Raw genomic sequence first — 72,089 nt, 5'->3', positions numbered from 1 at the left:
GACTTCAGTGAATCAGTCCACCAATTCGTGTTTTTGAGTTTTGGCATTAGTTCTGCAGAGACAGTTCAGAGTAACTCAACCCAGAAGACAGAATGAAGAACACTTTTGTAAATAAAAAACAATGCTGATGATAGGCAAAGAGGCATGTAATTGCTGTAGTAAGCAATCCAGAATACTAAATTAGTGAATTTGTGTTATGTTGAAGAAGGATGAACAATGAGGAATGATGAAGAACATTGTCTTTAGGTTTCTTCTCCATAGCCTGAACTTTTTTGCTGTTTTTTTCTCCTGGAAACCTTAGCTCTTCAGTATCAAGCTGGGGTAGCTTTGTGAGATGGGCATTTCAAACAACTTCACCAAGTCAACACTCATTGTCTTGACTTGGCAATCGAGATTGTTTCTTTCTAGCCAGCAGGTTTCTGCTTTTGGGGGAAACTTTGCTATAGTGCACTTAAAAATAACCTCGTCACCTCTTACAATTTTATTATTGAATTTTAAATTTCAAAATTGATAAAAGTAAGGTGAAGTTACCGTGTCTGGCTAGTGCCAGGCTGCTGTAATATTGTTGTGGACTACAGACATGCCACTTTTGCTAGAGGGTTAATCCCTTCTGTTGATGTTCTGCTTGTGTCCCTGCTGAGGGAGTTGCTGGCTTTCCAGTTAAGGCAGTAGTTGGACCAGTTGGGTGATCACTTTCCCCCTTGCCAGATGTTTGGGCCAGTTGAGCAGTTAATACCCATGGGAAGCAGCCTTAGGAGGATGGGATGTGTGCAGCCTGTGGCAGAGAGCCCTCCCTCTTCAGGGGAGACTGGCATGGAAAGGAGACTGAGCTTCTGTCTGAGGAGGAAAGGTGAGCTTCCAGTTCTTCTGCAGCAAGGTTTGGGTCTGCACAAGACTGAAGTACCTGTGGGACAACACTTTCTCATTGACCTTTTGATAGTGGCTTGCTCTGAGATGTTTTAAATGAGCAGTGCTAATGAGACTGTTAATTACACCCATCCCAATGCTGTATTACTTCCTTCCTCTCTTCACTGGCATTCAGCCTTCCCAGAGCACAAGCAGGGTGGTTGCTGGCTGAGGGAGGATGTAGCTCAGTAAAGTCAGATCATTTGTTCTCATGGACTGTGCACGCCACAGGGAACAAGACCCTAATGTTGTAATCCTGCCCCTGTCACTGCATTGATGTGCTTTATGGATCTGTTTCTTTCTGCCCATAATTTTTAGTAGTCAGTGAAGTCTGCAGGGACTGGTAAGAGGCTTGGCAGTGTAAAGCACTCTGAATGTGCTTGTACTACATCGGCTGTAGAGTTAATTCGTATCCAGCTGAGCACTAGTTTTTCAGCACTGTTTCATTCCAGGATGAACATAGCAGAATCTACAACATCCTGGACTTTTCCTATGGGAAAGTGTTGTCTCTTGCAGCAACTGTCCAATCTTGGCAGTCACAGCTGGGCACCTGGTGGCAGCAGGACCCTGGCAGCAACTTGCAGAGATTCACCACGTCCATGTTATGGTTCAGTTAAGATGAATCCTAAGGCTCATTTCTCTGAAAACTCTGGGTCAGTTTCTGTGTGAGTCCATCTCTGCCAGTAGCAAAGCCAAGGAACGCTATCCAGTCTACTGGATACGTATTTGGAGATTGATGCCAGCCTCCCAAACTGGAGAGTGTCAGCTTGCAATTCAAGTGGTGCTGACGTTTGCAGGAAGGCTTGCTGTTCAAAGCTGTCAGATGTTAGCCAGTGTATGTAATTAACTTGGTAGAATTCTGCTTCAGAATGAAATATTCATTCAAAAGTGACTTAAAAAAAAACCATCCTGATGTTTTTAGTGTCTGGGTAGTAAGTGGTGCTGCACAGAGCAAGGCATATATTTATTGTTAGAGAGATTGGTTTCATGGCAGCTCCTCTTTGTTACTGTGGTACACAGAAAGTCCCAGAGGCTTTTGCTGTCCATCACTTCTTGGGTCTTGTGGTAATCCAGATACAAAATCCACAGACGTACATTAACAGTAGAAACAGAAAATATTACCAAAATACAGCCTGAAGGGCTCTGGTTGGCTAATTATCCCAAAGAACAAAGGTAAAACTTTATTTTGCATAGTAGTTTTTCTAGAGATTGGTAATAAATCTTGTGAGCAGACGAGGAGCAGGAATGGAAATGGAAGGGGTAAAAAATTTGTTTTGCCCCAGAGGAAATTCAGGAATTAGGGAAGTGATAACACCACCAAACCAGAAACCCATGGCTTGCAGGTGGTGTATATCAAAAGCTTCACCCTGAGTCAGGGAGAGTTGAAGATTTGCTGAGAAGAAAATTATGGAAGTTTAGAAATTACATAGCTCATTTGATTTAAAGATGGGAACAGGGTGTTGTGTGTAGTTGTGCCATCCAGGTCCTGTTTACCTCTCCACTGTGAAGTTCATTGAGCACTTCTGGTCTCTAAATCTGTTACATGTTTTGATTCTAATGTTGCACTGTGCAGAAGGAAATGATTCTTTTTAAGACTTAAATTTTATTGTTTCCTCTTTGAAAAATATCTTAGGCACCAAAATTCCCTTTTTGTGCTCTATCAAAACAAAAATGAAGGGTTTGCCTCAGACCGTAAGCTGAAATTGCTAAGTTTATGATCAGAAAACAACTTCCTGAAAGATGGAGAGGCAGAGAATATAAAATTGACAAATCCAGCTGAACACTGAGATCTCATCATGCTTGAGCCTTTTTTTTGTTGGGAGTGAAGGTTTTATGGTTGTTTTGGTTTTGTTTATTTGTTTAGATTGCATCCAGGGTGGACCATATAAAGCCAGAAGTATTGAGTCTTTGCCTTGTTGCTGGTTTTCTGGTACCACAGGCTTGCTGTGATAGTCTGGTCACTTCTATCAGTCCAAGTTTACCAGAGTTATTCCACATTGTACCTTAAATGATGCGAAGTAATTGTCTGGATGAGATTCGCAGCAGGCAGGTTGTTACCTGTGAGGAAGGATGAAAAGTCCTTTGTAGCTGCACATAACCTCTAGGTGAGGATTCTTGTTCTGTATGTGAGTGTTTGAATGTTTTTAGCTCTGTTGTGCTTTTGTGATGAGGCTGATGAATGAGATTGAGTGGCAACACCAAAATAAAGCATCTCACTCTCAGTGAAACCTCTAGTTTTTTGAAAAAGTAGTTATAAGACAAATTGTATCATCAACCAGAATGACAAATCAAGAGGAAATTGTGTCTGGGCTCAACTGAGCTTTGCACCTTTGCTTGTTGACATATGCTGCTCATCTACAGCAGCACATTAAAATCATCTTTACATTTTCATTTAAAGAAGAGGGAAAGAAAAGAGGAAGTTGCAGTAACCCACTAATTTCTACATACATTTTATTCTGAGTATATTAGAGTGATGGAAAAACCTGAGTACATAATTTACTTCAATTCAACTCAGTATTTGATACTAGTAATTTTTACCCTCCAAATCTGTGTTTATTTATGTGTGGCCTGTGTCCAGCTGTTGTGCCATGGCAGAACTGGGGGATGTGGTGGAGAAGAATATAACCAATGGCTGGCATCCACCCTCACTGTGCAATCAGGGAATTGCACAGCTCCAGGCAGCTCAGGGGCAAAATAATTTTGGGTATGGAAACACTAAGCCCCTACTAAGTCTCATTTCAGAGAGGCTTTCACACCATGCTGTGTTTTTGTTAATCTCACTTTATAGATACCTCTGTATTTAAAAATTGTCTAGGAGATACTTCAGAACAACTAAATTCTACTTTATTGATGACTGCTTGTCTACACCAGTGGTTTGTTAGCAGACTCATTATCGCTTGGGCTTCTTTTCAATTGTCAATGACAGCTGCAATAAGTGTGACAGCACTGAGTCATGTTATGATTTAGACTTTGTTGTGTGGCAGCAGAACCAGAAGTATTAAATTAAGCAGCTCTTTCTCCCTATTCCTTCCTGTTGGAGTACCCTTTATGCCAACAAATACCTGTTGTGGATGATAAAGGCTTGTGGCAGGGTGTGTGCTTGCCCCTCCTTGTTCTGCAGGTTTGAGGGAGCCACAGCCCCTGAGCAGGGAGCCTCCTCCCTGCCTCCTCCAAGGGCAGCTGGAACCTGTGTTCATGCAAGACTAATTCAGATTATTTTCATTAAGTCTTTAGCTGTATTACCTTCTTTGCTTTGGAGGATAAAATGTATGGTGCTGGGCGTTGTTTCTGGCTTAACAGAGTACAATACAAGTTCAGGGTCCTTGGACTGATACACACCATGATGAACTGCTCTGGTTTTTGTGGGGAAAGTGTTGTGTGGATGAGCTGAACTCCATGATTCTATTTCCTTGAAATAAGCTGCATTGGTGTCCATTGGATGAAAGGTTTACCAAGTGGAGCTGCAAATGTTTTTAATGACTGGAATATGTGTAGATCTTGCTCAAAAGAATTGTTTTCTTTCTTTTGCAGTTTCTTGCATAGCCAAGCACTCAACAGAAAAAGAATTCTTCAAGGTTTCAAAAGACCTTGGACAATTTTCTGCTGTTCCACTCCCTTTGGTCCCACATTTAAGCAAAAAAAAGATCCAAAGAAGAGGATGAGGCAGCTTAGAGGAAAACCTAAGAAAGAGACCTCCAAAGATAAAAAGGAGAGAAAACAGGCAATGCAAGAGGCCCGGCAACAGATCACCACGGTGGTGCTTCCCACACTGGCTGTCGTAGTACTGCTGATTGTTGTGTTTGTCTATGTAGCCACTCGTCCCAATACAACTGAATGATGCAGCTTTTCAGACTCTCTAGCTTTGGGATATTAATTTTACCGAGAGCCAAAAGGAACTCTCTGCCACTCTTTTAGTACTTTGCAAAGGATCTTGCTGGTATTTTCAGTCTTTCTCTTGGCTAGAGTCCCACAGATTCTCTTTAGGAATGTAACATAAAACGTATTAGTGAATGTGCTAGTACGTTTTATGGTCCAGTTATGTGCCTTTCAGACTTTTAAAAATGGTGTTTTTCTTAAAGCTGTTTGAAGCTCTATATTGTAAAAGAAAATCGTGTTCTGCTATAAATTTGTAAAAAATCAGCTTTCAGCTTTTATCACTGTTACGGATAATGTTGCTCCCATGAGCTCTTGTATGTCTATTTCAGAATTTCCAAAGAAGTACATTTCTTCTTTGTACTTAATGTCATATGAAGTGCTTTGATTCAGAAAGGATATATTTATTTTTTGAATAAAAGAAGTCTTACTTGGAATCTTCAAATTATTTTGCAAAAAAATGTGACATTGTGAGAGCCTACGTTGTGTAATAATTTTTTCATCAACCACTATATAGTTCACTCAGAAAGAATTTCTTTTTGGTGCAAGATATCAACATGCAAAGTGAATACTTCAGGACCTGCTGGATGGAATCGTACAGAATTTGGACAGGGAGATTCTGCCAGGTTTTGGTGAAGTAACTAATAACAAACTACATAAACACAGTTGCTTATCTGAATGTTCAATATTTGAAACTGTGTAAGTGGCAATAAAAAGGTGATCTTGCATACAAGTCCTCGATTATTTCTTTTATTAAGAAGAGAGAAGTAACAGTATAACTTTGCTCTCTGACATGTTTGCTGAAGGTAGCTGTTGTCCTCTGGCATGCCCCCATCCCCTCATTGGAAGGAACCTGTGAGCACAGCTTGGGCAGTTTAATTCTAGGAAATTAAGCTAAAAATTCTCATCAAAATGCCTGAATGACCATGTATTCTACTACAGTCCTTTCTCATTGAAGTATTTTAAGGCACTCAATAGGCATTAACCTTCAGAAGATTTTGGAGAAGGAGATTGAGAATTCTTCACTGCTGCTTAAATGCCGGCCAAGCAAGGAAGAACGTTGATGCTACAGTGCGCTGGTGCATGGCAGGAAATATTTCTATGCTGAAAGTTAAAGGTCCCTTGAGTCTTTCCTTCATGTGCAGTCTTTTGGCTCAGGCACAGTGCCAGTGAAGTCAGCGGGACTCTTCACTGAGGTGCCAATGAAAGAGGGGTCTGTGTTTCCTGCATCACCCCCATGTACTGCTCCTGTGCAGAATGCTGCTGCCAGCCAAAGTTGGTTTACAAAAAAAACACTTCAGGTGAGCAAATGCAGGTCCTTGCAGTGTACTTTGCCCTAAGGCCCACGTTCCCACAGCAGGGTGAGCCTATGGCTGGCTATAAACTGGCTCCACTGGGAATATGCACATACCTGCTGGTGTGAGGAGTGGCCATGGCTCCTGACACATTGCTACTGCTGTTGGGAGTGTCCAGAATAAAACTGGCCCTGGAGACCGAGATGTTTTTGAAATAGAAAGTTTACTAAAACCTAAAGCAGGAGTTTGGATGAGCTGTGAGGTTGTTCCCCCCTGCAGGTTGCATCATAGCTGGGATATGTGCACGAGGAGCTGCACAGAGAGCGTGGCCGGCGTGGTCTGACTGCCAGAGCGCTTACCCGCGGAGCGGCCAGCGGGAAGGCTGCTGGCCAACCCCTGTGCTCAGCGGGCCGTGTGCTGACACTGAAATTATCTGTGCTTTGCACTGACAACCGCTCCCTCTCCTTCAGCTGGGGAGCTCTGAAACGATGAATCTGTAATGGTAATTGCTTAGTCTGTCATCTCCCAGCTGCTTCTGTTCTCCTAGGCACCAAATCCTTGTCCTATTTTTATTTTATCCTCAGTCAGGGATGGCTGTAGTGGAGCTCTGGTAGTTTGCACCTTTTTCAACTGAGCCGTTCAGCTTGAATAAAATTTGTGCCTGAGCAACTGACCAAAAGTGTGTGCAATTTAAATATGCATGTATTGCAGGGTACTTGGTGTCTCAGGTGTCTAGAACAGAAGAGCAGTTTTTGATAACCTCTTGCACAGATCCCTCCTCATTGCCCTCTTCCATAGATTCTTAACCAGGGATTTCTGACCCTTATTGTTCTGTAATACCTTGTGATAGCTCTAATGAAGTTCCTGTGACTTCCCTATCTCTGAGTAGTAGCTTATTTCAGCTTCTTTTACCTGCAGGGTTTTTTTATGAGCCCAGGCAATGATTTTATAATTCAGAGAGCCTTCCCCGAAATTGTTCAGAGTCCTTATGTGGTTTTGCCCCACCTTCATTTTCTGCAAGAGTGGAGTCTGCGACATAAGAGCAATGAACTGATGAACTGGCTCATAACAACTAAATAGGTAAAAGGTCAGTTGGGTTAGATAACATTTGTGATTACTCCTCTAATGAGATGTTACATTTCTGCTGCTTTTTCTTATGCTCTTCCTTTATCTCTTGTCATCTGTAAATTCTTCAGGTCACAATAATAATATTTTCAGAGACAAATGTCTATTAATATGAACCTAGAGCTAATTAAAGATGTGTATTTCAATTCTCTGAAATGTGCAATTTTATTGAGTGCTAATTGAGAGGAAAATAGCATTACACTTTATGAATAGTTCCTTATGTAGTTCCTTATGTAGAAGCTAGAATTGATTTCACAGTTTAACTTAAAAAAAAAACCCAATATTTTTTTCTGTAGTAAACAATAAAGTTGGATTCTGACATTTTCCACCAAATTCCCTTTTGCTAGTGTTGAATATAAGAATGTGGATTTGGAAAAAAAGGTATGAAGCCTCTGCAGACAGAAACTGTCAAAAATCACTGAGTAATAATGGGGAAATAAATAAATGGTGGTTGCCCAAATGTCAACTTGTGTGAGCTTCTCAGCTAAAGGTGTAACTGCGCCTCTGTTTTTTTAACTGTATGTATTTCTCCAACTGTCATTGCCTTCAAAAATGTCTTAGAAATAGGGTTTCAGACATTTTCCCAGCATACAGTAGCTTTTGGGCAAAATGGAATGATTTATTACAAGCATTTTCCAGAAAACTCATGCTGAGACACTTCTTCAGCAGTGTCTTATGATTTCCAAGAGTGCTCATTATCAGGTGAAGTCATTAAAAACCTGCCATCGCCTTCGGATAAATCAAGTTATAGAAGCAGTTTTTTAAACCTGATTTTTCAAAGCATAAATCAAATCTGAGTCAAATACTTAAACATCAAGGTTTGAATGGAGTTTTAGAAATGTCTGCAAAGCGCTAAGAAAACAAAGTGATCGTGTCAAGCATTCTTGCAGTGGATAAATGCCCAGCTGTGTTACACAGGGTCCCCGCTCCCCAAAGCCAGGTGGGAGAAGCCAGTGGCACTGCCTGTGGTCTGAAGGAAGAACTACACGTATTTTTAGAACTCAGAGAGATTGGCTCCTGGTCTCATGTTTCAGTCCATCTACCAAGAAAATATTTACTTATTCACTGATGTTCAGTTTGAACGCACACACCAGAGAAGATGCACTGTTCTTTTTTCAGACCGTTTACCTTCAGTGCCCAGATGGTTCATGTACAGCTTTGAACACTCCTGTAGCTGTGAAAGAGGTGAAAGAAAGATTCATCTGTTGGTTTAGGAAGGGACACAGGAATGCAGCATATCACAGTCTAGGGCATTGCTCAATCCACTAGCAGAAACTTAGATGCAGTACATTAAATTACAGCCTGTTTATGGGTTTGAGGCTGTCCATGTGATTAAAGAGTAACTCCAACACAGAGAACTTTGAGATCTGATCCCCACAGCGAGGGAAAAACAACACACAGTTCCCACATTGGTTTACCCAGCTCCAATGAACTCTGCTTAACCTAGCATTTTCTCAGCAGAAGCTGTGTGTGAGGAGAAAAAACCCACGTTTTCCTAGCACAAGGCAGTTTGCATGTAAAATCTAGTGGATAGCTATTTTGAAACGAATTAAACTGGGAAAATAAAAGATTGTGCACAATGTAGTTGGCTGTTGTAGGTTGTAAAGCCAGAGGGGAATGACACAAGCTAAGGACCTTCTCCCCAGCACACTCTGCCAGCTGCTGAGTCTGTGGGAGACACAGGAGCAGAGAGCAGCAGGAGAGAGGAGTTCAGCACACACCTGGGCTGGCACTGTCATCCAGGCTTTGATGGCTGGCAGGACAGACTGTAGATGTGAAGCCACCCAGGGCTCGTGCATTCAGCAGGCTCTGTTGACGGCTTCCTTCTCATTCCCACCAGTGGTGTTCAGTTGAGCTTTGAATTACTGAGTGCTGGTGGGCTTGATTCTGTGTGCTGTTGTAGCGCTGTTAAACCAGGAGCTAGAACCAGTTCCACTACAATAAAGCCAGAGCAGTGACACTGGGGGTTAGGCACTTCCTGTACTGTCTCTGATCACAGCACAGATTTATTGGCTGTTGTTTAAGTCTTACCCATTGGAAAAGCAAGAGAGCCGTGCCTGTGATTGTTGGTTTTTGGGTTCATCTGGCACTGTGTTTTGCTGCTGCAGTTTGCATTCCTCTCCACACTGGCTCAGAGTAGTACCCACTGTCTGACATTCTTACATTCTTATACTCCTAAATTTCCCATACATAAAAGGAGAGAGTAAGAAATGGAAGAAAATGTGCTAAATATCCAGCTTTCATGTGAGCCACTTTAAAATGGCTATTTAGTATTCAGTAACTGCTGTTTCAGCTCCCTCTGAGAAAGTTTTGGGAAGTGAATTGGACAGCAATGCTCTGGCAGCTCTTATGCCACCAACTATTTCAAAATTACATCTTGATGAAACATGTTGGCAACTGCATGCATTTGACCTCTGTTTTTCCTTCAGCCAAAAGAAAAAAAAAAAGCTGGTGACAGCCCGAACCATTGTTCTTTGTATTTAAAACAAGTCTTTCAACTGGGAGCCAAAAAATTGCTTTTCAGTACAGCTTTGAAAAATCATCAAAGTTCAGCAGCTTACAAAAATTTTCCATTGCCTTGCTATTCACAAAGTAGAATGGACATTTTCTGTATTTTTGGGCAATTTGCAGCTCCTGAAGATTGCACCTTGTCCTGTCAAATGAGCCTAACGATTAATACTTTTTTTAATTTTTATTTTTATTGGTGTTTAGAGGAATTTATAGCCTTGGACCCTTCTGACTATTCCTTTTTTAGTAATATACATCCATGTCCAACCCCCGTCCATAAATGAGTAATTTCTCAGTCTTTATTATTTCTGCTGTCCATCATTCTTTAAAAAGATTTTATGGTGTGATAACATCAGGAAGATGTATCTTCCTTCAGAAACCTCTCACCTGCTCAGTTGAGTTTCTGCCTTTTAATGCAACTAAGGTATTCAAAGCAGTGGCCTGGCTCCAGCTATACTATGGTAGGATTGGCCTCATTTAAACTGGGGATTGTCAGATGAGCAACTTTTGCTGTTTGGTTGAGAAAGAGAAGGACAACCTTTCTGGTTAGTAGGTGTTTAAAAAATGGCACCTTGATTCATTGTGTCTCAGCACATTTGTGGCACAGTGCTCTCTGAGCAGGCAATAACAGTAACAGGCTGTTCAGATATAGGTACTTCACAGTTTTCAGTGCTTCTCACAAGCAGTTCACTATATGGCATTGCACAAAAGCCAGGCTGAAACTAACTCTGGTGTTTTATTAGCCAAAATTAGTAGCCTGCCCTAAACTAAAAGTTCTACTGTATCTAAGTTTCTGCTAGTGGATTGAGCAATGCCCTTTTAAAGTAGATCTTAAAAAGTTTTAGGAAAAAAATCCATTGTATCCATTTTTTGATGATTTCATTCACTCATTCTGCATCATGTCACAGATCTATACCTTGAGTGGTGTCCTCATGCCTGAACTGGAGGCAGACATATATATTTCTTTAAAGATATAGAGCAGACTGTCATCTTGTATGTTTGAATTTGACAGTGGAAAAAGACTCTGGCTAACTGGCTATTTATTTTGCTCTTCTGAAGGGCAGTATTTTGCTGTCTTTTTGCTTATATAGATCTTCCCAGCTTAAAATTTAGCTTTATTTTCAGAGGTTTCTGAATTTCTTCATTAATTCTTTTAAAACTGCATCTCCCCCTAAGCTGAGGATATGTATATATTTAGTTTGTTCAGATGTCCTTCCGTCATCTTTTTATTCAGTCCTTGTTCCTCCAGCTGAGTCTAGTAATTTTCCTGAATTGTCCTGTAAAAGGTTCTTTGATGTCCTCATCTTCATTGCTCATTTTACTGCAAGCTGAGCCAAACTGGTATTTAAAATCTTGGTATTTTGTGTAAGTATGATGTAGTGTATTTTGTCTTAGTGGAAATATAGCATCGAAAAACAATTTACATTTTAGCCATGGTCCTGAATATTAATGAGACATCTTTTACTCACAAACTGGAGCAGTTTGACAGCCTGGTATTATTTTTATCCAGATTTTCCCAGGAAGTTGGCAACAGTATATGGTGGAAAGCAGTTCTTCAGTATCTCATTCACTGAAATTGGTGGTTCATCAACAGTGTCTGTAATTTCTGTTGCGCTTGCACAGCAATAGAATTCAGTGTGAATTGCAAATAAAAGGAATCTCAATATTATGCAGATTTTCGGCACATGTAGTTGAATTAACTCTGCTTGGTTATATAATGTTTTCCTATGATGTAGGAAAATGTAAAGAATTTAGAACCTTACCTAAGACTGATCACATGTTGTGTGAAGTTAAAGTTTTTCCTCACTGTTCCAATACAGTTAAACAACGAGCCAACATGGGAACAAAGCTTCAATCCAAAATAGGTGCTTTTAAACACAGGTTTTAAAAATTGTAAAGTCTAAATAGAAAGTGCCTGAGATCAGGTTCTGCTCCAGGTGAAGTCCATAGGTCTGGTAAAAGAGGAAATATGGATGGCTTCAAAACATGTGCTTGGTCTTTTAATGCTTTTCTCACAGAGCAGCATTTCCAGAGGCCCAGGGCAGCCAAGAACCACCAGAGCACAGATAAGCTTTTCATGCCAGGAGGTGAGCCATGGTTAAAGGCCTTTATTTTTTTTTCTGTACAATCCAGAGAATTTCTCCTAGTTGATTCTAATTTCAAGGGGATAATTCCACTTATTAGCCCCCTGTACATTACAGAATTTAAAGTATTTTAATTTACAGTGCTCCAACAGGGTCTCTGCTGCACACAATTTAACTGTGCAAAACCCACTGGTATAATTTAGAATATGTTCAGAGTTTATTTTGTCATATACTCAGGTTACAATATACTTAAATCTGTAGGAGAATGATGATTTTCTTGAAAACTTGATGTTACAAATACATGCTATTGGCAATGTGCCTAAATACATTAACCAGCTAGTTGCAGATTTTAGTTCTGAGAAACTCATGAGTGGTTACTTGGTTTGTTTTTCTTAATTGTGTGACTGTCTTAAGTACGCCTGCTTTGCTGCATCCTGGCATATTTTTTTAGAGTATTTTCAGAATATCTTTGCAGCTCTTCAAGGTGTGAATTTAAATGTTCTTCAAATTCTCTGGCGTGTTTCTCTTCCTCTTGAAGGAACTTTTCTGCTGTTGCAAGGAAGGACATCTCAGGGGGAGACTGAGCAATGAATAGAAAATCATAGTTAGGAAAAACCAGCAAGTGCTACAACGTGTTTGCCTTATCAAATTCTAGATGTGAAAAATACCTTGACAGCAGCTAACAACACTCTAATGCTTTACACCTCTTCAAGAAAGCACCATTCTTAAAGGCATACATTTTTAAAGGCATTCATGTGCCTAAATGACATGGACTGAACATGATGTTTGATTATCTCTGATATTCATAGCATTAGGATATAGCTTGGCCATTAAAAATTTAAATATCCCACTAGACAGAATTAAACTGCTGCAGAACCTCCAAAATCTATCAACTACAGATTATGTTAGTTATTGGTATAATGTAGACCAGGGCAGAGGACAATAATCTTTTTTGGAATGACAGAGTATAATTATCTTGGATACTGCTGATTGTCTCCTGTAATTTTAGCTCTCTGCTTCTGTGGTATGATGCTTTCTGAGAAAAGGAAGAAAACTTGTGCTCGTTCCAGTACTATTAACTCCAAGCCCTGACATTCTGGAGAATGTACTAAATTTTTGTTCACTGCAAGTAATTCACTGAAAAATCTTCTTTCCATTTAATGAGCATTTAGTAGACTCAGACTGAAACCGTACCAATAATCAGCCTTTAGATGGTTGTCATGGGATGCAGAGTTCTATAAAGCAAAGGACATGTGTGAATCTTTGCTGGAACAAGTTCTAAATTTTTAAGCACCAATTTCTGTTAATTTTCTTGCTAATACCTAAGATGCATTCATTGGAATATCTTTATCAATAGAAATATGAAATAATTTTTCTTTTATGAACGATACTATGCCTGTTTAAATACATTAAATGGTTTTTTTTAGAGATAAATGCAATTTTATGACATGATTTTTTAAGATTTGGCTGAGGAAAAAACTTAGTATAGGGGCTTTAATATAAAAAGAGAGGTAATCCTCTATTTTTATATTGTCATAAACTGGGAAAAATTATTGGCATATTTAATCTTAGTTAAAAATATCTTAAATAGCTTTTGTTACTGATTAAGTTATTAATCTAGAAATTCAGGGTTTTTTTCTAGAATTTAAAAATGTTTGAAGTTTATGTGTTAGCGCATCAAATAGGAATTCAAATATTCAGATGGTCTGTGGAAAAGGCCAATTTTTACTCCAGGCTCCACTGTATCAGAATGGGGTATTCTGTATTTCCACAGGAACTAGAGACAGATTTGGACTTCAACTTTGTTGAAAACTGCTCTTTAGCAGCTTTTAAGGCTAAAAGATACTAACTAGAAAAATGCTCTAAAGCACCTATCCATTGAAACCCTTTGCAGCAGACTCTCAGATGAAATTTAGAGATCTCCTATATGAAACCCCTTTTCTTTTCAAAGTACAGAAGTGAGTGATAGCTGGAAATAAATTCAGAGTTTAATACCATCCTTCTTGAGTGAGAGAGGCTTCCTGATGTATAGGGCTCCTAAAATGAAATTCACAGAAAAAGCAGAATCTTCCTTTTCTCAATCCCTCCAAATGAATGTTTTAAAATGATGGCAAGATAAAGAGACTTAATTTGACATGTATGAATAAAAAAACCTAAAAGTACTAGATCACTTTTTACCATAACACCTCAATCCTAGTACTAGCAAGAATAAGAAAGAACACCAATCCTCTAAATTTTAAGAGAATGGAGGGACATCACCTGCCTTTGATTTTCTTCACAAACACATGCATGATTTCCCATTCATAAATTATCACTGCTCCCATATGAAGAGTTTTTCCTGACATGCTGAATGCCATGGCTACATGCCATTTATTCCTTCATGGGCTAGGTCACAAATACATCTCCTCATGATGTCAAGACTCAGTGACAGAATTGTTAGTACTATTTTAAATTATTTGAAGAAGGCTTTTGTATTATGGAGAATACATCGAATTTGGAGGCTTTTCCTGAAGAATCACCATGTGTTCCCCTTACTAAATACCAGAAATGAAATTGTTGATTCAATGCTGAGCAAATAAAACACTTTCAGTGAGAAGCATGAGAAACTGGGAAAATCTGAAATACAAATTTAAGAGGTGTCATCACCTAGAGAAAAATGTCATGTTAGACTTTTCCTTGTGGACTGCAGATTTACACAGGTGCCAGTCTCAGAAAATTTAAATCTAGTTAGAAAAGATTCTTAGAGATTCAGGATAACGATGCTTGGAATTACTGACTTCTCATTGGAAACAGACTGGCCTCACAATCAAGCCATCTTCCCAAACTGTTAAATGTCCTTTGCTTCAACTGGTACTTTGATGCGTTTCTTCTTGAAATACACTGTAAACTCTGAAAGAGACATTTCTGAATTTCCTCAGAGTTGAGAGAAGAATGTTTATCACTTAGAATAAGCAGGTCATGGCTCCCCACAGCTCCTTACTCAAGGGTCAGACATCACAGGCTATGATTTTAGATAGGTCCCTAATGCATTGTTTTTCATGCACTTTGAGAGATGGTTTTATCTAAGCAAGTCTAAAAGGCAACATTCCTTGTTAGCAGCATTTTGCGTTCCAAGCCTCTGGTCTGTTCTTTCATTCTGTTCTCTATTGTCTTCACTTTTGGCCACTGAGCAAGAAAAATCACAAAGAAAGGGCTTTAATCCATGTCTCAGATAAGATGCATAGTTCTTGATTTTGAATTTCTTTTTTCTCAGATATTACTGCTTTTATGTCTTTTGGGTTTCTAACTGAAGCTGGATAGGGATGGGTTCATAATAAGCTTTCCATCTAACTTGTTTGGGTAATAAGGCAAGGAAGACTCTATATTTTCATTTCTACAATGCCAGCTGATCTCATATTTCTTTGGTGTATGCCAGTAATAAGAAACAGCTTTCTGCCTCATCATTTGCTGGAAAGGAAGGAATGCACCTGACAAAGATGCATATTTCTATAGATGAAATATGTGCTAAGTATGTCTTCTCCTTAAATAAGAACTAATGGTTAAGAAGTCATTCTGGATTGTTGGGGAGGAGCCATTCAGGAAATTAGCTCTCTCAAAGAGAGAGAGAGACAGAACTGCCTAATTAATTTGCCTAGAGGTAATCTCTCACTTGCCCCATGAGTTGTCCCAGCATTCTTGGATGCACCTTCAGCAAGGCAGCAAGAAAGCTTTAACACGTGGGATATTTTAGCATTTACTGGTCAAATCATGAGCTGTCAAATCCCAGTGTTAAGAGTCTTCTCATGTTTAGCTGCTTCTACTTTCCAGGAAATATTTTGTAATACCAAGAGTAGAAATTGGTCTGGCTAATTTTAGTTTCACAATGACTAAATTTGGGATGTTTTGGGAGCAGTTTCCTCTAACCCTACACTGCAATACATATTAGGCAGCAGGCCCTGTCTTAAACGCACTTCTGCTCATATATGAAAATTAAATTTGAGATGCCTAGAAAATTGCTGAGTGACATAGAAAGATTTTTAGAGGGCCTGCATAGCTAGGAAATAGCTAGGAGTGAGAGACATGGACTATAGCATGCCTCAGGGTAGGATCAAGACTGTCAAAATAATTCCTAATGATGTCCAGGGGTGGAATTGCCACAACTTTTCATTGCAATCTATTTGTTAAGCGAGTTCCCATACTAATGTTAGAAAATTTCCTAATGCCTAATTTAAATTTTAATTACTACAGCTTAAATCTTGTATTTCCAAGCCTTAAAGCCAGAACAAACAATTTTCTATCATCTCAAGAGAAAGATGAGAAACTATTTTATTGGTTGATCTTTTGACTAAAAGATCAACCAATCATTTTCTGAAGTTGTTCATTTCAGAAAGAGAGCAAACCCTAAAGTAGTGTTTAGAGGAAAAAGTATTTCCCTAGATTTGGAAACCGTTAAAACAAGAATTTTTGGGGTTATGGGAATTTCCAGTGAATCCCAGCTGAGCTTTCTATGACTCTTTCTATACATGTCACCTCTAAGTAAGAATGTGAAAGGGCAGAGGTTGCAGTGGAACTAATCTTTGTCTGAAGATTCTTTACCAGGAGAGAGACATAAGTCACTGTCTAAAGCCCTACAGACTATTTTCTCTCTTCCCTCAATACCAAGAGTTATTTTGGTAGGTATCAGGACATCACCTGGAAATTGGATGTTTTCACTTTGTGCTACAAATACTCTTCAGAAAACTAGTGCTTGTAAGATTTTCAGAAATCTTGAACATACTGGAGATTTCACATGGGTCCTGTGTTCTACACCCCTGAAGACCTCAGAACTCAGTCAAAGAACTCTGGTTTAACATATTGTGCATTCTCCTCCCTCTTTCTCCTCACTGGAACAGCTTTGCATTTGAACACAGAACTCTGGAGTAACAGACTGTTGAATGACTTCTGCACTAAAGCTGTGGTATCCAATGTCAGCCTGAGTGATAATTTAATTTCAGTGGTCTGAACTTGTATCTGCTTCAATGCCACCAATTTGAACCTAGACTCTGCATGAGAAATATCTCTTGTTTAACAGTTTTGTTATGTGTTTGCCCACACACCAGCTTGGCATTGAGCCTGGCCTGAGTGCCAGCTGGGAAATAGTTTCCCTGCAGCTTGCAGAAGTGTCTCAGAAGGGACATTTTTTCCAGGCTGTCTGGAAAACTGTCTGGAAGCTTTGTGATTTGATGTCTTTGTCTGACATTCTGACAGAAGAGAGAAGAACTGGTGTTTATCAGACTCATCTGGAAAAGTCCAAATGACTCTTCAGGATTAGCAGTTTAAAGAGGAAAACTCTCAAGCCATAAGAAACCAGAAGCTGTTTACTTCAAGTTCCTGTGAAACATAAGAATATAAGATGGAAGTGAGGTCAAGTACCTGGGACAACATGGCTCTCAGTGTTCTCAGACTACTGGGACAAAGCTGATGGGACCATGGTGAATGAAGGGCTACCCTGCAATCCCTGCTTCACAAGCACACCATCATTACAGTTTCTCCTATCACATTTTTTTTCCCCAGAACTGCTTCTTTATGTATTTAATAAAAATTATTACTGTTGTGTTATAATTCCTCTAAGAACAGAATTTTCAGACTTGAGTGCCTACTTGATTTGGGTTATGGTAATCTTTACCACACCTCCCCTCCCAAAAACCAGTGAGGTTCTGGACTATGGAGATAGTTCTGCAGCAGCCACATCTCTGATAGCAAAGGCTGTGCATTTGTTTCTGAAGCAGACAGCAGAACCGGGGTACAACAACCACAGGTACCACAGCCTGTCAATCCCCCCTAATAAATGCTGTAGTCTTCCCTCTTCTGCCTCTAGAGCTTCAGCCAGAGCCCTGCAGCTGAGAATCTCTTGGTTACAAAGATCCATGCATCACAGCTGGACAGAGGGAGGGCTGTAGCTCATTCCTCACTGACATTCCTAGTTTCACTGCTTACTGATAGTATGCTTTTGTGTCTTGAGGTCAGGAAAGTGCTAATTGTCAAGTGCAAAAGAATAGTGCCTGTAGTGGAGGCCTAAGGTAGAAGAGAAAATACTAAGGAAGAGGTAAAATCTCAAATTTAAAGGGAGCTCTAAAGCCAAATAATTATGGAAAGATTTTCTTAAGTTGTCCTAGGCAAAGTGGGATTTGTCTCACTTGTCATGGAGGGTGGTAGTCTCCAGACTATGAAGACAAAAAGAAAGAATGCTGTCCTATTCCTCTTTCACTCAAAGAAAAATAAGGATCACAGCACTTATAATTTGTTTCTTTTCAAATACAATAGCTAACATATGGAAAATAGTTGCTATGATTTTTCTGATTTCATCCATCAGTCAAAGAGATGTAGATCAAATAGGAACTTGATTTGTCTAACAGCACTTAAGGCAGTAAGTTTGCAGGTACTATGGAAATACACTTGAAGCAGAGTGCTCTTATATAGGCAATACAAAGCAATGTGCCCCAATATAGAAGCCAATAAAATGCAGAAATCTTTCTCACAGTCACATAATGGCAGGTAATTATCACCACTGTTATTATAACAGAGGTATGGCTCAGTAGGGGATGTTTAATCTCCAGAAAAACAGCATTTCTATTAGGATAAGGTACTTATATTTTTGCTGAGCTGGCACTCTATAAATAACAATGATAACAAGAGTGATCTAATTTTTGGCTTCTCCAAGGCTGCATTTGGTCCACAGATGGATTTTTGAGCATATATGTGTTACAGGAAAATAGTTACTTACCGATAATTTGATTTCTTCCGCATTGTAAGCAGGGCTCTGAAAGCTGCCTGTTCTGCCCACTTCAGGAAATGGCCCATGAAGGCCCAAAGGATACCCTGCTGGTGGTAAGGGAGATTTAGAATCTATTTTCTTTTCATGGCCTCTGTGAAGTGGATGAAAAGATAAAGTGCTATCACTTTTTGAACCAGTGGTATTGCAGTGGCCATACAAAGCAGGAGTGCAGTGTCTGTGGTATCCACCAGCAGTGAGCATAGCAGTCTGTTGACATTCCACTTCCCATGAATCTTTATTTTGGAAGGATCTAAAAGAAAAAAAATTACATATGAAACCCAGTTAAAACTCTTAAGCTATCACAGCAAAGCCAAGGAATTTTCATTTTACTTGTTGACACAGTTTTGATTACTTAGCTGTTCAAACAGCTTCATGCATGAAGTTGCATGGGCACAAGATTCAGCATTACCAAATTGCAGCAATTTAGCAATTTCCACCTAGGTTACTGTAAAACTCTCAGTGTGCTTTCTCTGTCTGCTTCAGCTGTGAATTAAACCACCCTAATTTAAATCCCTTCACTGGAGCTTAGGCTGAGGACCCTTGCCTTGGTTGGTATAACTGTGTCAGAACGAGCTTAAACACAAACTCACCTCAGGTATTGAAGATTAAGTGTTTGTTACCTATCCTTTGCTAATGGCTACCATTCCTTTTTCCAGTGGAAAAAGCTATGCAAGCACCAGAGTGAATTCAGCCACACAAATAGAGGAATTAAAATGTGAAAGTGCAAGAGGAGAGAAAAAACCTATTATTAGTGGTTGGATAATTAGTCAATTTTGATCTAATAGTAACTTAAACAACTATGTTCAAGTGGCTAGAATTTAGAATAAATACTTAAACAAAAATAGTACAAGAATCTTTGATTCTGCATTTTTACTGCAATGATAATTTTGCCACTGATTTAATGGTAACACTTTGGAGATGAATATAAAAATTATTAGATTTTTAAAATGCACTCTCTGAAAAATTGTACAATAACTTTCTTTTGTAACAATAAATGAAATCTTCAAGTTTAAAAAATTATTTTAAAGCATATTATTAGGATTTTCAAAAACTCTTGTATCTCAGTGATCAGAATTGGTGTGCAAGTACATATTTCTATTCATTTGTATTTCTGTAAAGCAAAAACTATTAGGGTTAGTAGCAACTTAAAAAAAAAGAAAGCCATTTTCCTCCCATTCCCAAAATAGTTAACTGAACAATTCTGATACTGTATTGATAAAAGCAGACAATTTTGAGACTCACTTGCCCAGATGTCTGCAAAATTACACTAATTTTCAATGGCATCATTCCTTGTATTACATACCAAAACATGCAAAAAAACTTATTCCAGATTCTATTAATTTTACGTTACAGTATTTCTAGCTGAGATAAAAAATTCTATCGTATTGAGGTCTGTGCTTATGATGAAATTTTAATCTTGGGAGCTAACTATTAAAACATAATAGCAGTTTGAACAGATTCTATCGTTGCAAATATCCTAAAACACTTTAGTAATTTGAAATGCAGCTATAAAAGCTTTTTAAGAGCATGTTCTCTGCCACTAAAATATAATTTAATAAATATTCAAGAGTATGCAGTGCTAGTCAGTACTTTTTTTTATTTTTAAATAAAAAGAAGTTGCCAAGTGCAGGGAAAAGACAGTGTTTTCTGCAGAAAGATCACACCATCATTTTCTAGACTTAATTTAAATATTTGGTGTTGGGAGAGAGTGGCTGTGGAGCCTTGATGGACCTGCTTTTACAGAAGCCCTTCCGCTGGTTTTTACAGGGACAGAGTTGATTTTCTTCAGAGTAGTTTGTACGGGGCTGTGTTTTGGATTTGTGCTGGTAACACAGGGATGATTTAGCCACTGCTGAGCAGAGCTTACACAGAGCCAAGGCCTCTTCTGCTCCTCATCCCATCCCACCAGAGGGGAGGCTGGGGGTGCACAAGGAGCTGGGAGGGGACACTGCTGGGACAGCTGATCCCAGCTGACCACAGGGATATTCCAGACCATATGGGAGCATGATCAGCAATAAAAAGCTGGGGGAAGGTTGCCTGGGCATCATGACAGGTGGTGAGCAACTGCACTGTTATCACTGGGCATCACTTGTTTCATATATTCTAATTATAGCATTATTATTATTTTATTATTGTCATTTTTATTATTACTACTACCTTATTTTTATGTCCCATTAAACTGTATTTCAACATATGAATATCACTTTTAAAAAATTCCAATTCTTTCCTTGTGAGTGGGGGAATGAGAAAGTGACTGTGTGCTGTTTACCTGCCAGGTTAAACCACAACAGCTCTAAACCAGGAAACTGAGTTTTCAGCACAGGGACTGTGCAGAACAACTCAGAGAACTAATGAAGGAAGTATTTTTATTCTCTGATTATAAAAGAAGCTGTGATTAAGATAATCTGAATGCTATGGCAATGGAAATTATATGCACGATGCTGTATTACTGTTTGTTACTATAATTTTATTTTTACTCTAATAATAATAGTATTATTATATATGCTAACATAAAACTCTCTCAGACTATTCACCAAACTTTCAAGATTTCTAAAGCACCTAAAATGTTTACCTTTGTGGATGCAGAGTTTTCTCCTTTCTTTCATCCTTTTCTTTACATATATACTCTGCTCTTTGGGCACAGGAGAATACTTTTTTTTCTTTATTTTTCTCTCTATTTTAAAGTAAATCCCATCTATAGTGTGGATGAAGGGCACTGTGAAAAAAAGCCTGCCATAACTGAAGATAGATGGCATGAATAATAAAATCACAGGTTTTTTTTTTTAAATCTCATGTTCTGACCTTTTTGGAAGTAATTTTCTCTCTAAACCCATAGTGAAGTCTGTGTGATCTGTGTTCTTTTTTTTCCTGCCAGAACTGCTTCTTTATGTATTTAATAAAAATTATTACTTTTGTGTTATAATTCCTCTAAGAACAGAATTTTCAGACTTGAGTGCCTACTTGACTTGGGTTATGGTAACCTTTAGATAATCAAAACAGATACCACACCTCCCCTCCCCCCCAAAAAAGTAAAAAAATAAAAAAAGGACTGATTTTTTAAAAGGAACTCCCATTCTCCCATTCCTAGTGTAATCCATAGGGTTGCTGGGGCTGCTTGGTATTTTGGAAAAACATGACACCTACATTGAGGTAATTTCATAGGGATACTGGGCCTTTACTCTGCATGGTTTCCACAGCTGTGGTTTAAACTTCTACCAGTTCATGTGCAAAATAATATCTAAGAACACAGATCTACTTTAAATACAATCTGCACATTTGTGAAAAGCTGTCCATTTGTTAACACTACCAATGCAAATACACTATTTCTGCAGCTGAACAACTTATGCTTTTGGTGGGATTAGTCATAGAGTATTTAACATGTACACATGCCACACAAATAATATCACTGCTGACATGGTGCCATAGGGGACAAGCAGTGAAATAACAGTGTTCTCACAAAGGAAATTTAAACAGGATCTACTTTTCCTGACTCATACATAAAATCTGCCTGGTCCCTGTGTGGTCAATGACTTCAGTGATGCAAAAACCCCAAATCCCTTACTCAGCTTTGCTGGTTGACATGACCAGTGTTGAGAAAGAAAACTACTGATCTTTAATGGCCAGAATGTCTTCAAGAATTTGTGTAGTTGCTTTAACCTGGCAAGTATAACAGCTAGCTTGATTTTAAAATGGATAAAAAACCTTTTACTGAAGAATTGTGTTCACTGCTTCCACTTTATCTATTGCAGTAACTGATACAGTGGTGTGACTAAGAGTTGTATGATCTCCAAAAACCTCCTGAACACAGATACTCAGTGTAAACACACATCCATTAAGTGATCCCCAGCTATCTTAGCAGGCATTAAGCCTTAGAATTTACCCTTCACTTTCTCCACATGATGGAAGTGCACTTTGGCTTGATCAGTTACCTTTTTTGTACATATTTTTGTGTGAAATAAATAGCTTTTCATTTCGTAACTCACAGGTATGTTTTACTTTTGGAAGAAACAAACTGAACATATCAGCTTCATCAGAGAGTTCTCTTCGACCATGCACAAATTTAAATCAACTGCATATGGTCAATGACTAAGTAAAGGATTGAAATCTTGAGAGTGGGGAAAGCTTATATAAATGGCAATTAGAAGTAAGATAATTACATAAGAAAACAGTAATTAAATAACGTGGTTATAGGTGGAATGTGGGCACAGTCCTTTTTTAGCAAAAAGATGCTATTTCTGCATATCTTACTTTCTAATATTTAGAAATTTACTGTATACTGAAAGAAAGAAGAAATCATTCTGCTTTTTGGATTGCCAGTATAACTTCCTGCAATTTCCTGTGTTTTCTCTAGAGGGCTCCTCCCTAAGACATGATGGCGCCCGTACCCAGGATTCCAGTACTGACTGAGACACAACTGAAAATTATTGTAGAATATGCACCTGCCACTTGCACAAACACCATGTTTTCTAATTTTTTACCATATAAAAAAAGTCTTTTGTGCCCTTTCTCCAGTGCCATAATTACCATGGAAACAGAACTGCAAATTAAACCAGAAATAACAGGGTTTATGCTCAGAATAAAATAAACATACTCCAGATTTTAACTTAACCAACATCAACTTCCTAGTTTATCTGCATACATCTGATGGTTGAAAATTTAATTTTAGTTTTCTGGAAAAATTTTAGTTTTCTGAGGTAGTTTCCTGCTTGGGAACAGAGAACTGATAGTACAGAGAGGGCCCAATCATAAAAACACTGGCTGCACAGTACATGTCAAATTTGCACGTTTTAAAATCTGTGTATTTATTTATCTGAATAGCTTTACATTTAGGAATTCTAATGAATGATTTAGATCCTGAAATCTAGGCTCAATATATCTGTTTCATCATATTAGCTACAGTAATAATAATAATAATAATAATAATAATAATAATAATAATAATAATAATAATAATAATAATAATAATAATAATAATAATAATAATAATATTATATTGTGTTCAGTAGTCTGGCTGCGATTTCTGTTGTGAGAAAGGTCAAATCTCACAGGTGTCTCTCTCACAGTTTTGATTGATCTTCCAACAGCTATGAAATCACAGTCCTGCAAATTACATGCATAATTCTATTGTATCAAATATTTATGTTCTCATAAATTAAATTTCACGGTCTCTTATGTACAGCAAGTGTAAATCCTGAGAAGATGGGGAGAAAAAAGTCTTATTTTTTTCCTCACTTTAGAGGAGTTGAAGCACAAGCAAAAATGGCACTGACCAATTTTGTTAAGTTATGAGACCTACTGGTGCAGAATAATCTGTATCTTGATTTACAAGTATTTGTTTCACCAACATCTTCAACATAATTTCAAACTTCATAGGAAATCAGCCATACCTGCCACTTCCAAAGATGGGTGTATCTGTATGTATATATATTCATGCATTCTGTATATGCACATATATATATATATATATATATACACATATATCTATTTATTTTTATTTACACATGAATGCTATCTGCAACACAAAACAACACTCTTTAAAAAGAAATTTTAGGCTATGGAGCTACATTTACGGGGATGCTGGTCTATTTTGCAGAAAGAAAATATTTTTAAATTTTGCCAAAACCTAAATGTATGAGTTTGAAATCTTAACATGTTCAATTTTGGCTCCAACTATTTCAGCTGTACTTCACAGAACTATTTCATGTTAGTGCTATCATGTCAGTTCTTTATTACAAATAATCAGTATATTTAGCTTCCTATTAATTTTATTTTCCTGTACTGTGAAATATTGTTTAGCAGGGTGTTGTTTTTTGTTTTTTTTAATTGCAATGGCATGATTATAATATGTTTGAAGGTAATTCATTGGCTCACTGAATACAGGGAAATAAGAAGAAAGTCATCACAACAATGCTTTCTATGAGTCTGAATATTCTCATTATTTTTCCCTAACAAGGAGTTTATTGTAGTAATGACTTACTCAGAGCATCTGAAATTACGTTTCTGTTAAAAATCAGGTCACCCAAGAACACTGAAACCAGACAAGGCATTAAAATACATTTAATGAAACTTCCAACAAATGAAACTGGAGGACACAAAGCTTTTCAGCAGGGCCTATAGTTCAAACTGCTTATTAAGAAAACCTCCTGTCGAGAAGTTTATGCTCATGTTGATTTTTCTAGCCTTTCCTTGTCTTGTTTTTATTTGGTAGTAAAAAATACAGTTTGCTCTATCTTGCAAAACCTGGAACTGAGAATAGCTTGAGCAGCACATAAAAAGTTTTAAAGTTTCATGTGATAAATACTAAAACAGATATTAAACATTTCTGGGACTTCATTTACTGCCAATTTCCATTAGCCATGCAGAAAAATGCAGGAAGTCCTTACAAACATACTAACTAGATCTGATAGTTATATTGCTGGGAGTTCTGAATGAAGAGAAACAGCAAAAAACTTGACAGTTTGGCCCAGTCAGACCTTCCAAAACACTTACAAGAAGTTTCATAAATGTGTACAATCTAAATATTACCTCTCTTCCTTTTCTTGAACCTTTGAATGGGTTTGGCAGCTGTGCTCTGTTTCTCTGCATGCATCCATGCAACTCAGTATAGATGTTCCTGTGTCATTTTGTGGTTTAACAAGGCTATTTTGTAGTCTTAAATTCTCATGCTTCATTTTGTGAACAGAAGCTGTGAAATTTCCATGTTCTTTGTTACATAAATCTATACACTGTGAAAGGAGATAATACCATCATTAAGTAGTTATTTTTTCCACAGTAAATGGGTATATTTTTAACAAGCAAACACAAAACAATGTTCTATGCTAAAGAAAAGACCTAGCTACCATATATAATCATGCAACATTTAGGGCAAACCAAGAGAATTGCCTCCAGAAAAAAAAATCACAGTAGATAAATAGAAAAGAAGGAATAACAGCCTCTATAACACAATAAAACAAATTAAAATTTCTCAGCAAACATGCATTCAAAATATTATTGTTGTAAATTTATCGCTTGCTTTGTAAAACTGATGACATTAACAGCTATAGTTGCAGACTCTACTGCTCCCTTCAGTAACAATTCCTCCAAAAATAACAAGCAAAATTATAGGAGTTCATTACTACACTAGATACAGAGTATGTGTACAGGCACAATTTAATATGTGTGTTGAGACAGTCACCTTCAGTTTCAGAAGCAGTGAGTAAAGCCACATCAGCCAAGTGCTCTCTGTCCTTGTCACTAAACCCTGCTGCTCAGCTGGGTTAGCTCACACGGAGTGCAAAGCCAAATACTGAAAGTGCAAGCCACAGGTGCACTGTGATCAGGGGCTAAAAAGCCCCATCCACCAGGACATCCAGAAGGGAAGATGGAGATTAGCTCTGGAAGTTGTCTAGCCAGGATACTCTGTTCCTTTTTTTCTGTCACTTAATCCACAAAGCCTATGCTGCACACCTGAGCCAGCTATTTTGGAACTATCTCTCTGCAGAGTACTGCACTGCATTGTGTAATATATTTGCAATAACAGTATGCTGTCATCACCAGGAAATTTTCAAAAGGTTTATCAGATTACATACAAAAGACTAAAACCCCTCGCATTTCATTAACTTGTGCTTTCATATATTCCTAGATCTACCTTATTCTCTGGGAACTCAGTAATTCATTACAGATTTGGTTCTTTGTACACTGCTGGCACAACTGTGCTCCTGCATTTGAAAGCTTGTCTATTCCTTGCACTGATTTGATGCCATCTCTTCCTGTGAACCTTGCCTTCCTCAGTTTTAGGGTGAATTTATGAGCCAAGCTGGCATGGAAATGCCAGAAGGTATAATAAAATTTAATATTTTGTGCAACTATGGGGGAGCAGGGGCTCAGCTATGTCTCACAAGTGGGAGGAGTGGCAGAACCGAGGGAGAAGGAGAGCACTAAGTCATCCTACCACTAATAGCTCTAGAATCAGCAGTAAAGTTATAATGGCATGAACCCCAAAACTGAGCTGGCCCAGCTACATTGCTTTTGACATCTAAACCCTGACAGTAACCCTGCCTGATGATGCATTACACCATACTGACTTAGGCTGGCACTGGTCTAAGAGGTCTGTGTAGTGCTGCACTGTACAGCACAAACGTCCATAAAAATCTCTCCAGTCCCTGGGATCCTAATATCAAATACATCACAATCTAATGTTTAGATCCTCACAATACATTAGTAAAGCAGCAAAGAATTTTTAAGTCCACAAATCTACTGAAACATGTATTGACCTTGGTATGCATAGTAACTGGATTTTACTGTTAAAATATAACAAACATGTGATGTCTCCAAGGACCCTTGTCAGACAGCTCTTCTCAATCTTCAAGAAAAGTGTCACTGCAGAGAAGAGTTAGACATGTACACACACACATCCATCTGTGCTTCCACAATAATATATCAAATATACACACACAGATATCCATAATAGTGTGTATGTATGTGTAGGTAAGACATCACTGATGGACATCAATGCTGTTTTAAGGGTGTGGGTAAATGTAACATTCTTTCATGACAATTCACAGGCTACAAATCTCCCCAAAATGTATTTACATCAGTATTTCCAAACAACATTCCAGTGGGATTTTTTTTAGTGATAGAGTAACTGCAGATGTTCTGTAAGAAGGGGATCTTCTGAAGCTTTTTGTGGAAAACTGCCTATATACTATTTATTATACCTTCTCAAACCATAGTTCTAGATAATCTTATGGCACACTTTTTATCAATTAAATTTTGAAGCCCTGCTGTTTGGAGAGATATAAATACTAGACTCTGAAAATAAGCTGGGTGGGAGCAAAATGTGTCAGTTTTTTACACTGCTATTTAAATACCATGTGAACAAAGGGGTAAGATATTAAAAAAGGGGCATATTTTTGTCTGTGAGGATGATGACTGTTTAAACTTAAATAAGTGGTATCACTTACAAAAAAAAGAAGCTCCCGGAAATTGTTTAATGTCTAGACAATTACTGAAAAATTTAACTTACTTGTAGTTTAATACAATTAAGGTAAAAATTACTCCTAGCTATACTCATCTTCAGTCTGTGTGTGAATACCACTTGGTTTTGATTATGTTGCATACCTGATATTTATTTTTTTTATTTAATGTATGCAAGTCGGAAATCTCTAAATCTGCCATGATCTTAATCTGCATTTACAATAAATATAAGTAACTATTCCGCATACTTCATAGATTATAAAAATTTACCATGCAACTTTCACACTCCTGGTTTTCCATCATTTCTTTTAGATGTGTGTTTTCAGATTTGATAACTTGGTAATGGAATTCCAACAACTAGGAAAAGATTAAGATCTTAGTTAAATACAAGAATATTACTCTCAACTGAAATAACACTGAGTATAGATATATTTAAGCTTAATTTTACAAAATGTGCATTAGTAACTACAAAACTTACTATAATATTTTCAAATCTAACAATATCAAAGTAGGAAGAAGTATTAAACCATCTATAAAAGAATACAATACCTCTGAATTTATTTACCTTTTTGAAAGAAGTAATGACTTACCAAAACAAGCTCACATGCAGTTACTACATAGAAAGAGGACAGATTTTACAGGCCACTGAAACTAGATGAAATCCTGTTCATGATATCTAGAAATTATATATATTCTTTTATTGATACAGAAATACCTGGTAAAGAGTGCCACACAACAGGAGATATCTCTCATTTTCCCCAAACACTAACTTTACTATTGTCAAAAGTAAAGTATTTCTTCAATCACAGTTTTCCACATGTAGTGACCCTCTCAGAAAACAGAGATTCCCAGAAACCTCTAATACTGATGATTCTTTTGTTTTATACACTAAGTAATGAAGCTGACAATTTTTTTTAAAACAAAAATTTTTCATTGAAATCCCCACTAGTATCTTACAGTTTCCAGCTATAAAATTACTAGAATTTTCTATGCAGATTTGTACCATTCTTCAAAAAGCTTTGCAAAACACTGAAAAACTAGAAACTTAAAGCATATGTAATAACAACAAACTGGAAGTTTTCAAGATCTTTTGCATGTTAAAATGACAACTAGATGTGACGGTCAGAATGAATTTCTATTTGGAGGTACAGTTGACATTTACTGGTGATTTCTTGTTCCAGCATCAATTTGGCTGCTTTTGTAATACTTCACAGATATTACAGCACCACTGATAAAAACTACAGCAGGAAATGGGATGTCTTTTTTTCCACAGATAATAAATGTCATTATCAATAGTGGAGTAAAATGATGTGGGCTGCTTTTGCCTACTTGCATACCTGCTGTTTTGTTAACAATTTGTGTTTTGTCTCTAATTCCATTTTTAACTGTCTTTCCAGAAGAGTAGCTTTCTCCATGATAGTTGCTATAGTGATCTCCTTCTGATGAAGCTCCTCTGTCAGGTCAGAGATTTCTGTCTTCATTCTTTCCTGCTCAGAGCAATGGGACTGCTCCTCTCGATAAACATGGTTTCTTATCTGTAGCAAATACATTTCAAAAAGAAAAAATGCTGTGCAGTAAATATGATTGCATCACTTGCTACTTATCAGTGACTTTTTCTGCTGTTGCTTCCAAGACACCAACTCTTCTAACTGAACAAGAGATTCTGAAATTGTAAAATAAAATGTCTTTGGAAGTCAGTGCACAGAGCTTTGTTTATTTTTACATATTTTCTCACTTCTCTTGCACATTAATTTGCTATTTAATATTAGAAATGAACAAAGCGCAATACACTTCAGTTAACCTTTTAAAAGAAAGTAATAAAAATCATGTATAGAATTAGAATTCATGGTAAAGAATACCCAGGAAAGTATCCATTCAATAAATTTAAGTATGATTTAGTTATAATGCACTTAAGTTTTGAAAAAGTTTGATGAAGCTTAAATTAACTTAGAAGCAACATAAATCAATCAATCTAGAGGTTCTTTAATAAGAAACTATGTTAGAAATAAAGGGGATATATGGAAAATAATTTTATGAGAATTTTTCCTGCCATTATATGTAAAAATTTAAGGTCAAACTTTCTTCAATACTTCCTGTGCAGAGTTCTGCAAAGTATCAACACAAAAATTGTTTTCCTAATCTTTCTACTATAACCAACAATTTAGTACTGACAGATTTTTTTATTGCATAAGAAACAGAAGAACAAAACCCAGCACAGCAACCTTTGAAGACATTTTGCCAATTTTTTGCAGTACTATACACAATGAGTAACAGATTGCATTTTGATTTTATTTATGCAAACAGAACAGAAATATTAGAATTAAAAAAAAATAGATAAAGATGCAAAAAACCTAAGAGCTAGATCATGACTGTCATGCCAAAACTGATGAACCCAAGTCAGATGCATCCAAACAGCAACATTCTAAACCCACTTGGTAAGCATTTCTGTAATTTGCTATAGGTGGCAGAGTGATTGGACCCTTCCAATCTAACAATTCTGTGATTTTGCTTACATTGCTACTTGGCAAAACCACAACATGCTTGTAGGATGAGTTCTGAGCATCCTCTACTTCCAAAGTATTTCAGCCTGCCAAGCCATACACTGTTCCACAGTGCCATGCCACTGCTGCTCGCTCACAGCCCCTCTGAAATGTGCAATGCAATGTGATGCACAGCTCCAAGGAGAGAGCTCTGCCCTACACCGTGCAGCAGGTACCTGGGTCTGCTCAGCCCTGTGTGAGCACCTGCCACAGTGACTTGTATCACTTGATCTGTTTGCATATCCTACCTCTGAGACCACCTACAAATTACAGCTTAGCTCCACAGGTTACCAATTAATCAGAGATTTGGAGGCTTTCTTAGTTGCATGTTATTATCTGAACCACAATAATGTGTAGGCATGGTCTCTTCCATTATTTCAATGGAGTAGCTAGGCACAGAATCAGAATGTCAGTTTTACAGCTACACAACTAAATGCAACCATATATGAAATCTTTTTCATATCAAAAAATTCAAGCTCTCCAGTACCAACAATGCATCCTCCTGCTCTCTACAGTACATGCACATACCCTAGCTCAGTACCCTCTCCTAAAAATTCTATAGTGCAGTTAAGATCTGGAAATTATATGAAATACCTTGTTCAGCTCTTCTTCTTGGCATCCTTGACTTTCTGCAAATAGCAATAACTCAGGGTTTTTATTTTCTAGTTGCTCAGTAAGCTGAACATGAGATGACTGATGCCTTTAAGTAAGAAATAAACAAAACATGAAACAACCAGAACATTCAATACTCTTCACCTTGTAGTATCCTCTCCACAGTGTAAAACTGTAGAACATCTGCTTGCTGATGAAAAAATACCCCCAAGGACAACCAACATTTGGCCTAAACCAGGCTGGATTTTGGGAGATGTCTAGGAATCAAGGACAATACAACTATGTGCAGAAAGACTCCTGAAAACTCCTATAGACTGGTATTTCATATAATTTGAAATGGCTACAGCAGATTAGATAAGCCATAAAACCATTATGATTTTATTAAAAGGAGATTAGGGAGATCTCAGCTGCATTGTTTCCAAGTGTTTTAATGCTGAGAAAACGAAAGACTGTAAAGATATAGGTAGAAATATCTGAAATGCATTGATCTGTAAAAATCTAGGCATCATTAAATCTTTTTAACAGAGCCTGCATCTGCCTGAAATTGTCTGATATAATTGTCAATGAATTTCCATTGCCTGAAATTGTCTGATATAATTGTCAATGAAAACATCCAGTCTAAAATTCAGAAGCTGACATTTGAATACAAAGTATGTTATCAAACAGACTTAATTTAAAACAAATGTAAGAAAAAAAGTCATTAGCTCAGAAATACTTGTTAATTTAAATAGGTCTTCACCATCCATACTTTATTTGAATTTCCTGTATATCTTTGTACTCCTTGATTTTCAATAATTCTGTATACAACTTTTGGCATTCCAGTTGTATCCTTCTCCAGAGACCATCCCTTGATAGAAGCTCATTTCTCATGTCTGAGATATCTGCCTCCATGTTCTAAAGAAACAAGCAAACACACAAACAGTTAAATAAAATTAGACAGCTTAAAATGCTGTTTTTTTAACACATCATATTCAATACCTGTACATACATGATCTTAATTTCAGGAAAACATATTGCTTCCATGTCAGTTCCTCTCATCTAAAAATCAGATTCTGAATATTCTGTAGCATTTGCAATGTTCCAATGAATCTGCTTCTGAAATTATCATAGGAAACATAATTCAGAAGTTCTTTATTGTACTAAATGCATCTAAAATATATAGCTTGGTTGTTTTAGCAGCTTCTGCCATCCTGGAACATGTTTCACATGCCAGAATTGGTGCTATAAGTGGCTTCCATTCTTCATTGCCAAATTTATAAACTTTAGAAACTAAAAGGCTGCACAAATCTTAAAAACTAGCTCCATCTGCATGGAGTTAATTGCTTATTTAAATGAACATCACAAAATTTTCAAACAATCAAAAAAAAGATTTTTCTTAGGGACTTGACAAACCTTATTCTGTTTTATCTTTTATTTCTGATTGATAGTGTGTTAGACAACCTGAAGACACAAGCTACATTCAGCATGATAAAATATGAATTCCAAAAAATATCAGAATTTCACAAAAATATACTGAAAACATACTAAGTATAAGAAATTGGAAATATAACCCACAAATTACAAAAGTTATAATAACAATCAGGGCTTGCAATAGTAATATCCAGAGAATATGTATTGCTTCTTACCTAAGATCCTAATGCATGTTTCAGATTAAAAAAAAAATAAATTATTCTAAGGGTACTGATCCTTTACCTTTCAAACTATTACACTAAAAACATTCACATTTTTCATAATTTCTTCATTTTATTTCAACATAGCTTCCATCTTTAAGAGCAAAAAAAAGCCTTTAAAATTTCAAAAGAGAAGTGGATTCCAGGAACTGCACTGCAAGGAGGAACTTCAAAGGTTTATTTCCCCTAGAGGCTCCTATGAGAATGACCCTCCTCCCAAGAAGTCAGTGGTCTTCCTCAGGCTGAAAGGGTTGCTGAAGACGGATATTGAAGTGCTTTTGCATTTTTTTAGGTTTTTTTTTTTTTGGGAGGGCTGCATATATGGACTCATTAATCTTATCCTTTGTTACATTAAGACCAAGAGAGCTTTTTGAAACACCAAAATGCAATTCTGGGTATATTCAAGTGAAATAAAGCTTAATAAACTGTTAAAGTTGTTGGTAAGACTTGCTTATTCTCTTCATGACTCCAACGTTCAAGAAATAGCCACAATTGCTTTATAACACATGAACTTGGGAGATGGTTACTCATCTGACTTCATTCTAGGGTGGATAAGGGAAATGAATTCCACACAATTGTGTGTCAGAAGTCATATTTTCTGTGATAGACTGCAGTCAGCAAACATATTTACATCAATTTTATTTTCCTGTGAATTAAAATAGTAGCAGGAACAACAGTAGCCACAGGAGCAGCTGCAATAATAATTGAAACAGAATTTCAGGTCAAGAGTTTCACAGTTTCACACATCAGTTAAAAAAAATTAAAGATGCATCACTTATTATTTTAGAAAATATCTACTGCATCTGGTTAAAATGAAAATTAATTTTGAAGCAGAAAACTTTAGTATTTGTTTAGAAAATATCTCATATAGTGACTCTATTTCAAGTTGAAAAAATAATCAAATCTTTTCTTTCCTTCTGTGAAAAGTTTTGCTTCTACTAGCTTGCCAATCAAAGTCCCAAAAATTTCCTGATCAGCTCTTGTTCTGATTCTACTCAAAGCTGTTTGTGGTGGGTTGACCCTGACTGATGCCAGGTACCCACCACAGCCACACTGTCACTGCCTTTTCCAGCTGGACAGGGCAGAGAAGCAAGAGAAATGCTCTTTGTTGGTTTCTGGAGAGAATGACAGGGAGAGATCACTCACCAGTCACTGCCAAGGGAGAACAGACTCACCTCAGAGAAATCAATTTATTCCTAATCAAATTAGACCTGGTTAATGAGAAATAAAACCTAAATCTTAGAACACCTTCTCCTCATGCCTCCTTTCTTCCCAGGCTCACCTTCACTCCTCAGTTCTCAACCTCCTCCCCTCCAGTGCTCTGTCAGACATGGGGGAAGCTTCTAGTACCTTCTCACAGAGGCCATCCCTGGAGTGCCCCCATTACCAAAACCTTCCCAGCATAAACCCAATACACTATTCAACCTTTGAAATATAATTATATGGTGTATTTTTACAGAAATTAGTATCCAAAAGCTGACTTAATGCTGACTTTTCAAGAACCAAGACCCTTGTGTGATATTTTCAGGTTACCTCTCATGTTATGCCTGAAGATAAGTTTGTCAGATAATTCACAGGGTAGAGAAATAGACTGCAGTCTCCATTTAGATCTTTTAAACTTTGTGTTTTCTGTAAAGTCAACAAACTGCTCTTCCATAAATTTCACTTTATTATTTGCTAATTAATAGTATAAGTGAAACAATTAGAAGCACACTGAAATGATCATAGGCATAAAGGAATATATAAGGCTCAATGTTTCTTGCTTTCATTGCCATCAGAGTTCTCCACACCAATATTTCCATCTACTCCTTCCTCTGCTATCCATATCATATCCAACTATTGCCATCCTCCATCTAATTCTCCTTCACATAAACATGCTTACTTTTTATGGCTGACAACAGGCCTTGTAATTTCTTCTTTCTCATACAGACATTCCTAAAAAATTATTTTCCCTGAGCTACTCCTTTTCATCAAACATTGACATCAGTGTTTCCCTTATGCAGCTATTTCCAAATGCATCTTTTCTAACGAACATAACAGCATTCCACACCACCAACACAGTTATTCTGCAATTTTCTGCCCTTCAGATGACACTGTTGTGTACATCCAGCTCCACTTCTACTTAAAGTGTCTTCAAGCTTCCGACAGCTCCTGAACTCTCTTGAATACATGATTCCAAAATTCTTCCTGCTTGAAGATTTTCTCCAAGGTGATGGCACAATCTCTCCACCATACAGCTTGTATCCCCTTGCTCCGACTGCCATGATTTGATCCACTGCATATTCTACTCCCATTGCTTTGATGGCAGCCTTTTTAACAGGCCCCAAAACAGAAGTTTTGCTTGCACACTGATAAGTTGTGCTCAGGCAAAAGACTCAATGAACTAATGCGCAAATGGCATGTATAAACTTGACTCTTCTGACAACACAATCTGAAATTAACCTCTGCCACATATATGCTAATTCCTATGAAGTGTATTACACATGCTGTTAGCACTCTGTGAGACTATCTGTAAACAGAAACAAATCTTTCTCCAAAAAGACTTGAAGTTACTATACACCATTCAGTGTATTACTGAACCTAGAAGTGCTTAAATAAATAAGCAAAAGCATAACTGATATATGTTATCAGAAAAAAAAAATGTAACAGGAATCTCATTCCTGATGTGTTTCAAACAGAGATAATAAAAAGGTTGTAAAGATCTTGTATTATCTCAATCTTGTCAAAACTCATATACCATGACCAAAAGAAGAGGAGCAAATGGCTGCCTTCATAGATCAGTGCTATGCTGAAAAACAATGAACTAGGGATAAAATCTGATGGTTATTTACAATAGCCAGAAATGTAATTTTTTTTTAATTGACTGCATAATCTCATTTCAAAACAAACAAAATATACCATACATGTTTGTATATACTTATTTACTAGTTATATGGCACAATGAACAACAAAGTGTAAATCAGATAAAGAGCTTTTACAGAAGTAACTTATATTCAAGGAACCAAACTAGGGGAAGTTCTAGTAGATGCCATGGACATAGGAGAGTTATAAAACCCTAGATACATAGACAAGAGAAAAAATATACTGCTACAATTCAAACTAATTTCTGTTTTACTAAAAAACTCCACCTATACTGCTCCCACATTATTCTTTGCTCAAACACAGAATACACCTAATGTATATTTATGTAGGCATCTCATCTTGATTTTCCAATATTAATTCCACAATCATCATAAAAAAACATTACTACCTGGCACTGATTTTGGTAAGTTTTTAGATCCTCATGAAGTTTCATGTTTTCCTCTACCAGTTTATTCTTGTTTCTTGCTATTTCATTCACAATTGCCTTTAGCTTTTCAATAATCAAATCATCATTTTCACTTTTGGGCTGGGTATAGGTAATTAGCTCTTCTTGGTCTTGTTTCTTCTTGCATATTTGGAGTTGATAATTCTGGCTCTGCCTCTATAAAACATGAAAATATTTTAAATTAAACTCAATAGTTGTATGTAAATTGCTCGGACCAAATCGTTACTACTAAAATCGTAAGGCTATTCCTGTCTTCACCTGGATTTGCTTAGAAAAGATGATACAATTCAAAGAGTTTGAATTACTTGCCCTCAGTTAAAAAATAAGAAAAGTTTCAAAAACCTTCAAGGGCACGGGAGTTTTTCAAGGATTTTTTCCTCCTGTGCTGTGTATTTTCCTAATAGTTAATGTTAATGAGCCTCAAATGTGAAAAAGGTGATTATGATGACCTACTCAAAGCAGTTACCTGTGAGAAATAATTTGAGAGAAATGTTCCTCTTTGATTCATTGAACTCAGTAGGAGCTGTGTGTGTGTGTGCCTCAGGATAGATATTAACCTTTGACTAGAGGGCTACCATTACATAGGACATGTACAAACAGCCCAGTTACTACAGGAACTGCACTTCTTTGAGATCATTATCCTTAAACTTGGGAAAGAATCATTTGTACATTTGGCAGAGTCCTACACCCCATGCAGCTTCTTGTACCAATTAAAATCCTAAACACAAAACTTCAGAAAATTGGTATTGCCAGTATTTCTGAGTCCACAGGCATTGTGAAGAAGCGTAATTACTATGGCAACTGTTTTTGCTGTTTAAAAAATTATCCACATGAATCCCACTACTGGGAGATTAAAAAGCAGCACTAATCTTTCAGAAGACTGAGAATTACTTGAAAAATGACAACAAAATATGACCTGGAAATCATACATCATATGCAGAGAACAAGTTGGGCAAGAAAATATAAAGTGAAAATAAATAGGGTTTAAAATACCATATTTCACTGACAAGGATGGCAAAAAGTCATACTTTAGACAGTTTTTGATGTTATTGACTATGTCCCCATAATTTGTGTTGGCTGAGAACCTAAGCAGAATGGACCACTGGCTGCATATCAAATAAAAAGCCAAAAAATATTTGCAGGTTAAGTTTCATTTCTATAGATAAAAAAAATTAAGGTCTCTTTGACATCCAAGTTATGAATTCTGATGTATCCAAGTGTCAATATATCCTGTGAAAACCACACTGCAAGATTGCAACTGAAAATCAAAGATCTCATGCAAGACGAATTTCAGGCAAAGATGCAGGAACAATTAACACTTTTGAAACAGCTAAGGGTCCATCAGACTTGGATGTTAAAAAATAGTTGGTGTTATGTTACAGTTGTTAAGGAAATTGTCTTCAAAGAAAGTTCACTGATGGAATTGAAAGCTTCAACAGAAAAATGTGAATCATCACCCTCACTACTCTATTATGACTTGTCTAAGTGTACAATCAACATGTCATCAGTCAATAGTTTTGTCTAGTCAAAGACTTGCTTTTTTAACACATTTCCATGAAAGCTCAATTGCTGGAATATAATGCTCTCAGCAGCTAAACCCAAAACATAACTGTCATCCTTGGAAACTCTGGATATGTGTAAAGAGTCTCACAGGAATTGTTAAGAAAGTGTTTCACTAGATTAAGATCCAATGAGCTTAGTAACAGTGGAAAAGGGAATTACCAGTGAGCAACATAATTGGCTTCCCTTTACTTAATCTTCAAGCTGTCTTGTGGTGCAGTAAATTTGTAAGTTATTTTCTGGTTTTTTTAAGAGAAGGATAGGTCACTATGATAGCATTAAATAGCTTTTTTTTTCTGGATTAGAAGGAATTAAAAAAAATAAAAATATGTAGTATCAATAGTCTATCTATAAAAAAAGCAATAAGCAAATTGGCAAGTAAAAAATAATCATTAAGTCAAGCAAGGAACTGCATAGTAACCAAAAGGCTGAAAAATATGAAAAAAGGGGGCTAAGTGATCCAATGAACAACTCCAAGAGTGATTCTGGAGTAGCATATGAAAATTCATTTTTCTGCATAACTGATGCTACTGTATATTTATGATCTTCAAAAAAAGAAGGCTATCAGATTTGAAGGAACTTTATACTTGCGTCAATACCTCAATGGCACACACTATTTACTTGGTAAGATACTTTTTAATAACTTGTCAAATTAATTGCACATTAGCAAATAACATGGAAAAGTGTATCTATAATATGCTTAAAAAGCAAAAAGGAACAGTCAGTGTCTTCTGTCATTGTTTGTGGGTTTTTTTAGAAATATTAACATTTCCATCATGATCTTTATTTGTTTTCTCACTTTCATGAGAAAAACTAAATTAAAATAAGTCCATGTATCATTAGATGTTCCAGTATGGTTCTGCCTTACCATATATTCACTACCAATACACACATGCATTGTAAGATTCACTGCAATCTTAGTTTTTAAAAATTAAGTTAAAGTAAGCTCTAGCTGAGCAAAGAGTTAATTTTCTTCCTCGAGCAGGAAGGTAGGAATTTTACCTGAAATAAATTACATTTCTCAGGCAATAATTTTTGTTGCATATCTCCGTAAACAGGGTTATTTACACAGGTTGTCCCGTTCTTCTCCCATTCTTGTGATTTTGCCTTAAATCCCTGAAAGACAGCAAAACAAGCCTAGGAAACATAGAGGAAATATCTATTTTCCTCAATATAAAAAATTTTGCAAATTGTATTGTTCTAAGAAATACCTAGTTTTTTAATTAATACATAATCTTTCCACAATTTTGGAAATAAGTTAAAAAAAGAACAATTCCATAAACCAGCCATCCAGTCACCCCCACCAGAGAAAGACCAGTCTTAAGGGCTACTGATCTGAGAACAATGAGTGTAAACATAATAATTGAATAAAACCAATAAAATAGAGTTATTACTATGATACACAAATTGTATTGGATGGTAGTTCCTGTGAGTTTAAAGCTGTATCAGTGTTGAGCAGGGTAATCAGCAGGGAATCAAACCCTTAATATTCAGACACAAAGTGCTCACTTTTCACCTTGATTTTTAATGGGACAGCAGCTACATTGAATAAATTTTACTTCTTGCTCTCTTTAAAATTGCTGCTTCAGGTTCTGAGTTCATCTGGTTTAAACAAAAAGCTGTTTAAGAAATTGTATTATATTAGATTTATCTAATACTAGTTTTGTATTTTCACTTACATTTATATTTATAGTGTATCTGAATATGCTTTAAACTCATGCCAAACCTTGTATGTTCATAAATATATTTTAAAGGCAGTACCCTAAAAATAAGCAAAATTTCAGTTACTAGAACCGTTGCTCTTTTAGTCTGAAAATTCAGCAAAATAACAGTACACGGATTTATATATTGAAAACTAATGGAAATGTTGTTTCAAAAAGACAGATGATATTTTCTAATTAAGCTAAACTGGCATATTCCCCAAATTTAAAACAATACGGAATTTTTTTGCTACTGAAGAAAACCTGACTATTTTTCAACACATATTAATACAAATCTTCTTTCACAGCTTTCCTGATATCTGCTTTGGCATTTATAACAATAAACATCTCCCTATTTTATAAAACATGATTCAAATGGAGTTTCAGACTACTTAATAAGGACTGTAGGTTCAAGGCCTTACTAAAGCACTGCTGAGCTTAGTAGATTTTCACCACAGTAATTATTTCCTGAATACTCAAATTTGCTGAATATATTCCAAGCACCCATTTTTCATACTGCATAATTAATCAAATTATAGCATTGTCTTACATTATTTTCACATTTTAATCTTGAGTAAGGTTATTCTCAAATTAGCTGACAGCAGTGATATATCAATGATAGATGTACAACCCATTTATTATTCTTGCAGTATCTGATGTTGGCAGCTATGCTGCAGTCCAAAGCATCGTAGCTTTTCTGATGGTGAGAACTTCCATGTGGAGGAGACAGCCAACATCAGACAGCCAACATCAGCCACCATCAGACAGACACATCCCAACACAGATAGAGTTGGGATGTGTCTATGTGGATACAGGAACCTGGAGGTCACAGAAGTTAGTCCTGTATCTTACAGAATAACGTAAAAGGCAAGTCCAAAATACAGATCCTGAGACCCGCTTAATTTGGGTTAAAAGTAGGAGACTACTTAAAATCTACTAGTGCTGAATTTCTTGATTGCAAAGTCCTCAGTGTCCAAATCACCTACATCGTAAATTCACATCATAAACATGTAAGTCCTCCCCATGCTTAGAGCTGGGCAAGCAGCTCCCAAATCAACTGGTTCCACTCTCCTTGCTTTGCCTACAGCACCCAGCCCAGTAAGCATGTGGAGCACACACTACTTTATTATGCTGTTCACAAAGGATGGACAGAGAAAACATGGACTTTGTGATCATCCTATGCTTCATCAGATTACTGCTTAGACTGTTCTTCCCATAAGTGGAGAGCTCGGTGTAAAAATCTTTCAAGAGAGAACCTGAAGTATAATCTTCCCATGTTAGTTTTCTACCTAACAGACAAATGTTATTTTTCAGCAGGCTCCAATTCTTCCTTTTGAAGTTGTTTCATTTAGCTCAGGATATCAGGAAATTTATCAGATAAAAAAGCAGCAAAAATTAGCATACCTAGAGATGATATTGCTCATTTAGAGAAAATAATACTGGATATCAGTTTCTGCCCCAGTGAATGCAGCCAGAGCCATTTGGGGAGAAGACACCACTTGTGGGCACACTCTTTACAAGCTCTCTATCTTGCCTAACTTTCCTGCTGGTCCAATAAATACCACAGATCATATTATTCCACATATTATTATCATATTATTCCACAGATCATAAAGTAACCTCTGAGAAGTCAAGATTGGGAATTATGAACAAAAATCACTGTCTTCCTGTATTCAAGAATAAGTCCACTAAAATTCAACCCATGTCCAAAGGGATAGGGAGTATGACTGAATCCTGTCCTCAGCATCTATTATCTAGTCCCCCAGCCAGTATGCTGGATTCTGCAGAATGTTTTTTTAAGTGCCTCATCCTTCCTCATACATTGCCTAGGGAAATTAGGCACTGAGGTCAAGGCCATGGATTGCTACAGGCATATGGGTACTGACAGGATAGAGGTTTAACAAGCAGTTTTCCAATCCAAAAACCTTTTTTCTATGTAGCCCAATATGCTCAAGGTTGTCCTGAGGTCTATAAAACTTGAATTAATGATAGGTATTATGTGACAGTATCCTGTACATGTACAACCTCTCATGCCTCAAAAGAGACTGTGCTATCCAGTACACATCTATTCATCAGGAAAAAAGTAAAATTTATTTATAGTTGCATTTACAAAAATTTTGCTATTAAATAATATTAAAACTAAGAACCATTCTCACCAAAGCAAGACAATGATATAATTTCCTTTAACTATGAGCAAAATAAAGCTTACAATTTTAAATCAAAGATTAGTTATAGAAGCCCATTAAAATTAAAATATAATGACAACTATTCTTACCTCCAGTTTCACATATAAATTCCTTGGGTTAGATGATGTCTCCAGATTTTCCTCACATTTTTCTCTGCTTTCGAGCTTTTTTTGTTTTAACTGGTAAGACTGTAGCTTTTCATAGCTATGTATCAACTTTGAAAACTAAAAACAAAAGTAGAGTTGAACATGCAGAATCTATCAAGGAGGATCACATGGCCAAAGTTTTCTTTAAACTGGAATCACCAACGGCATCTTTAGCATTCTAAATGTTTAATCAATGTAACAAAAAATCTATGAATGACGTTAAAATCAATTAATAAAGTTATCACAGATGAACAAGACTATGCTCTCATATAAATGTTAACTAACTGTTCAAATGGGTTCATTTGACAGCTACTTAATTCTGCTGCAGCTCTCCATGGCATTGCTACCCTCAGAGTCATTTCCTCTTTGGTGTTCACATGGATTGTTCTACACTTGTTTACTGCCACCTTGTGTTGGCAATTTAAAGGGTGCTTCACTAGTCAGAATGAAAGATTATCATTAATGTACACTAAACTTGCATGTTCTTTCTTATGATGAAAATTGTTGAAATGTTATGTGTGTGATGATGGCACTCTTCTGGTACTACTGTGTGGGTCTCAGAATTAGACCTAAATAGACAACAGACACTGCCTACATGTCACCATGAAAGCCTGGCTTAGGAGTCAGAGGCACAGAAGAAAAGGTGCCAGGAGAAGGACCAGCCTCTCCAGAAAAGCAGCCAGTTTTCACATCAGTTTTTTCACATCACACTGCACAAAACAAAGGGTCTGTCTAGTGCCTGTTTACACATTTGATACGGAAAAGTGATACTGTTTGCTAGGAATATGTACATTTGGTTTTGAAAAAAACAATGCAGACCCAAGGATATTGATAAAGGAAACCCTAAAAATACCATCTTGTGGAAAGCTGAGTGAAAGGACTTTGGGAAGAATATTATGCAGAAAAGAAGCTTCCAATAAATACTGATCATGTCTCTTGTTGTTTAGTTCCTTTACATTAAAATATATATGACTTTAAAAAAACCTGACTCTCACGTAAAGTTCTTTGTATACCCGAACAAAATCCATAAAATCTCATATATTTGTTAACAGCTCAAAGTGAACTACTGTTTGGAAATGGAATGGAATCCTGTTGAGTCAACACTGAATGAGCAATTGAGGTCTGTTCAGATAACAAACATGGCAAAAAGAAGTCTAGAAAAGATACAGAACAGAAACAAATTAAAAAATAATCTGGAAACTTCCTAGACACATTTGAGATGAACTTGAGAATCATAATATGGGACAGCAAAAACTAATTGAAAAGATGACAAGAAGACAGATTGTCCTGGACTAGGAAGTTTCATGATATGAAGAGGCCCAGGCACAGATTTCACCGACTCAGAATGTCTGAATAGCAATTCTGTAACATGGGCATAACAGAGCTGAGTTATCACCTTTAAACCCAAATCAAAAGTCTTGCAGTGAAGCTGCCTATATTTGAAATTGACTTTGTCAGAGAACAGAGTTAAGATAAAATATTTAAAATGAGTCAGAGTATCCAGGCTCAAACAACATGGAACTCATTGACTTGGAAGAAAGATATCCTTTTTCAAATAAGAGTTTTGCTCTTGAATATGTTATGGCATATGTGAACTGCCTGGGAAGACTCAATTCAGATAAGACAGGTATTGGAATGCTTATGCTAAAAAGGCTAGGAAATATAGTATCCAAACAATTTGGTAAATCAGGCCAAAATGGAACAGAATGGCCAAAATGAGAACATTTAGTTTGAATCTTAGATATTTAATGACAGTAGGATATTAAAGGCAAATTGTTGTGTGGGTGTTACAATGACTGGAAACCAGACTGAAAAACAAAATCCTTTCATTTAAGGCCAGATATTTGCTTTAAAAGGTCCAAGTTTTTCTGCTTGCATGTTGTGCACCTTAAAAAAAAAGGCATTTTAGTGAGTTCTGGGGTAGAATCCATCTTAGTTTAGATTTCTGAAAGTTACACATACAAGCCTGAGATACTCTGCATCAGAAAAATCTGCCTGTAAATGATTAGTCATTTCAGCTATCTCAAATTCTTGTCATACACTGACACATATTGTATTCTGAGGGTGTCCATTTCTTTCTGGTGATTCTAAAGGGAGCTTGGGATAGCTCAGATGTAGGTTTTACATGTCTAAGTGAGGAAATTAGTTGCAAAGTTCTTAGAGCAAGAAAGGATCCTTGTTCTTTTGCTGAGAGATTTCCATCATTTTCAAAGTCAGAATATTTACTAGGCATTAATATAAAAAAATAAAAAAAGAAAAAGAAGGATCAAAGTAATGCAGATGAACCTCAGAAAATTTTGCTATTTAGTTATGACAAAATGCTGCATGTTTGAATGAATACAACAGTGTAGTCTAGGAGTTTCAGGTTACATACTAGGAATTATTTCCCTTTTACAAGAAAAATATAGGTTTTACTGCATTCAACAGGCACACAATCAATTCAGAGGGAATACTGTTCATTAAACAGAAAAGAAATTCATTCTGAATAGCCTAGCATTCTGACAGCTAGAAAAAGTCATCCTTACTATTTTTATCACGATTAGGAAGGAAGAAATCTTCAGTGGGATTTTAAGAATACATCTGTAGAGAAGATACAATGCTACTGGTAAATAGTAACACACAATTTGCGCAAAACTAAATTGTAGCTCGTAAGATTGTACCATTTAGAAGGTGGTATAACTTCCAAGTGAGAATAAGAACTGAAAGAAGGGAATCAAAGGAGATAAGGCAAAAATTAATATTGCCACAGAAGGTCTATATTTTAGATAAGAGTTTGTGTAGCTCAGAATTTGGGACATTAACGTCATTCCATTGCAGAAAATGCAGCCCTGTAATTCAGGAAAGACACTCAGTAAGGAGATGTGGCAAAAGCTAGAGGAGCAGAGTGGGACAGTCCTGTTGTCTAGCATAGGTGCTAGGAATTGTTCTGACAGGTAGACTTGTGTTTATCACATGGAGAATCAAGGCAGGCCCCTTAACAGAGGCATTTAACAGTTTTCTTTTTCAGTCAAGGTGAATGAGGTGGATATTTCATGAAGAAATATGATTTGGTCAAAGGAGAGGAATGGGCACTGGAAAATAAAATGCAAACATCATCAGTGCTGGAACTATTAGAAAAAGGAATAGGATGACTGAGAGAATGTAATGTTTGGAGACATGGATTGGGAAAGTGACCTATATTCTTAAGAGCTAGAAATCCAAAGTTCTATCAAGTTTATCTTGCATAAAGATAGAAGAAGAAGCAATCAAGAAACCCAAAGAAAGGTTAAATGGTCTGAGTGGTAACTAAAAAGGATAGTTTGGGGATGAAATATAACCAGATTTAAAGAGAAAAGCTTGTAGGTTAGAAAATGTCAGGTTCTTTAAAAAAATAAAAGAGAAAACAGGTTGTATTTGCCCGTGGAAAGGACTTGTAGGACAATTAAACACTCCAAAATAAAAATCTTTATGAAAAATTGCCTGGACTTTCAATTTCAGAAGGTTCAATTTCAGTGAAGATATTAGCAACAACATGTAACATAAACCCAAGCATTTTTAGCACAGGATAAAAAAAATAATTAAGAAGTGAAAAATATAGCAGCAAATGTTATAAAGAAAAAAGAGCTTTACTATATTTCTGAGAATAGTTCTGCACTGCTAAAAGATACCCTACTACTTATGCATAAAATGTCACACTCCTTTTCATTATGTGATGTTTATCTTCTCAACAATCATGCTAAGATGATGCTTTTCTGCAATTTGTGTAAATTATAAACCAGCTTTTATTTCTAGCTACTTTCCCAAATGATTAGAAGTGTTAATTACAAAACAGCCAAAGCATTCACTGCCTATTTAAAGAATTGTTTTCCAAATCCATTTTCAATTGTAAAAGAAAATATAAATTAAATACAACATAACATTAAAAATAAGTAATAGATTTATTCATTTGATGGACTCAGGTGTACTATCACTTCTAAATGAAAATAATGATACTCCATTTATGCAATCTGACATCATTATATACTAAGTGTGGTGACTGGAAATTCTGAATTATAACACTATATCTCTGGTAGAAGAATCCAGTGAAGGGAACAGAAAAGTAGCAGGAAAAACAATGCAGAGTTGTGTACCTTAGCTGTTAAAATCTCAGAAACAGAATCAACTCAAGTTTGCCACGAATTTATATTCATGATTGAAGTAGAAAATACTGAACAAACAAACAGGTGCAGAGCAAACACAGCCAAACTGCATCATAAAACCTCAGAAACCTCAGGTTTGGGTTGAAATGGACTTTTCAAAGACCATCTAGTCCAACTCCCCTGCCGTAAACAGGGACACCTTGCATTAGGCAGCTTGCTCTAAGCCCCATGTAGTCTGGCCTTGAACACTTCCAGGAATGGGGCATCCACAACTTCTCTGGGCAACATTTTCCAACGTCCCATCACCCCCACTGAAAAAAATAATAAATTGCTCCTCAGGTACAGTCTAAATCTGCACTCATTCAGTTTAAAACCCTTGTCCTTTCACTCAGCCTGTCTTCACTGGAGAGCTGGTCCAGACCCCTCTGATCTTTTTCATGGCCTCCTCTTGACTTGCTCCAACAGGTCCAAATCTTTCTCATACTGGGCACCCCAGAGCTGGACACAGCACTGCAGGTGGGGCCTCACCACAGCAGAAAAGGGAGAGAAAAACCTCCCTCCATCTGTTGGCCACATTTTTTTTATGCAGCCCAGGATACAACTGGCTTTCTAGGCTGCACGAACACTCTGAAATAAACAAAGTCAGAACAAATTCCCAACATCATTAATGTGGGTTACTCCAGTTTTGATACAAGGGAAATCTATACCTTATGGAAAGCTATCAGACCACTTTAACAGTTGTGTAAATCAGGGAAACTAAAACCAGAAAAAGATATAGCAAAGACATGATATGCACAGTATAACTCTTAAAATCCGTAGCATGCATCACTCATATTAACATGAATCCAATTACCTGTTTTAGTAATTCACCAAGGCTTTAGTTTATTAGTCTGAAGTTAGGAAATCAAGTATTTGTCTTCATAACAGATGTCACATTCACATCAAAATCCATCCAAAGAGTTTTGACATGACAGTACATAAATTATAATGGAGCCTGGTAGGAAGCTGTAGCCATCATCATTTGTATGACACAATTCATCTTTCCCAAATCCATGATGGCTCATCTATACAATTTGGCATGTGTAAGCTTTTTATACTGCAATCACAAAATAATGAAACTGACATTTTTCTTACTTGAGATTTCAGTGCTTGAAGCTGAGTTTCGTAACTCTGAGCCATTTCATTTTTAGTTTTCTGTAAGTTTTCCAATTCTTGTTGAAGTAGTCCCACCTAAAGTTAAAATAAGCATTCAAATGTACCTTTTATGACATTTTTCAAAATATGTAATTTTTGGGAAAGTAATTTGAAACTTTAAAAGAAGATCACTGCTTTAAGAAGAGATATCAAAAATAAGTATTAAATCAGTAGCTTGATAATAGAACTGCATACCACAGACCTAGATTGTCAACATCAAACTAGGAATTTTACGGTAAAAAATCTCATTACATGTTATGATTTAGTCATAATATTGTACAAGTCTGTCATGAAAGACCATTCCTGAAAGCTTTTTAAACGCAACTACAGTGTTCCCCATTGTGAAAATTTTCCTTGCTTGGCTTATAAAATGATACAAATTACCTTCCGGTATTTATGTACAAATTACCAGAAGACACCGTGGAGTCATTTCAGCTCCCTAAGTGCAGTGCCATTTGTGATATCATAAATTATTACTGCGTTTCACAGAGACCTGAGAAACATGACAGAGAGCATACACAGCACCTGTGCTTTTCTGGAGGGGCACTTGGAAGCTTGGTAGAATATGTTGAAGTATTTCAGATAATGTCCCTATACAGCAAATAAATTGATGCTTTCAGGATGGGCTACTTGAATTCTTGTCTTGGTTCCTCTGACTGCAGGGACTAAGGGGAAGTTCCTAATTGCTCATTAGGGAAAGTCACTCCATTTTCAAAACTCCCACAGGCAATTTAGCCACCTAGCTCACACAAGGATTCCCTCATGCAAAATTCAGCTGGCTTGAACTAGAACTGAATGCTATGCAAGGATTTCTTGATGCTTCTGAATAATTATTCAGAAGAAAAGACTGTGAAATACAGAAAACACCAGGTACACTGGGGCTTTAAGTTTCATATGAAAGTTGAAGTAGTAATACTTTTCAAGTCTTCACAATGAGTAAAATTATCATACAAAGACAGTATATTATGTAAAATATTAAAAACCAGGAATAGACAGGAGTAACAAAGACATGATTTTGGGAACCTTTTTGAACTGCATTCTTCCATTTAAACTTTCTGATGAAATGAGAAATGCTGGCATTTAGAAAAAACACCAAACTATCTTTTTACAGCTAACCCGAGAATATTTCATGTAGACTTTAGGGAAATAGAAGAAATATGAGATTTTCAATGACATTTTTACAATCACTTTTCAGAACAGAAGTACACTTTAAAACAAAACACTAAGGATAATTAGTGACCTTTAAGGGGTGTTTGGTATTTTTACATGATAGAACAAATGGTCTTATGGAGAATTTAAAGCATGCTAATAAGAAACTACAAGAATAAATACTTTCTTTATAGAATGTGATATTCTTAAATACCTCTTGACCTTTTTGATCCAGTTTGCTTTGGGCACTTGCTAATTCTTGATCCTGGATATCCATCTTTGCTTCCAAAGCTCTCATCTTTCTTTCCCATTCTACTTGCTTTCTGTTTACCATGATGTCAATTTGATGCACTAATTCCTGAAGTTCAGCTTCACATGGAGAAACTCTAAAAACATAAAGAAATTTTTCAAATAAAGAGTAAGGGAGAAAACAAATTTTTATTTACATTATTTACAATTCTCTTTTAATTGTGACCAAACTAACCACTTTTCAACAACAGAAAGAAAAAAAATGGGAAAGTTAAATGATGTCTTCAACTGTAGGTGGAACCTCACTCATCAATCTTGAGTTTGCCTGCATGCTCAACTTTTGACTGCACTAAACTGAAAAAACAGCTCCTTAATGTGGATATCACAAATCTTTTATTTGGTGCTTAAATTGTGCACATCCCTTGTTTTGATAATTATTACAGGAAATTTGAGTGAATTTGTTAGATTTATAACATCATAATTAAAACTTAGCATGATTTTTTGAAGTTAAATTCTTTAGAACTTCTTTTATATCCACAAATCCTTGAAACTGTGATGGTATCAATGTTAAGTTTGGAAGGGCTTTTTAAATGCACACATAAATCTTAATGACTTTTTAATGTTAAAACTGTTGGTAATGCTGTTTTGAAATTTAATATGAATCACAGGATGACAATAGCCGAAATGCAAGCAAGTGATGTATATTGCTCAAAACAAAAACACCCCTCTGCTAAGTGCCTGGAACCCATCTCAAAAGTAGCATTAATGATGTGTAAACTTTGCTGCCTCTGGGTGGAATATAAAATGGGATTTTGAAAACAGAAGATGAAGTGATACTGCTTTATCAGGTCTACCTGTTACATCAGGAGTACTTTTTCCTTGACACTGCTGTAAAGACCTGTGCACTTCAGCCTCCTCTAATGGCAGCACTTTGGTGAACCACCAGCAATGACTCAGCTGTACTATTTTAGCCTTCAGAAACAGGTGCTTGCTTTATCATGTGTCATATGGATAATCTAAATATTGTTATGCAAGTAAGAATTCAACTTCTAGCCTAGATCATCAGATTATCCTTTCAGATCCATCATGGCTGACACCTTTCACTCTTAAATTTCACCTGCCTCTTTCAGATCTTCCCGCACATGGCATAAAAAATTTCTCTTAACAGTTCTTCCATGCTTCTTGAATCTAGAGTCATGATTATATAAAAGGGAACTGTTGAAAGAAAAACCCCTTCTGAAAGAGCTTCTCAGTATGTCTTCACTTTCTTTAATTTCTTACCTGGATCCTCTAATCACATTTGCAGCTGCAAAAGGAAATCTATATGTGAAGTTGTAGATTACTGCTGCTGTTCTACTACCAAAACTACCCTGTGCCAAGGCTCTGGTATTGAAGACAGACCTGCAGTTATCCCCACTCACTAGCAGAGAGGTGCTACTTGGTGCAGTAACTATTGCTTTAGTCCACTAGTGTTTTGGAAAGAGTGCTCATTAGCTCCTTCAGAACATGGCCAAATTTTTGGCACCACAGTTGTGAGAATTTATTTTGATCATTAGATATAGAATGCAATGGTTTCTTTAGTAAGACATGTAAGCAAACACACAAAGAACAAATTTTCTCATAAGCAAAGAAGTATGCATGGGTTTTTTTACCCATGTGGATTCAGCATTACCAGTTTGCTGAATGCATACCTAGAATGGATTTGCCACACAGGGAAGTAATGACCTGTACTTCAGCAAGGGGCAGCTACTTTTTTTTTTTTTGGTTCCTTTACTTTGAAACAGCTTAAAACACTTAAAGTTATCTCATTTTAAAGTGACGTAGGCAAGCTCTTAATCTTCTTTTATTCTGTCTCCATATAAGTGAAAAGAGAGATGAGTCATATTCTACTGTCATTAATAACTATTCATCTTCATGTAAAACAAAATGTTTCCAAATTTAGGCAAAAATCCAGATAAAAAAGTTTTACCACCTCCAGGCCTTTTTCATTATCACAAAGGATTTTTGCACTGGTTAGACCTTTCTAGCTCTATTTATCCATCTTTTGCTTTGGAGTTCTGCATAGGTCTGCATTTTTGTGATTGTTTCCTAACAGACAGAAAAATGAATGGTAGAAAGAAGGGTATTGTCCATACACTCTAGAATAAAGCTGTTACTTAAAAACAGATTATTTAAGAAATGTTTGGTTCATACTGTCTGTCTTGAATTTATACCTTCTTCCCATATTATTTACATTTGCTCACAAATAGGCAAGTAAGTATGGCCATATTTATGCAAACAAAAGTAAAACATTCAATCTTACATAGTATATTCATTAGATTTGGATATTTACCACAGCTTCTACAGTCAATACTAATTAATTTAATTATTGCAAACTGTGCTCTAAAAATAGGAAATATACAAACCAGTTGTGGTAGAATATTCTACCCCAAAGTTCCATTATAAGAACTACAACCAACTCACTTAACAACTTTCAGCCATACAGAATCATACACATCTATGCATAGACAATTTGTGATTTATGAGTCCTTGCAGCTGGAATGTAATTGTCATGATTTTCACCACCATTACTCAGCCATTATCCCAAGTTTTAAAGGCACTGTATTATCCCTGGAATACTGTCAGCATAGACTGAAATTGTTTCCTTTCAGTGAAGATGTATCCTAAGCTACTCTTCCAGCATCTTTGTATAGTTTATGGAACTAACTAGCTAGCAAGAATTACGGTTTATGATGGGACAAATTCTTCTAGATGCATCTGCAAGTAGCCTGAAATTCCATATATTGATTAAAATAAAGGAAAGGCAGAATTCTGAATTTCTGAAATAGGCTTCTGACTTGTAAAGAATAGCAATACTTTTGGGTTTTTCTAATTCAAGTTTTTATATGGCTACTTTTACAAATCATGTAACCATGATGTGAAAAAAGAATTCCCTCAAAGAACACTTTTAAATCCCATTGAAAACTTTCTTGGGCCAGAATAAGGTATGACAGATCATGCCTCTTTTATTTTAAGAAATACTTTTACACTTAATATGTGTCATATCACGTTGTGTTGTTTCTTGGTAATGATGGCAGAATAACCTGGTTTATTTGAAAAGTAGTTAGTAAGTTTACTTACAAAATTATGATGGATAAATATTCTGTTTTAAGTAATTAAGTGGGGAACTACTTCTTATATTTGTTTGTTCCTTAAAATTGCTGAATGGGACGAGTTCCTACATCAAATCTTACTCATGTTCTCATTTCTTTAGAAAGATTGCACTAGCATATTTTTTAGATTAACTAAATACTAACATATTTTTCAGATTAACATTAAAAGAACTAAACTTGGATTATATAAAAATAAAAAATGATTATGTGCTCTTATGAAAAGTGCACTTAATACTTTGGGGGAACAGTTGTAGTTATTATCTGTGCAAAAAAGGCTAGGGCTTTAGCAATGAATCTTGTTTTCAGGATTCTTAATGTTTTAAGAGCTGTGATATGTAAGTTTATATTGCTGTAGCCTAGCAACTCCAAGTACTTTAAAAAAAAAAAGTTTGAAATAACGCTTCTTAACATCTTAATAAAACCCTACATAGCTTTGATCCTCCCCCCCCCCCTCTGGTTCAGGTATGAATATTTAAAACATTAAAATAACGAACAGAAACAGTGAGTCGACTACTAGCCAAAGCAATAAGATGTCTTGTCTTAATTATCAGCACGTTCTCCAGTTTGCATGGAAAGCAGAAGAAATACAGAATCAAGTTTGCTTCCAAAATCACTAATATTTTGCGTTTCCAATGTTTAACAAACACACATAGTTCAATTCCATCATATATTCAACTCCCAAGAGAGTAAGTCATTACGTACTTAGTCACAGCTTGTTCCTGGAACACTTCTAAGTCCTCCTCCATACCAATGATTGTCGTTTTAATCTGTTAAAACACCAAAAATCAAATAATTCAGATTCTTAAATGCATTCCTTTACATAGCCAAGTAGGGCAAACTGGATGGTTCTGTGTTTTCCTTTCATATTATGCTATTTTCTCATTAAAAACAACAAAGACAGTGGAGTGCAGCTCTAATTACAGGCTGGAATGGGCAAGACAAAAACTTCGGGAGTAAGTTCAGCTCTGACAGCAATTCTTGCACTTGCTGCAACACTGAGACAGCAGAGGTGGTGCTGAATTTGAACCTTGCCCAGGGTCTCCACACGGAAATTTGTTTTGGACCATTCCCTGTTGAGTGATGTCAACGATTTGCAAAGACTCTGAAGCAGATGAATATTAATTCATGGATCCATGGCTGCGCTCATCAAACATTTGTACCTTACACACCGTGATTAACCTGCACGCCGGCTGTAGCTGCTCTCAAACACAAATTCCTGTTGTCCGGTCGCTGCCTTTCCTGGCAGGTGCAGTCTGAGACACGCAGCCCTCAAATACCTCGGCAGGACCATCAGAACAAGGCTATTGCTGAGACCGCCCGGTTCTGCGGGTCCAGCAGGACACAGGGGTGTGTGGGGGCATGCCAGCCTGCATGCAAGAACAGTATGGGTGACGGGGGAGCATGAAATAGCCCTAATTCCTAATTCCTGGTGGGGACAGCAGTGGGGCTCTCAAGGGCACGGTCCCAGCACCCACAGACGTGGGCTATGACAGACGGCACTGCAGCCTTGGCTCCACAGGGAGCAGGCACCTGGGGTGACACGGCCAAAGGGGCGCTGCCTCCACAGGGGACCCGCACCGGAGGCGACACTGCCAGAGGGGCTGAAAAAGGACCAGCCATAGGAGACCGGCATCTGAGGTGACACCGGCACACGGCGTGCCGGGCACCTGAGGAGATCGGGGCACGGACAGCACCCCCCGGGCTTCCCCGCCGCCCCCTCCCCTCCCGTTACCTGCCGTGCTTCCCCCTCCGCTCCTGCCGTGCCCGCTGTGGCCGCGGTACGAGCCCCGCAGCCCGGCCAGCCCCGAGCCCGTCCCGCCGCGGCGCCCGCCCGTCGCCGCGGTAACCGGGAGGGCGGCGGGCGAGGCGGGAAGGCAGGCGGGACTGGGCCGGGACACGGCCGGGACAGGGCCGGGACAGGGGTAGGGCCGGGACAGGGTCGGTGCAGGGCCAGGGCTGCGCACCGGCCCCGACGGGCGCAGGGGAGGGGCGCGGGCGTCCCGGGGTCACTGCCCCCATCCCTCCTTCGAGCCGAGGGAAGCTGGAGTGAATTTCACCACGGGAAAATTTCACCCAGGGTGAAGAACATGTACTTCTCCTTTAAGATAATTTCAGAAATCAGTAGGCAAGGTCTTCTTCTTCTTCTTCTTCTTCTTCTTCTTCTTCTTCTTCTTCTTCTTCTTCTTCTTCTTCTTCTTCTTCTTCTTCTTCTCCTTCTCCTTCTCCTTCTCCTTCTCCTTCTCCTTCTCCTTCTCCTTCTCCTTCTCCTTCTCCTTCTCCTTCTCCTTCTTTCCCCCCCCTTCATCTTAAAACTCTGTTATTACTAGATAATGAAAAGCTGAACATTACCCTTTCCTCCCGCAATGACTAGCTATGCTTTTGTCAAAGGGCATCAAACGATTTTCAGATTATTTTGCAAACGACCTTGGTCTGATGCCTTTCCATTCTTGTGGCCTTCAGTCTGTCTTACTGAACAACAAATTGCTTTTAGGAATCACAGCTATTTCGGCTCTTCGCAGTAATAATTTGAAGGACTTAAAATTTCTTCAAACACCAGTGAGGTTTTCTACCAGGATGGTACCGTTCACTTTGCGTGTATTGTCTTGAAATTTCACAGAGCAGTTTCAGGACCTGCTAGTGTATTTCTGTGCACTACATGTCCAGCTTTTGCTTTGTTCTTCTTAATATGTTTACTGAAAATAACCAAGTGAACAGAAGCTTTAGTACAATTTCTAAGGAATAATCTATTTCATTGGGTTCCTACATACTGTGCTGTGTCAGATGGTTTTCGTGTAAGCAGAACTGCTGTTTCAAGCTGTAAAAATGATTTTTAATTTTTTTTTAAATAAGAGACTAAAATAAAATTATATGTGGAGTTTCAGGAAAGTTACAGAATGACAGAATTATTAGGACTGGAATGGACCTCTGGAGATCATCTCTCTGGAGATCATTTTGTCCAACTCCCTGGCCAAGGCAGGGTCACCTAGCATAGGTGACAGGAACTTCCTGATGAGGTTTGTCTATTCATTCTAGAAAAGAAGAGTTTTCCCTTGTAGCCAAGCCAGTCAGGATGACAGGAGAAAGCTGTAGGACCAGTAGCTGCACTCTGAGCCCTGAAAACATTTTCTTCATTACACTTTTAATACTTCATTACACTTTTCTTCATTATTTACACACTGTAATTGAGTTAATGTTTCAAATATAATTTCTTATAATTGAAATAGTTCTGAGATTTATTTAAATAGTGAAATTTGGGTTTATTTATTTTAAATACAGAGCTTTGAGATGATCTAAAGTATTATGTACTAGAAGTAATTTCTAATGCAACTGCCAGCAAATTTCTATTTTTTCATCTGCTCAATTGAAATGAACTTTTCAGCCATATTCCCAGTGTATATATTTTAATTTCTTCCATGTCTTACCCTATCTCAGTGGTAATCAGTTATTCAGAAATTTAACTTCCATCTGTCATGCCTAAATGGAATTGGGAGAGGGGTAACTTAAAAAAATACAGAAGAAGAATTTTTAAATTACTTTTCTATATTTTCAAAGCTTTTTAGAAGGACAATTCCACAGCCACTAGCTGGAGTTGTATTTCTAACTCTCTTAGGTATATCCAAATACCTCCCCCACTATATTAAAAAACTCCCATGTCAAATTTCTGACCTTTTTTATTTGCTTTTCCTCATCCACATCATCTCTTCACTAGAGCTTGGCTTGTGAGACTCATAACTGTTATTTGTTGACTTTAAAGAACATGCTTTACAAATTGTGACAGCCAGTCAGCCAAAAAAAAAAAAAAAGCTAATTTCAAATCAGCTTTTAGACTAAAATTCATGGAAAGCTATAAGTGCATTTCTGCAGAAAAAAAAGAAAGTAGATCAGGGCAGGTGCACAGCAGAGTGTGAAAAAATGTCAAACAAGACAAGGTGCAACACTGATCTGTTTACAAAAATGCAGGGAACTAAGCATTACCTAGGAAGCTGCCTTGCAGAGGGATCTCAGATTGGGCAATGATTAATGGGATGGAATTTAACAAGTCAAAATGTTGGATTCTGTACCTAGCAGGTGAGAGTTTCTAATAATAAAGCAATAATACACAATTCAATATAGAATATTTTCAAAGCAGGATAAAAGTGGTGGTGTTAAAGGAGTAGCATAATTTAGATATAATTTCAGTGATAAATTATTATATAGCTACTAGTTATCCTTCCCAGGTATTTGTCACTTGAATTCTTCAATATGTGTTGGGTCTGTAGTGCAATATGTAATAACAGGTAAAACCTACGTGCATTTGTGTATTTAACTTCAAATACAGATTGTATTTACAGGATATATTCACAACTTACTTTGCAAACTGAGATGACAGATTTGATTGAACATTTTGTTCCAGTAAGCTCAGTATAATTCTCATAAGAAACAGACTCATTTCTTTAGCATAGAAACCACACGATTTTAGTGATATTTATGTGATGGATTCATAGCAGCTCTATAAAAGTTTATTAATTGCATTCTGTGTGTTAGTTTGAATGCATGTGGACACCCCAGCTTGATTTACAGAAAAGAAAGGAATAGCTGAGTATAAGCCATCCATCAACAACTATGCAGGAGTCACTGAGAGACAATAAAATCTATGAAAAAGATCCTTAAGATGTAAGCAACAACAGAAGAATGACATTTTTAAAAAACACCTTTGCAAGATGGATTTCTGCTTGTGAGAATGAGACAGGCACATAAAATGTGCCTGAAGATTTTGAAAGTGCCTGATTAATTTACTGGCAGGAGCTGCTAAATCCTGACATAATACAGACATAGATGAAGAGTACTGTTTCTAAATATTTTGTTTCCAGTTTAAACTGAAAACTACTCTTTTCTTAAGCTGCTTATGAAATCACTGAAGGAAAGAACAGAAAGAGTTTGGATTTAGTAGGATTTGCCAGGTAAACCAATTGATATGTCACACTGTAGGCTGAAACCTTGGAGTGGAGAATTTTGAGAATTTATCCTGTAAGAGGAAACCTGAAAATTAAGGGTAGTGCTGTAGGAGGATGTAGACAGGAGAGAAAGGTGCCATTAGGCCTGTTTTTGTGACACAAATTAGTCTTTCTGTGTCCCTAAGGACGACAAAAAATAATGGTAGAATCGTGTAGGCTGTAAAAGACCCTTTAAGATCATGGAGTCCAATCTCTACCCCAGCACTGCCAAGTCCATCACTAAACCATGGCCCCAAGCATCACATTTATGCATCTCATACATACCTCCAGGGATGGTGACCCCACCATTTCCCTGGGCATCCTGTTCCAGTGCTTGACAAGCCTTTCAGTGAGGAAATTTTCCCTAATGTAGGATGTAAATCTCATCTGGTGCAACTTTGAGGCCATTTCCTCCTGTCCTATCCTTTGTTATTTGGGCGAAGAGACTGAACCCTACCTGGCTACAGCCTCCTTTCAGATGGTTGTAGAGAGCAAGAAAGTCCCTCCTGAGCCCCCTTTTCTCCAGGCTGAACACCCCCAGCTCCCTCAGCCACTTCTCACCAGACTTGTGCTCCAGACCCTTCCCCAGCTCCGCTGCCCTTCTCTGGACAAGCTCCAGCCCCTCAATGTCCATCTTGCAGTGAGGGGCCCAGAACTGAGCACAGGATTGGAGCTGTGGCCTCAGCAGTGCTGGGTACAGGGGGACGGTCACTGCCCTGCTCCTGCTGGCCACACCTGGCTGAGCCAGGCCAGGATGGCATCGGCCTTCTGGGCCACCTGGCACTGCTGGCTCATGTTCAGCCACTCATTGACCAGCACCCCCAGGTCCTTTTCCACTGGACAGCTTCCCAGTCATTCTGACCCTAGCCTGGAGCATTGCATGAAGTTATTGCGTGACCTAAGATCTTTGTTGAATTTTATCTGTATAGTGCTAGATATTTTCCACACAAAAGAGCAATCACTTGTTTAAAGCTTGCTCCTAATATTTTTTTGGAAACTCATAATAGCATTTATCATTACTGCAACATCTTTCTGTATGGCATAGTCTTTCCTTTGTACTTATTCCTACTGAAGCAGAAAAATATAAAAATATTTTATGGTTTGGCAGCATGTGGATGGTTTCTAGCTCTATAGATAAATACTTCTTGGTTAACTTGTTTTTACTTATCAAATGTTATCTGTGATCTTGTCTGCAGTTAAAAAAAAGACTGTTTAACTTGAGACTGTACATTTCATCTGTGGCTTTATATCCTGCCACAGTTGCCTCAGTTTCTATATTGTGCCATAGTGACATAAGAATTTATTAAAAAATATTCTGGTTAAAATAGGCAAGTTATAGAAAAAAATAAACACTCTAGAAGCATAAATTTGACTTTTTATTGTCTGAGAGGATTACAGGAAAAAAACTGGTTTGTTTTCATCCTGAATGTAAATTATTTTGTGATAGTTTGACAGTTTTAGTTTTCAATGGCACAAATGTGCTAACAATTGTACAAGCTACTTTTGGTCATATTGAAATTTAATGATGGAAGAATGTGTAATTGGAAGTTTTGTAATGTTGCACAGATTTAAGTTTTTATTTTTTGAATCAAGCACATTAATTGAATGTTCTGTTGAAATACCTTGTAGAGAAATAATTAACAGTGCTGACATTTAAGTTGTCATTTGGGGTTTCAGAGATAGCAATTGAGTAGATGTTATGGGAGTTCACATTGCTCACTTGCATAAGAATGTATTAATATAGAATACAGTGCTATATTGGTTATATTAAGATGATATTTTCAGGTTATGCTTGAGTGATCAGGTGCTCTGCCTTAACTAATTTTATTTCTTTTATCTTTGGAGTTCCTGAATGTCATGATTTTCAGATTTAGTATTGGGGTACAGTGGTAGATCAATTAAAAAGTATTGCTGTGTTACGTTCTATAGAAGTGCATGATGAGGCCTGAGCTATCTGGCTTGCCTGGAAAAGTAAAGCCCCCATTTAACTTGACTGTAGAGATATTTGACTGGGGATTCAGAGGCAGGCACATAGGATACTGGCTTTGTCATTATTTTGCTTTTCTCTAGAAACAGAAAAGAGCTTTTTATCAACCTAACATCTAAACTCACCCTTCTGACCTTGAGAGCCATAATTCTAATCAGAGTGCAAATAACAGTAGCACAGTATTTGCTCACTGTCTCTGCCTTCTGCAGACACTTGCTCTGAGCATTTACATGCTCAAGGCTGAGTCTGGGCTGAGCAAATACTGCATCTGCTTGAACATCCCGCTGTGCTTAGCAGTTGGCAGCTCACACTGATGAGACTTGGGTTAGTGTGAGTGCTCCTTGCAGGACCAGCTGCATCCAAATGTATAACACCACCAGCAGCAATGGAAACTTCACCTCACCTTCCTGGTAAAAAAAGCAAAAGCAAGCAAAGCTTTCCTAGAAAATTCAAGCTAACAAAAATACTCTACATTTTCTACAAGCTGAAAATGAGGATTGTTCATCAGAGTAACCCAATTACTTCAATTACCCTTGACTTTCCCTCCCAACCTGAACACCACCATCTCGTAAGACTACATTGCAACTTTACTGCAGGCATAACTAATTATTATGTTATAAGCACTCTGCTATTATCCAAAAGGTTAACTGGCCAGACAGATATAAGCCATGGTCAGTTTTTTTTTTTTTTTTTAGGGTAGCTAATCAAATTAGTGGGGAAAAACTGTGCAGAACCCATGGAGAAAAACACAGACACTTGGCTATACAAGCATGCACAAACACAGATGTCTGAATCTTATACTTGTGTTGAGTGTTTGACTGTCTAAAGCAAAAGATTATTGGAGAGGCATTCTTGAGGTATTCCATCTTCCAACACAGTACATGTGGCAGGAAAAATGCTACAGTTGACTCGAGCCTTTGCCCCTTCATGGCTTGAGGGTTGCTTGGCCAAGTTTCTAATTGGCATTTCTGGGGCATAAGGCAGAGTTCTCCTCAGAGCAGCTGCCCGTGCTGACCTCCCTGCCCAGCTAGGCTGAGCCAGCTGGGGTAGGGGCTGTGTTCTTCCTTACTAGTACTTTCAAACCTGCCACCTTCTGCTACTTGTTAGCTTCAGCCTGACCTCCATCAGGTCTTAGGCAAAACAATGAAGATACCAACTGCAAAGTGTATAACCAGGGAATGGTTTCCTCAGGCTACTGGACATTTTCAAATTTTTTCTCATGAATAATATGCCAGGATTTGAGCCTGTTTTTGGAACAAGGAAACAGGAAACATCACTGTTGAATGTCATGAACTTCAACCTCGGACAAGTTACCTTTTCCATTGCTCTTTCTAGGAAATAGCAATTAGATCAGGATTTTCTGTGTATTTTTGTGTGTGTGTGCATACTTTAGACCTTTACACCTACTACCTTGCTGTAAAGTGGTAAACAAGAAAGTAGGATAGAAATCAGCCCTGGTTTTAATTGTGTCTCTGGCCTTTGGGCAATGATATTTATCTCCTGCTTGCTTCCTCCTATCTGAAACACAAGACTTGAAGATGAAGATGGTCTTTTAGCAGTCCTTGCAGATATAAGTGTGGTGCATGAGAAACACCAGGATTAAGGGAGGAGCTGAGGGAGGCTGAGGAAAGATTAGGTAGATGAAAGACACGGGAGGTGCAGAGCACATGAGGAAGGGTGTTGGACAACAGTAGTTCTTAAAGTAAGAGGAATGATATTCTGCCAGCAAGGACCCAAATCACCTTTGTGTATTGGGAGCTATTTGGGATGCTAGTTGCTAGCTGTACATACACTGATGCTGGGCAAAGGAGCATTAGAAGGAGAAATCATATCCATTAAATAATGTTTATGCTTTTTGGCACAATTTTACGATATACTTGTGTTACTTAATTGTCAAATCCATTGGGGGTATAAGCACACTGCTGTTCTTGGAGCACTGCCTTGCTACTGGAGCAGGAAAGGCTTACAGGTTATCTGAAGCAGAGAACTGAACAAATACTAAATGATGAATCAATCCTCCTCTCAAACTTTTGGACCAGTTATGATGAAGAACATTTGAATGGGATTTCCAGAACTTCATTAGCTACTCTCATAATGGCGCATAAAATCAGATGTACTGTTTTTTCTGTTTTACAGAACAATTGTCTGCAGAAAAGATCTTGGTTCATTAGGAACTTTTTTTTTTCTAAATAACTAAATAACATGGTTATTACTAATAACTAAATTATTATTAGTTATTAATTACTATTTACTTATTACCAACTACTAAATAACGTGGTTATTATCTTGTTGTTAAACAGCATGGTTATTAAGTAATGTTTGAGCCTCTACAGATTTGTTCTATAGTGATTTTTTCACAGTCTTGAGTATTCTTCCTCTGCCTTAAAACAATTCCAGTTCCATCTCTGAAACTTTCCATGTCCTCCACAGTTATCTTGCACATCTTTGTACATGTTTAGGAACACTGAGCTAAAAATTCACTTTTGACTAGAAATGTTGTATTCTGCATCCTCTACATGCCAGGAAAGGCTCAATTTTTTTTTCCTTTCCGATGCTGCTTGCTTTTCAAATTTAATTGTTGAATAATTATTATCTTACAGGGTTGTCTAATCATGAGCTATAAGCAAAGGGATTTGTGTGAGATCAGTGCTCAAAATGTCCTTGTTTATTCTCGTATTTTTACTTGTTTTGTATTCCTGACTATTACCTGATTGCTGCAATCTATGATTGAGTGAATATACTTTTCTTTATGAATAGCTTGTTGATGTCCTAGGATCCTCTGGGACAAAGGCAGCTGCATACATATAAGGTGATATTAGTATTTTCCATCTTATCAGAGAAAGTTCACAGCTGGGGAGATATTAAAGCAATATTTTCAGCTCTCCACATTCCCAGTAGTTTAAATTGAGAACCCAAATATAAAATTGAGGACTAAAAATAGCGTCCCCCACTCAATTCACAGTATTATAAAGAACCTTCTACCTTACCTACTTCTCTCAAAGTCATAATGATCTTTAAAGGCCAGTTCTAATCATCTTTATATCCGGTCTAGATTCTACTGACTGAAACAGTAGGTTTCAGGAGGTTTTCTTCAGGAGGTTTTCTTCAACAAGCAGATAGACCTCAATGATGTGATTTTTCAGTAAATCACAGAATCACATAATCACTGGGTTGGAAGAGACCTTCAAGATCATCAAGTCCAGCCCATGCCCTAACACCTCAATTAAACAATTTGGCACCAAGTGCCACATCCAGTCTTTTATTAAACACGCACAGAGATGGTGACTCCACCACCTTCCCAGGAAAACCATTCCAATACTTTGTCCTCTCATTCTGTCAGTTGCTGCCTGGAGAAAGAGACCAACCCCATCAGGCTACAGCCACCTTTCAGGGAGTTGTAGAGAGTGATAAGGTCACCCCTGAGTCTCCTTTTCTCCAGGCTAAACACCCCCAGCTCCCTCAGCTGTTCCTCACAGGGTTTGTGTTCCCAGCCCCTCTCCAGCCTCGTTGCCTCCTCTGGATGTGCTCGAGTGTCTCAATGTCCTTCCCAAACTGAGGGCCCAGAGCTGGACACAGCACTCAAGGTGTGCCCTCACCAGTGCCGAGCACAGGGGAGAATGACCTCCCTGCTCCTGCTGGCCACACTGCTCCTGACACAGGCCAGGATGCCCTTGGCCTTCTTGGCCCCCAGGGCACACTGCTGGCTCATGTTCAGCGGGCTGTCACCAGTGCCCCCAGGTCCCTTTCTGCCTGGGCACTGTCCAGCCACACCGTCCCCAGCCTGTAGTGCTGCAGGGGGCTATTGTGGCCAAAATGCAGGACTTGGCACTTGGACTTAATAAACTTCATCCTGTTGTACTCTGCCCATCCATTCAGCCATTCCAGGTCTGCAGAGCCCTCCTACCTTCCAACAGATTGACACACGCTCCCAGCCTAGTGTTGTCTGCAAATTTACTGATGAGAGACTCAATCCCCTCATCCATGTCATTGATAAAGATATTGAACAGAACTGGTCCCACCACAGACCCCTGAGGGACACCAGTGTTGACTGGGCCCAGCTGGAGGCAGCACTGTTCACCACCACCCTCTGGGCCTGGCCATGCAGCCAGTTCCTAACCCAGCACAGAGTGCTCCTGTCCAAGCCATGGGCTGCCAGCTTTTCCAGGAGTGTGCTGTGGGAGACAGCGTCAAAGGCTTTGCTGAAATTCAAATAGACAACATCCACAGCCTTTCCTGCATCCACCAAGTGAGTGTCCTGGTCATAAAAGGACAGCAGGCTGGTCAAACATGACCTACCCCTCCTAAATCCATGCTGGTTGGGTCTGATACCCTGGCCACCCTGTTAGTGCTGTGTGAGGACACTCACTATGAACTGTTCCATCACCTTACCAGGTACTGAGGTCAGGCTAAATGACCTGCAGTTACCAGAATCCTCCTTCCCCCCTTTTTTTGCATATGGGCGTCACGTTAGACAGCATCCAGTCATCTGGAACCTCACCAGTGGTGATGTCCAAGATTTTCTTAGTTTCATTTCTCCAACCCCCAAATTCCTATTTCTACAGCATATATAGGCCAGTCAGATGGGGCTAGCCACACTTACATGGTAGCAATTTTTCTGAAACATTTCATGCTTCCTGCTGAAACCTTGCACTTATGTCAATGTAGCTACTCAGTATGATAACAGATCACCTGAAGTATCTGTGGATGCTTGAGAGCAATGGATTTTTGGCCATCTTATGTATGGTCACTGCAAAAAAAGGAAACTATCTAGGCCAAATTTATGATCCTAACTTTAACAATTAAAGAAAAAAGGTGGTTCTTTGAACTCATGAATTCTGGACTCAACTCTGAAATTTGTCATAGGCTTCATACACTTTTCAGCAAACTATTTGGATTAATTTCCATACACAGAAATTTGACATACTATTAATTATATTCTCATTTGTTCATCTATCCTTTATCTTCGGCTGTTGCAGCAGTGACCATTTCCTGTTTGTTGTGCATGGAATACGAAAGAAACAGTTTTGGCTTGGTTTACAAGTCATCTCATGCAATAATTCTCTTGTCTGGGATTCAATAACTCAGTGGCCATGGCATTAATTATTCATATACATTCTTCATTCACAGATTGGTCTTCTTATTCACTTTAGCTAAAAGTAGTTTAATGCAATTTCATCTTGCCTTCTCTTGACAGAGAAAAATAAATCTAAGCAAACTAATGTTTCTGTTAATATCTTGTAATGAAAAGGCGTTTTGCATTTTCATCCTCTTTTCCAGTATGGTACAACATATGTCATTGATTATTTTACAAAATTACTATTAGAGTGGCATTGAAATCAGAGGGGTTGCATTCAGATTTTCAGAATCAGTGGGATATTAGAATTTTTTATATGGCTTTCAAGCATTACCACGTCTGAAAATAGGTATTTAATACAATTTTTAATATATTTTTGAAATAATAGTTAATTTGTTTAGAAATATTATAAATGTCTTTGTTGAAGTTTAGCATCTTTGTGCTAAAAATACACCAGTTCTGACCATTTAAAATTAAGCTGATTTGATGGTTCTTGTTATAGAGTGCAAAGGATTTTTCCTACTGAGTTTTCTGCTGAAAGGAATTCCATAGATCAAAGCACCAACTGACATGCTGATAAATTTTTTTTTATGTTCTTCTTGCATTTTTCCAAACCTTTGGGAAAAAATAAAGCATGTGTCCTTGTGAGGTGTTGAATTCTTTATCAGTCCAAAGAGAGTAACCATATTTGCAGCATTAGAGAGTGCTGTCTAAACAGATTCACAACATTGCTGTCCTTTCCTTGAGTTTTGGGAAGTGAATGTTGCTCTTTTTTTTTTTTTTTTCTAAGAGCACTTCCAAGCCACATGGCCAGTCATCTGTTACTGCCACATGGAGCCAAACCTGTGAACGTTTCTGCTTCTGCCTTCTGTAATTTTTCAGGGTCCAGTAGGTTATTTTTCTTAGTTATGAAACTTGACATGTTGTTATACAAATGGTGAATTTGGAAATGCCTTCTATCATTTTTAGTGTGCACTCAGGCTTATAATTCTGCATCCATCTCACTGTCTGGAAAGCTAGTTATTGTTGGTACATGTTTGTTATGTGCATAGTTTAGGGAAGATGATGCCTCAGGTTTTAGTTTTTGTATTTCTCAGATTCTGTACTGCTTTAGTGTGTAGTTCTGAGCTTCATATTATGGGATAGTAAATTCTCTTCATAGAGTAGGTAGACAAAATAATTCCTTCTCTAGCTGGCAACCAAGGACAAATGATCCAAATTTAGGCCCAAGAGCATAAACAACAGTGGCCTGAAGAGAGAAAAATGAGAAGGATGGGAATTCATACCATAAAGCCATAATCGGACAATTAGTGTGGATAGGATGACCCCATGACTGGTCATCCATTTTGTGACCATTTTGGGTTCATCTTGGGTGTAACCCTGGCTGGGCTCTTGTGCTGCCCAAGGTGTATTCTTTGAGTCCTTTTAATAAATACCTACTTTATTCTTTAACTCAGTCTAGTCTCTGTTCTAGGTCAGCCTTCACAAGGCATCAGTTTCTGGCGACCACAAAGGGACATGAACCCTCAGACCTGACAGGTCCCAGTGGCCCAATGGATAAGTCATTGGCTTCCTAAGCCAGGGATTGTGGATTCGTGTCCCACTTGGTGTGCCAGAAAAAAAATGGGCAAGCTGTCACAGGGTCTCACACTTTTATAAGTTCTGGTCCATTAGCATATTGGAGCTAATGAATCCAATTATGGCTTTAGGGTATGAAGTCCCATCCTTCTTGTTTTTCTCTCTTCAGTCCACTGTTTATTTATGCTCTTGGTCCTGAAATTTGGGTAATTTGTCCTTGGTCCCCAGTTAGAGAAGGAATTGTTTTGTCTACCTACTCTGTGAAGATGCCATTTAGGTATGCAACAAGTTCCTCAAAATCTGGTTATGAATCATGCTGCTTTTCTATGATTTTAGGTCAAATGAAGTTAAACTAAGTCTCAAGAGTGGAAAGATCTACATAGTTGTTGTCCATAGCTGAAATTTCTGACTTTCTGTCTGTGAACAGAAATAAGCATTCTAGGTCTAATTAGTCTCTTCCTCTGTTTATAACTAAAATGAGTTGTTGAAAATTGCCTTCAAAGTCCTTATTTCTGTCCAGTGACTATAAAGGAGAGTTATGATGCCTAGTTTACATAGAAAACTGTATGTTATATGTCAAAAGCTAAGTGAACTGAATCTTAAACTCAGGGAACCCTTTTCACATCAATGTGATACTTTCCACCATCTAGAGAAATTAGCATAGAAGAAAATACACAGGTGGCTTGAATATGTAGTCCTATTACTTAATGTGACATTTCTTTCTTTAAAAATGCTGCTGCTAATGAAATGATATAGAGAACCTTGTCAAAACAATGTCTCAGAAAGTGAAAGATGTTATTTAATAGAATTTTGATTCCTTGACTTGCTGTTTTCTTTCTGAAAAGACTGCTTTTTGAATACAGTTTTGAATGTGGGGGAAGAGGAAGTGATATGTCCTTAACACCTGTTTGAAAAGCATGGCATTTTTCTAAGAGTAGTTATTCAAGTGTTGTTTATTTAGTTTACCAGTAGAAAACTGCAACCTCTCAGAGAACCCTGAAGCCAGATTATTGAAAGTGTATTTATGCACATTTTATTTTGAGATCTAAGTGGGGTTTTATTAAACAGCAGTTAATGAAGGAGAGGGTTTCCTGCCTTGGAAGTTACTGGTTTTTTAGATGAGTTACACATAACTAATTTTGATTAAGAAGATAGTATTGTAGTTAGGGTTGTGTGACTTTTTTGGTGTCCTGACATTCCCTGATTTTCATTCTATTTTCTGATGCTTTTAGGAATCGTAGCTAGTTAGCTGTGAAGTGTTTGGCAAACTTGGCTGCTTTGAATTGTATAGATCATGCTCAGACATCACTGGTTCTAGAATAGCATTTATTCTCAGAGAACAGTGATTTCAGACTGGGAGAGGCATATTTCCTCTTCAAGTAAAAATAACTTTCAGCTTTTTTATTCATTATACTGTGCTTTGGAAGCGGAAGGTTTTATTCTTATTTTATAATTTTGGATGAAAGGAAGTATAGAAACAAACCCATATGAGAGTTCTACAGTTCATTGTAATGTATGTGCCTTGACTTGTGAATTTTCAACAATAATTCTGCCAGTAGGATCGCAAACTCAGGCTTTTTGTGTTCTATTATTGGCAGATCTTTTGCCAAGGTTGCAGTCAAACCAATAATTAGTGGCTTAAATAATTCTGTCCTAATCCATAGGGTTTTTTCCCAGACTCCATAGATTCCATGTGAGAATTTTTCTAACATCTTGAGCAGTCATTATCTTGTGCACTACTATGGATTAGCTTTTAGTTTGGGCACAAAGTTAATGTGAGTGTATGCTACTTTCTCAGATGATTATTTCTCTGTGACTGCATACTAAAATCTAGGCAGCTTTGTATTATCTTTTGAAGGTCTGTAACTGTGAATAATGCAATGATATGTGCCCCTAAATGATTTCTTTCTCATCTGGATGGGCTTCTGCACTCCCTGAATATTTTCTTTTATATTTCATACATACTGGTATTTTAGTTACCTTACAGTGTCTACTATAGTACCAGACATCAGCCAAACCCTGTCTTCTTCTGCCCGACCTCATAACCAACATATATTTTTGTCTTTTGGAAATGAGAGAAAAAGATAATTTTGGCCTTCTGATTCATGGCTTTGGGGATTCATAGTCTAGCCAGATTTTCCAGCATGCTATGACTCTACTGAAGCTCAGGCAACAACCTTCCATTCATTTTCCAATCAGAAACAGAGACTATGTTTTAAATTAATTTGTTTTATTTTCTATCTCTTTTTCACCTTGTGCCCTCCGTGCTATTTATTTGCATTGTGGTGACTCCTAAGAATGTACACAGGATCTCAAGCCTCATTTATCAGACATTATACAGGGATGCCTGTTCTAAAACTTACATCAAAAAACAGAGAAAACAGAATCAGAATGCATGGACTATATTCCCAGTTCAAAATTCAGAATTTTTTCTCTTTGCTTAAATAGGATAAACATCATGGGAGGTATGATATATTAAAAATATATTCTTTTTTTTACCAGATTGTTCAACCTGACCATCTTAATTTGGCAGTTACCATTACATATCTTGTGCTTCAATAATAGTAAGTTCTGAAAGCTTTGAATTTTCTTAAGGCTTTCTTAATGAGAAAAGCAGGGCTTTTAAAAGAGAGCAGAATTTGTATTTCCTTTGATTTAGAACTCTGCTATCTTTCCCCACAATAATGTATTGTAATATAATTCAAAATGACTGATATTCATAATTCTACAGAGGATTTTGGTTTCCAGAGCTACATAGTGTTTCTGTAGAAACACTGTGCTTTTCTTTCAGTCATTTGCAAGACTAGGTTTTCTGTAAGACCAAATTATTATTTTATTTCCTGAGAATGAGGCTTTCAGCGTGTTTTACTGTGTCTTGATTTATGAACAGCATCACTTTAGGATAAATTAGTTGATTTTTCATTGCTGTTTTGTCACAGAATCACAGAATTGTTTAGTTTGGAAAGAATCTCCTTAGATCAAGTCAAATCCCACTGTTCAAAAGCAAATGGAAGTTCATGTTTTTTAATTTGTGCCCATTACCTCTTGTCTTATCAGTGGGCACAAGTGTGCAAAGTCTGACTGCCTCTTCTTCATTCCCTTTCATCAGGCATTTATATTTATTTATTGATGAGATTCCCCTGAGGCATCTCTTCTCCAGGCTGAACAGTCCATCTTTCTCAGCCTTTCCTGTTATGAAACAAGTTCCATTCCCTTAATCAATTTTGTGGCCCTGCTCTGGCTCACTCTGGTAAGTTCATATCTGTCCTGTACTGGGAAGCACTGGACTCTGTACTCCAGATCTGGCCTCACCAGCCCTGAGTGGACCTCCACCTGCTGGCAGCACTTTTCCTAATGCAGCCCTAGAAGCTGCTGACTTTTTGCCACAACACATTTCCTGCCTCATGGTCAGCACTGTTGTCTGCTGCGACCCCAGGTCCTTGTCTGCCTTGGCTAATTGGTCCACTGCCTTATTCCTCCCCAGGGTAAGGACTTTGCTCTTCCCTCTTCTGAACTTCAGGAGGTCACTTTCATCCAATGTCTCCAGTCTGTTCTCACAGCACACCAATCTGGACTATCAGCCAGTTCTCCCAGTTTTGTATTATATTTGGACTCTTTGAAGGTGCACTCTGTCCCACCACCCAGGTCATTAAAGAAGCATAGGCCCCTGTATTCACTTCTGGAGCACACCACTGGTGACTTGCTTCCAACTGGACTTCTTGCGGCTGATCACAACCCTCTGGACCTGGCTGTTCAACCAGTTTTTAATCCGTCTTTCTGTCTGTTTGTCTAGTCTGTACTTTGTCAGGTTGTTGATGAGGATATTAGAGGAGACAGTCAGTGTCAACAGCCATATGAAAATTGAGCTAAACAACATTCACTTCTCTTGCCTCATCCATCAAGTTAGGTTACTATCAGGTTGGCTAACCATGACTTCCCCTTTGTAAATCCATGCTGACTAGTCCCAGTCACTTTCTTGTCCTTCATGAGTTTGGAAATGTTTTTCAGGATTATTTCCTCCATCATCTTATTAGGGTTTCGGGCCAGCCTGACTGGCCTGTAGTTCTCCGAACCCCTCTCAGTACTCTTTGTCAAGATAAGTGTCATTTATTCTCTTCCTGTCTTTAGGAACCTTTTCCAGCTGCCCTAACCTTTCAGAGATAATCAAGGGTGGCCTTGCAGTAACATCCGCTGGCCTCTTCAGTACTTGTGGGGACAGCCCATTGGCCCCATGGACTTCTGTAGGTCCAGTTTGTTCAATGGTTCCCTCATCTGATCCTCCTCTTCTGAAGGCATGTCTTCCCTCAGGTCTCAGACTTTTCATCTGGCCTGGGATGCCTGGCATTCCTAAAGACTGGGCTCACCAGTAGGGAATGAGGCAGAGGCATTGAGAACTTCATCCTTTCTCACGTAATTTGTCATCAGTTCCTCTGCCTCATCCAGCAGCGGGGCCATGTTTTTCCTAGTTTTTCTTGTGCTGCAAATGTACTTGTGGAAACCTTTCTTGTTGCCCTGCATATCCCTCACCAGATTCAACTCTGGTTTGGCCTTGGCATCCTAACCCACCCCTGCTTCCACCTCTTGTACACTTCTTTTTATGTCTGAGTTCACTCAGGAGTTCCTTTCTCACCTGTACTGGCCACCTGCCACCTTTGCTTGGTTTCTAAATTGTTGGGATGGATCTTCCCTGAGCATGGAGGAAGTGATCCTTGAATAGCAACCACCTTTGCTGCACCCCTCTTCCTCTCCCATTGTCTCACATTGTATTCAATGGCTGCTACATTTTTAGTACATTTTGAAGCTTTTGGTTCAGTTTATTGTCTCCTCTTTCTGATGAACAAATTCTATGTACAAAGTAGTGACTGTTATAATGACTAAGGATTTTAGAAGTAGTTAGAAATTATGACAGTTTACATTAAGTTATTATTGTTTTCCTGTGTTCATTGCCAGAAGGATTAACATGAAAATTCTCTTACACTGTCCTTTTACACCACATTGACAGTGTTCTGACTTTCCATATCACATTGACGGGTCCCACTGGAGAAAGCAATAGGAAACACAAGATGCAGAGCTATATTTGAACGGTAACCTGGCTTTACCAGAGTTTATCTTTTTTATGTCTGATTTCTGTGTCTTTCAGAAATCAGAAGGCCAAATGTTGGACTTTGCCGCTAATGCTGTAAGACATTTCTTGCATCATAACCTTGAGATTAGAAAACTTTAGAAAAAAATAGTTGTGGTAAACTGACCCCCTCCAAAATCTGGAGGGTCTCTGTTAGGGTGTACTTTCTATCACTTTTGTTGGAGATAAATCAAGCTACTGTGTGTACAAGAATTCGAAACCAGAGGGAAAACTAATGAGAGATGAATTCTACAGACTGGTAGGAAGAGGACATGCTTTGATGGCAGGAAAAGAATCTTGTATCCTGGTCCTTGTTGCCTCATAGACTTAAAGACTAAATGATTTTCAAAAACATTGTTGTAATTGGTTTACAGAGCCCACAATGTAAGTATACCCATGAAAAGAAAAGGCAGTCTAATGATAAAGTGCAATCTAAATAGCTGAGGTAAACAAAAGCTTGAAAGAAAATCACAGCTAATTAGTATCACAATTATCTGGTACCCACTACTTTTAACTCCTGTTTTATCCAAAAAGACTGTCTGAATTTCTTCATGTTACTTCAGGAATAGTAGGTGTACAAATGGTTGGTAAATGTGTTTGAATGTGTGGGGAATATTTTTTCATTCGAAGTCATTAGTCTTTCTAGTCTATATTGCCACCCAGCTGTGATCAAAGAAACTAGGATGTTACAGGGCTTGAATATATTGCTTTTACTTCTGCTCAAGAAACAGATTACATGGTATGCTTTATTTGCAGGAGAAAGTATGAACAGATTGCAACAGGAAGGATGAAAACAGGGCATTTGTAGCATTAATAGGCACAGTCTGAAATTGTGAAGAGAGAGAATTTCCTCAAAGGACCCAGGGGCAGTGGCAATCCTTATCCTATGGGACATTGTACTTTAACACAACAGCTGTCTTGCTGCCTAAGATATGTAAATACTTTAGTATGCATTTATATTTTCGCTTCACTGAGACGAAAATTATCAAAATATATGAGTGCTCTGTTTACTGGTTTGTAGTGGACCCAACTGTCTATCAGTATACGAGATTCTTCAGCACTGAAGTAGGACTGGAAGGAAAAAATGAACAAATACTTATGATTAAATGCATACTAATCACTGTAAAAATAAGGGGATTGTAAAACTTGTATCCAGTTTGCAATTTTATGAACATACAGACTTAAAAGGGAATAGAGAAAAAATCCATTACCCCTATTTGATAAATAAGGTAAAGTATTTATAAGATAAGATATAAAATAAAGAAAATTATGCATTATTTACAATCTTTCTCTCAGTTTTTTAGTTTTGTTGAAGCTGCAAAGAAAATAAAAAAGTATTTGCTGTAGATTTTACCGCAGCTGCAGAGCAGAATTTGTGTCGCTACACAGGTTTGTAAGATGCAGTTCCTATATAAAGGCAGCCAAATTATAGAAGTGCATTTGCTGCCTTGCTAGCTGCATTATTTTGACGTGTGTTAAACCAACTATTTTCTATTATGATTAACTTAAACAATAATGATGTCCTTCTGACATCAAATTCCATGAATACAGCTCCAGTGTTAGTGGCTCATTTTTGTACACCTTGCTGATCACCTGCCCTTGTTGATCAAGTGCTATTTTCTGTGGGTCTTTCAGACACTTCAGAGTTTATCTACACCTGCTATTAAGTTTGTTGCATGGCAAACTGATTTCCTATTCCAAATGAACTGTATATTGACTCTGAGATTAGGAGCTCTTGTGTTGTGATATGTCAAGATCTCCAGCACAGGCAAATGAGTCACACTCGTTCAGACTGTGTCCAATGCAATATAAAGAGTCATTCTTCAAGGAACTGTGAGGTTTGAAAGTGCATGCAAATGGAAACCATGAGCAGAGTTTTCCCAGATGAACACAGATTCTTTCTATTTACATTTGTGGTGATTTCACCTGAAAATTCAGTTAAATGTTGCAGGAAATAGGTGCAGGTAGATTTAGATCACACAGTTCTGAGTGTTCCTCAAACTTAATTTCTTTACAACAGAATATAAGTTTATAATTGACAAAGGATTGAAGCTAACCTTTATGTTTCTGGTGATCTGCTTTTCCGTGTAGATATTAGGGCAGGGTATCCTCAGCGGGCTGAATGCATCTGTGTCAAGGACTGCTCTGAAAAATACAGTGAAAGTCAGAAAAGTGAGCAAAATAGAGTAGTTACAGTTGTGTGAATTCAGAAACACAACACATAGGAACCATG

The 72,089-nt window shown here is 37.6% G+C and overlaps 2 protein-coding genes across 2 annotated transcripts in view; one reads left to right on the top strand and one right to left on the bottom strand.

Moving 5' to 3' along the window:
• SMCO4 (single-pass membrane protein with coiled-coil domains 4) overlaps positions 1-5,512 on the top strand; it is a 17,615-nt gene extending 12,103 nt beyond the window's left edge. Inside the window, exon 2 of the mRNA XM_059466944.1 lies at positions 4,438-5,512. Coding sequence (XP_059322927.1) covers positions 4,438-4,744 — 307 coding nt within the window. The 3' untranslated portion in view covers positions 4,745-5,512. The remainder of the gene's footprint in view (positions 1-4,437) is intronic.
• Positions 5,513-12,200: 6,688 nt separating this feature from the next.
• On the bottom strand, positions 12,201-52,864 carry DEUP1 (deuterosome assembly protein 1). The gene is made up of 15 exons (XM_059466943.1): positions 52,855-52,864; positions 51,825-51,889; positions 47,936-48,107; positions 46,513-46,608; positions 41,204-41,338; positions 38,231-38,344; positions 35,612-35,824; positions 31,440-31,585; positions 30,674-30,779; positions 28,877-29,074; positions 27,810-27,896; positions 25,110-25,309; positions 18,534-18,675; positions 13,787-13,828; positions 12,201-12,371 (listed from the first exon to the last, which is right to left on the bottom strand). The coding sequence occupies exons 2-15, from the start codon at positions 51,866-51,868 to the stop codon at positions 12,201-12,203; spliced, it is 1,866 nt and encodes a 621-aa protein (XP_059322926.1). The 5' UTR covers positions 51,869-51,889; positions 52,855-52,864.
• Positions 52,865-72,089: the final 19,225 nt, after the last annotated feature.

This window comes from Ammospiza nelsoni, chromosome 2, assembly GCF_027579445.1.
Source record: "Ammospiza nelsoni isolate bAmmNel1 chromosome 2, bAmmNel1.pri, whole genome shotgun sequence".
Lineage (NCBI taxonomy): Eukaryota > Metazoa > Chordata > Aves > Passeriformes > Passerellidae > Ammospiza > Ammospiza nelsoni.
Note: the sequence above shows the minus strand (reverse complement) of the source record. Positions and strands in the feature narration are given on the sequence as shown.

Excerpts from the sequence above, each read along its gene's own strand:
- DEUP1 (XM_059466943.1), bottom strand. The coding sequence starts at position 51,868 with ATGGAGGAGGACTTAGAAGTGTTCCAGGAACAAGCTGTGACTAA. Across the intron at positions 48,108-51,824 it reads CAGGAACAAGCTGTGACTAA|AGTTTCTCCATGTGAAGCTG; the intron begins GTACGTAATGAC and ends TTATGTTTTTAG. Across the intron at positions 29,075-30,673 it reads AAGAAGAAGAGCTGAACAAG|ATAAGAAACCATGTTTATCG; the intron begins GTATTTCATATA and ends TATTTGCTACAG.